We start from the raw sequence: 72,089 nt of genomic DNA on the forward strand, positions 1-72,089 counted from the left end.
ATTGTAGTCAGATCTCCATGTCTAATGACAGACGTCTTAATCCACAAAAATTTTGAATAATGCAATTAAATACATTTGCATTTTTGATCAAGCTGTACTTTTAAAATATTAGACAAAAAATACTTTGGAAAAGTTGACCTTTTAAGTTAATATAATACTTGTGGTCTGTATACTGTTCTTGGCTGAACCGTACTTCAAGCTGAGGCAGTTGCAAAAATTTGATACAAATACGCAAGAGGATTGAATGCAGAAAATGCTCTGTATCCTACGATGACTAAACACATGCTTAGCTGTAATACTAGACACATAGCGATCTGCTATGGGTTATAGTACAAGCTGCACTTTGTTAAGTAAGGCCCAACGTGTCCAGGCCTGCTGCCAGCAGTGCTTTATCTACTGCCTGAGTAAATGAATTGTTAAAGATATGGCTCAGGGTCGAGGCAAAAGGTGCTCCACATAAGAAATTTCAGCGCTTTACATTTAAGAAAAAAAAAAAGAAAAAACAATGCTTGTGGTACAGAACAGTGCATGATCTTTACAGATTTATGGGCTATGGTTTTACTCCATATTTGAAAAACACTAGCTTCAATGATACTTATGCACACATACATACATTTATCTGTTTGCCTCCCAAAGTACACAAAACATATCTACTGGGCCTCTTATCTTAAAGATGTATCTTGGCTATGACCAGGTGGCCATTCAAGTCATTCTGAATGATGTAAATAATACTGAGGTCATCTGCCTACACAAAGAAAGCTAGGGTGTACACCAGTACTCTCACTGCCCCCCCCCCCCTTTATCTACCACAAAATCCTTTGGATAGACAGTAAATAACACCATCTTTTACAACTCCCAACACTGATTCGAGGAGCACTAGACCAGAGTGGTCAGATTTTTGTACATCCTAGATACAGACAAACAGCAAGGACAGTAAGTTAATATTACTGCAGAGTAGGATATGCGCTGCAACAAGGTTAACTTAATGTACACTGCTGGGAAGAGGTTAACATCATCTTCTGGGCAATGCCAGCGGGGTACATTAAAGGGAACCTAAACTGAGAAGGATATGGATTTTTCCTCTTAAAATAATACCAGTTGCCTGACTCTCCTGCTGATCCTGTGTCTCTAAAGGTGGCCACACACGATACAATAAAATGATCCGATTTTACAGTAATTCAATAAAAACGATCGTATCTCTCGAAAAAAATCGAAAGCTTTTTTTTCATTCGACTGAAAAATCCGATCGGATTTCCCGTTTTTTTTCTATTTAAATCGATCCGGAATGCCAGATATTTCTCTTCAATTTCTACTAAAGATTGTATGGTGTGTGTTGGATTGTTAATTTATTAATATGCACACCCTAGCAATTTTTGCTGAGTTTCCAATCATTTTTATCATAATTGAGGAAAAAATTGAACATGTGTGTGGTACATTGGTCAGATTTTTGAAATGTTACAATCAGTCAGAAAAATTGATTGCAATTCTTAAATTGAACAGATATTTTAAAAATTGTATGGTGTGTGGCCACCTTAATACTTTTAGCCCCAGCCCCTGAACAAGCATGCAGATCAGGTGCTCTGACTGAAGTCAGACTGGTTTAGCTGCATGCTGGTTTCAGGTGTGTGATTCAACCACCACTACAGCCAAAGCGCTCAGAAGGACTGCCAGGCAACTGGTATTGTTTAAAAGGAAACATCCATATCCCTCTCAGTTAAAGTGGATCCGAGATGAACTTTTATACATTGCATAATTGTGTTCCTTACATATAGGTTATAGGGCATTCCTCAAGCCAAATACTTTTTTTGTTTGTTTGTTTTAATACGCCAATTCCCTATAAAATAAACAAGCCTCGCCCACAGCTTCTCCAAAATGCCAAGGCACTCAGACCCATGTAGCAAGGGCTTATGTTGAGCTCAGTCTGGGCAGGAGGAGGAGGAGGTTACTAACTAGAGATTTCAGAGGCAGAGGGGAGGGGGGAGTGAATTTTTCACAGGCTTGAGGGGTGGAGATGCAGTTGCAGATTACCTGTGTAATGATGACAAACAGAACATGGCCGCTCTCATTGTAACACAGGAATAAATCATCTTAAAGGGAACCTACACTGAGAAGGATATGGATTTTTCCTTTTAAAATAATACCAGTTGCCCGGCTTCCTGCTGATCCTGTGTCTTTTAATACTTTCAGCCACAGCCCCTCAGCAAGCATGCAGATCAGGTGCTCTGACTGAAGTCAGACTGGATTAGCTGTATGCTTGTTTCAGGTGTGTGATTAACCCTCCTGGCGGTTTGCAAAAAAATCGCCAGGGGGCAGCAAATCTTTTTTTTTAAATTTTTTTTTTTTTTTTTCATGTAGCGAGACAAAGTCTCGCTACATGATAGCCGCTGCTCAGCGGCATCCCCCCAGCCCCTCCGATCGCCGCCGGCGATCGGAGATCCGGAGATCCCGTTCAAAGAACGGGATCTCCTGGAGGGCTTCCCCCGTCGCCATGGCGACGGGCGGGATGACGTCACCGACGTCATCGACGTCGTGACGTCAGAGGGGACTCCGATCTGCCCCATAGCGCTGCCTGGCACTGATTGGCCAGGCAGCGCACGGGGTCTGGGGGGGGGGGCGGCCGCGGCGAGAGGAATTGCGGCGGATCGGCGGGTAGCGGCGGCGATCGGGCACTGCACGCAGCTAGCAAAGTGCTAGCTGCGTGCAGCAAAAAAAAAATTATGCAAATCGGCCCAGCGGGGCCTGAGCGGTGCCTTCCGGCGGCATAGCCCGAACTCAGTTCGGGCTTACCGCCAGGAAGGTTAAGACACTACTACAACCAAAGAGATCAGCAGGAAGCCAGGCAACTGGTATTGTTTAAAAGGAAACATCCATATCCCTCTCAGTTTAGGTTCCCTTTAAACTGTTGAAGCTGTATGCAACCAGATTTGCTGTGTAAACTATCTAAACTTTAGATGATATGGACAAGTTACTTGTTATAGTTCGTTTTTCATCTTGGATCCGCTTTAAGGTTCCCTTTAACACAATGCAGTTTTTCTGACCTGAGTATCAGAACATGGTATCGCCATGGTGAGCTAAAAAACACAATATAAGCTCAGGCTGTGATGCAGTGCAGATCATTCTCCCATGTTTGTAAGGCGAGTGCTGCAGATGGCAATGGAGGTATTACACACTATAGTTTCTGGAATACATTGCTCACCCTGACAGGTTTAAAAAGGAAGAACATTTCCTATAAAGACCAATGCTGAGGCATATTTCACTTCTGTAAGCAGAAACTAGTTGCTGCGCAGGTGTGAAAATTGCCTTAACAACATAGACCAGTTACTAGCGTTGAGCTGTTCACCCTTGTTGCCGCCTCTGGCCACTGTGCTCCATGTCATATTCCAGCTCACTGATACGTCCTCCTCCACAGCCGGAAGGAGGAAGTATTGGAGAGCTAAAATGTGATGTGGAGCACAGCGGTTAGAGGCAGTGATAAGGGTGAGTTACCACTGTCTGAATTCAAACATGTCTACACTAACAGTTACAAGGAGAGGATCGGGGAGATAGTGGGCAGTGGAAATGGCATACGTGTAGCGCCACCACCATCTGAGTTGGGCACCAGATGGCTAAGCTAGTAAAAATTTCAGTAATTTACATTACTGATATTTTACTACAACCTAACCCAACCCCCATTCTCACACAAACCCTCCCCTCCTAGTGCCTAACAATAATCTCCCCCTTGTTATAAAAAACACTAATCCCAGCACTTAGATCGCTATTTGTAGCCGATAGTCTACATATAGATGATCAGCTCCAATCACTAATCCCTATGTAGTAGCCAATTGGCTACTATCTGCATTGGGCACCCACCTCACCGCCTCATTACCGATAATTTGCACTACTGTCTATTAGACACCTGCCAATCCCCCACTCAAATGACCTGATCTGTTGGAAATGCGGTCTGAATATTGCTGCATACAGCAGGCTCTAACCTGAATGAAGTACTATAGATAACTCAATGCTTGTGTTAGTCTGCGGAGTCTTTGCATTTTGTAGGGTTGAAAATACAGGACCTTTAAATATGGGAAAATGTTCATTCTGACACTGCCCACAGTGGTCACACAGGTGGTTTGATATTATTCTGTATATGTTCATATACAGAAAATCTGAACTACAGCCACCAAACACAGCAAAACTGTGTTTACATTGGTTTGGTGTGAAATTAGATGCATGTTGCTGGGCAGAGCAAACCACAATGGCAAGTGCTACAGTGTATTGTATTTGGCAGAGGATTGCTCTACACACTGTACAAACCAGATTAACACATGGGAACATGCCAAAATCTGACATTGCTTTTTCATGATTTCCTACATAGGGTACAAGAACTTTTACTGGAGGTTTGGACTTTTCAGCATAATTATTCCAGAGCATCTAGGAAAAAAAATAAAACATTGCTTATTGGCAGCATCCACACAGGTGATTATTTAGGGATCTAACAGTGGGTGTTGAAGGCCATAAGCCCCTCTGCCCTAAATAAAAACTTGAACAAGCTGGATCAGCAGGGATGAGTGGAGTCTGCTAAATGATTTACAACAGGAGAATGCAATGACATTTTCAGTGAACCATCCAATCATGTGCTGGGGAGTTCTTGAACAGGAAGTTGTCTGCGCAGTCAGATGTTTGAAGGGAACACAGTGGCCATTACTGTGCATCTCCTTTAGTAAATCTCCCCTTTCTCTGATCCTGTCCAGCAGATTTAAAAGTGTGAGATTTCCCCAAGGATTGCTAAAAGCCAGACCCCTAATAACAAGGGGATAAAGTTGCAGACTACAGATTCTGAAGTCTTGTAGGCAAAGACTTATGGATAATGGGGGATTCAAAGAGAGAGGCTGCAGAGAGTCCTGTCAGGCCCTACTGTGATTGGACTTCTTTGTACAGAAGACTGAATTCAGCAACCATAGCCACATTCCCTATCCCTGATCCCACCTGCCTATATTTTGGCTTGAGGCTAGTGAGAGGAGTATGTGGCTAAAGTGTCTGCATTTTGAGAACAGATGATGGTAAAGCCACATAGCATGCAGACCTACTCTCTGTTTGCTAAGACTATTGTTCTCCATGATGGCTTTAAGATGAACTTGTCAGTGGTTAAATATACCAGACAAGAGTGCAGTATTACAGCAAACAACATAAGGTGCCATACCAAAACCATTTCTTTCTCTGTTCACGCTCCATCACATTATGCAAATTCAGGTTTATGCAAATCATTTACAGACATGCCCCTCCCCACACAGGAAACACTCTGGTGAACTGAACGTTTGCTCGGGCACCCAGCATTGCCATGTGGCTTGTCATTTAGGGAGCATGCCATAAAAACTCACAGACCAGAAGCTGCCCTTCTATAGGAAATTTAGAAGTCTAAAAGTGCTCATTAATGGTACAATCTTCTGGGCAAACAAACATGCAATCGATCTGATTCGGTGCAGATCGATAGCGACTGCTCGTTCTATCGATTGTTCCATCTATACCAATTTTGGAACGAACCTTTTTAGTCTGATCAGATTGCTGATCATTTACCCCTCCGCTGGTGGGACTGAATGACCGTTTGCGATTGATCACAACTGAATCGGGCAGTCAATCGTTCAGGGAATGGAGTGGTTAGTGGGCACATTAAGGCCTCTTTCACATGGAGGGACCAGCTGGGCACTTACTAGCACGTGGCATATGTGGTGGAGAGGCGGCCACTGTATTAAGTTACTTCCTGGCTGTGCTCAGACATGACATGTTTTTCTTATTTTTGCTGCCGGGTAACACCATCACAAGTGAAGCAATGACATGCGTGGGGTGCCATTCGCTGCATGGAGCTCATGGCTAGCAGCTGGGAGGCCGGACAAGCGAGCAGTGAAAATGTGACCTAACTCAGGCACAGGTTGAACACAAAGGTTTGTCATGACACATTATAGTTCCTGTTATAATATAGCCCTATTATATAAAATTTTACCACCCACACGTTCTTTAAAAAAATAAATAACTGAAAAGCATAAAAAATAAACATTGTGTTAACAACAGGTCAATAACCAATGGTAACGTAACCATAAAGCAGTATGAGAGTATTTACTTGTAAAGTAGTGCACTGTTGCTGTAGCCACTTACATGGCAGCAGGAGTTGAGGGAAAGGGACTTTGTAACACAAACAGTGTATACTCCTGTATGACCGGGAGCATGGTACAAAATTCTTACCATTGAAAAGGAGTGTACAGTTAGGGGGAACCTGTAAGTGACACTTATATTGTGACCTAAAATCCTGGTATACCCAGCCTAAACATGTGACCTTTACATTTAATATTACAAACTTTAAAATTAGGGAAAGGGAAGTAATTGATCTCTTAGCAAAAATGGGGGAGACAGGAGGTACAAATCGGATGGGCATGCAGTACAGACTGGCTCAGTCACACTCATGCAGACTCTTGCACACAGACCAGGAGGGGACAGGGGAGGGGTAAGTGCAGAGTGGGACGGAGGGAGATGAGCTATGCCAGGATATTGGACATAAACTCGATGAAGCGTTTGGAATACTGTTCCGGATTCACTGTGGAGATTTCTGCTCCGGCCTGGAAAAGATTAGAAAGAAAATTAAAATGAAAAAATCCACGTTTATATATCCAAGTATGAGAAACTTAAATGAAAGGACGCTGTAATGAGCAAAAAGTGAGGAGCGTAAACATGCTGATGTCAAGCACTGACAATCAGTAACCTGATCTGCGTTAGTATAGTACAGTATCCCCTATGCAAGCTCCATGAAAACCTAATCATCAGTCTGACCTAGATGGAGTATCCTCTCCCCCCCATCATGACACTGTACCCCCAATCACAAGCACCATATGGGCAGAGAGGCACAAAGCCAGCCATTGCATTTATGCCAAGCTCTCTGCCACCAGGCTGCCGGTCATATTGGCATGAAAGTTGCATCTGGGATACTACACTATACTGACATGGAGTGCTGATGGCACGGACAAAGTCTAATCAGGGCCTGGTGGTGGGATTGTTCATTTTCATTCCCTATCCTCTTTGCAGGGTCTTTACGACCTAAAGGAAGACCATGGCCAATGATATACTTGCATTATATTTATATTATAATATATATATATATATATATATATATATATATATATATATATATATATATATATATATATATATACATATATATATACACACAATGCTGTCATCCTATAGACAATTGCCCTATAGGAAGGTGGGAGGGAAAAGTTCCCCATGCTCATATATAACACACCTACAGGAAAGGGGGAGGGAAGGGACCCTTATACCCATATATAATACACCAATTGGGGGGGCACCCTATGCCTACATAAGAGACACAGCCTCGGAAGAAGCGCTGCTTGGCATGAAACAGCCGACAGGATCCCTGGTATATCACCACTTCACACACAACTAATAAAACCTTAAAGAGAAACGCCGACCAAAAATTGAACTTTATCCCAATCAGTAGCGGATACCCCCTTTTACATGAGAAACCTATTCCTTTTCACAAACAGACCATCAGGGTGTGCTGTTAATATGGTGAAACCCCTCCCACAAGAAAAGTTCAAACTTTGGTGGAAAATAGCTGTTTACAGCTGTTTCCAACTGCCAAAAATCATGCAGCAGCTACATCACCTGCCAATAGTAAAATGTTCACTGGAGTTCCTCTTTAAATAGCAGCAGTGCCAGTTGCTCTCCTTCTTCCATTGAAGAATACCCATATATAATAGCCTTCTAGTAGGGGCGGGGGGGGGGGGGGGGGGGGGGGGGGTAATGGAAGAGACCACCCTATACACAGTGCTGTGCAGTCCTCCCATAAATAAATGCTCATATAGGAAGGAGAAAGAGAGAGATCTCTCTTTACTCTATGCTGTCATCCCATACATAATGCCCCTATTGGAAAGAAGGCTGTATACCCCCATACTTTTATATAATTGTATAGGAATGGGGGCATAGTGGGGACCCCCTCACTGTCTCAAGCTCTCCCCGGGCTTCTCCTCTCCCACTGAAGCTCTTGGTTACTAGAGCTACAAGCGGAAAGTAGCAAGTGCAGTGACATGAGAGGGCAGATGTGAGGTCAGTGGTCATGGAGATGTGGGAGCGGTTGCCAGGAGTACCGGTTGCCAAGGATGTCCGCTGAATCGCCAGCGGACATTAGCTGGCAATAAATGGGGAGGAGCAAAATAAAGGCTAGGCTCTCTCTTTGCTGCAGTAAGACTGGCTGTCTAAGCAGCCAGTGCATCTTTTACGGACGCCACTGTGACTTTTACGGAAGTCACAGACACAAAAATGTAACTTTATTTTTAGGAAAAATCTGTAACTATATGGATGGTTGGCAACATTAATTGAGAGGCTTTCTTCAGTGTAATCTGCACAACAAAACAGTAGTTCCAGAGTTACAGGCTACTACTGAAGTACAGTATTACACAAAACTGTTTTTTCTCTCTCCATTGACATACCTATGAAATAGCCGCCCGGAGATTTGGGTGCAGGGTAAAGCAGATATATGGCTTACCCTGCTCCTGCACAAGTCCTGGCGGTGTTCATTACTATTCCACCTCCAGTTGTCCAGGTTTCTCAGGTGACAATAAGTACCTCAGCTTATTTACAGATAGGTTTACATTTGAGAATATCAGTAATATCAGAATATGTAATATATCAGAATATGAAAAAAATAAATCTACCGTATATACTCGATTAGAAGTCTCAAAATGTAGGTCTGAATCATTAAATAAAAGTACGGGGGTCTACTTGTACTTGAGTCGGACCTACATTTCTGACTCATAGCAGAGGGGCTTGGGGTAGTGTGAGCTGCAGCAGCCAACATGCTTTATAACCCCTCTCACACCATTACCTTTTGCTTGGAAAACCGCTACTTTTTATAGATTACTTTTGATATGAGAAAATATTAGAGGCATCCATTGCCTGAGAGACACTGACAACCATTGGTGGTAACACTGAGCACACAGAGTTGTGTGTGCTATTAATGACATTCCCATTTGCACCAATTTATCCAGTGGTAAATGACACTTTATTGATATAGGAAATGCCAAGAGAACACAGGTCTGAATGCCTTGGCTACAAAAGTTAACAAGGAAAGGGCAGGGGGTAAAGATACTGGGCTGCTGCACTTACTAAGGGAGGGGGAAGAGGATAAGTGCTGCACTTGGGGACCTGGAAGTGTTAGTGGCTGCACTTATGGGCCAGGAGGGGTGAATGGCTGCAAGACTTTATGAAGTGCTGTCATTAGCCCCTCCTGGTCCCCAAGTGCAGCTGTTAATTTCTCCTGGTCCCCAAATGTAGCCACTAGTTTTCATGGATAAACTTATACATGAGTCAATAAAAAAAAATGTAAGCTTAAGAGGTTCAAAATATTGGAGTCAACTTATATTCGAAGATATATACGGTACATACCACCTGCCGCACTGCTTTGCTTACCCCATGTTTGACTGTTTTGGCGGCGTGTGCAGCTTTCTTCTTGGCATCGTATGGTGTCAGGATGTCTATGATGGCCATGAAGTAGACTTCTTTCTTGGGGGCACCTTATAAAGACCAAGTTATATTACACTGGTGTACAGTCAGTCCAATATCATAAAATAACACTGCCTGCTTCTAATATCACTGAAATCCATTACTGACTGAAAAACAGAAAATGTATATTGTGTTAAAGCTATACAAGGATAATTATAGGAGACAGAAATATGGCAGGTGGACTGTGCTTTGCATAGTTGATTGCTATGTAATGTAGGTACCAACCTAGCAAGCTTGTAGTATACACAAGCTTACCATTCTGCTTTTCTTCTTTTCCATCATGAGGCAGCACGAGAGGTGCTGCTAGCAGATGGGACTCAGAGAAAATTACATCAGAGTACGTTAACGCTAACATTACTTACCGGTAACATCTTTTCCAGGAGACAAAAGGACACCCAAGGAAATAACCTCTCCACCCCAATTTGGACAAGAAGTAGGACATCAGCTACATGGTATATACTGTATGTGCTGCAATCCTACACACTCTCAGTTAATAGAAAGGATATCAGGATAATATTTCAAATACTTTTTAATACAAATGTAATCATTGATGGGTGTTAAGGGTGCTGTCCTTTTTGATTCCTGGAAATGATGTCACCGGTAAGTAATGTCATCTTCCCCAGGTCATCTCAGGACAGCACCCATCAGAGGATAAACAAGACTAATATATTAGGGAGGGTCAATTACTTGCAACACTCAGCACCCAAACGTTAAATCTATAGCCAACATATATAGTCTGTAGGAGGGAGAGGGAGAGAGAGATATCTGTCTCTTGGTCGATCTGCCCATTTATCGTCTGATGTATGAGCACCTTTAGTCCACAGAAAAGTATAACTAAGAAGCTTCCACGCCCAAACTGGGGAAGCTGCTTAAAGGGAAGGTTCAGGGAGGGTGGTTAAAAAATAAAAATCAATTTCCACTTACCTGGGGCTTCCTCCAGCCCGTGGCAGGCAGGAGGTGCCCTCGCCGCCGCTCCGCAGGCTCCCGGTGGGCTCCAAGGCCCAGCACTTCTGTGTCCCACGCCGGCGCGCTGACGTCATCGGACGTCCTCCGGGCTGTACTGCGCAGGCACAGTTCTGCGCCTGCACAGTACAGCCCGGCGGACGTCCGATGACGTCAGCGCGCCGGCGTGGGACGCAGAAGTGCCGGGCCTTGGAGCGCAGAAGAGCCCGACCTGGCAGCCGGCCTGGCCAGGTCGGCCACCGGGAGCCTGCGGAGCGGCGGCGAGGGCACCTCCTGCCTGCCACGGGCTGGAGGAAGCCCCAGGTAAGTGGAAATTGATTTTTATTTTTTAACCACCCTCCCTGAACCTTCCCTTTAATGGAGGGAAAAGGGAACCTGACTCCACAGAACCCTGGGGGTCAGTAACACTAGCTGGCTTCATGGTCAGAAGGTTGTCAGCACCCAGCAGACCTCAAACTAGGTTTAAATATCTTAAGCCAAGCCCTCATGTGTCACATTCACTTGTGCCCCACCACAACAAGATAGGAAAATTAAGTCCTACCAAAATGTGGAAATGACCTTGTTGCTTCCCGGTCTGTCACAGTCTGAGCTCACTGGCTCATAGCATCCTGCACCTGTAAAACTCCACAGTCAAATGCACATTCACGTTCCGGTGGTAGGCCAGCCGGTCTCCTACAAACTATGATGAGAGTCGGCCATGGCTTCAGATCTGATGACACCAGGCTGATCCTGCAGCCGTGCAGTCCCCGCTCAGATCCACTCTGGTCTGAAGAATAACGAGGAACATATATCGGCCACAGCTCATGCCTTCTGACATGGATAGCACTATCCAACCAAGCGATCCTACTCCTAGGCAGACAGGAACTAGAGTGTGTGGGATTGCAGCACATATGTACCCGGTGGCTAATTTGAATATTTTATCCTAATTCCTGCGCAGATTGGAGTGGATAGGTCATCACTCATGTGTGCTGTCCTGAGATGACCTGGGAAATAATAAATCATATATAAACATAGATCGTTAAAAGCATGGCATCAAACGCATCAAGGAATGCCCAGAAAAAAACGGAATACGCAAAAACCAATACCGGTATTTGTACTTGAGATAATGGTACCCACAGTAGGGGGTACTTGGCCACCGATGTCATTAAAGGGTACATGCCATAATAATGTTGAGAAACACTGCTTTAAGATGGAATAAAACTGACATAACATTCAATAAAAATGTGCTTTCCTACTGTTTATTACTCATTCAGTGACCATATTTGCAGAAAAACTGACGAGTAGAGACACGCTCTAAACTGTGGTAAGCAGAATGACATGGGTGAAGTTTTATCACACAATTAGTGCGTAATGCATTGCATGTAATGGACTGCATTATGCTCTACTCTTAGCCTTCGACCAAGGTTCGAATCCTGGCTCAAGCCAGTATGTAGAACAGTAAGGACTCTTTGGGCAAGAATCCCTAATAATCCTTAATCTCTGAAGCGCTTTGAGTCTGCCAGGAGAAAAGTGCAAGATAAAGGTTATGTATTTTGTCTACTCATTGTGCAGTAAGATTTTACGCAAGTTATTCTGCTTATGGATGTTTAGTGAATATACCCCATTGTTCACCGTTTAAGGCCTCTCGTTAATGGGCATTATGGTGATAAACTGTAAAATTTTAAAATACATAAGTACACTTACATAAAAGATGTACATTCACATTCGTACCCGAGTAAAATGCTCTGTAAATGAATGTTTACCTATGTGACAGTTACATACAGCAGGGGTCCAGACACTAGTGTTGCTCTGCAAAGCAGAGCTGACCCTATTCATCTATACCAGGGGTGTCAAGCCGGTCCTTCGAGGGGCCGAGGTCCTCACAAGTTTTTGACACAGCTCAAGTTAATTGATGGGTCTGAATCAAGAAAGGTGTGGTCCATCAGGAAGAACACATTCCTCTCTTTCTCAGTCCATCCTAAACACTGGCATGGATCTGGCCCTCCAGGCCTGGAGTTGACACCTGTGAGCTATACTGAATGAACAGCTGCATTGTGCACAAAATGCACGCAACAATGAGGATGCAGGTTAGCTATTCTGCACTCATGCATGCTTATTGCAGGAGTGTGACTCAGATACCACTGAGGCCGGTTTCACACTGCAGATTGGCATTACTGGAGCGGTCCGGGGGCGCACCGCAAAAAACAGCCTTCAGGGATTACTGTGTTAGTACTTGGTAATTCCCGTCTAGAGCTGCTCAAATGAGAAAATGAAATCCGGATGGTAGCTATTCGGATTTCATCCGGTTAAACTTAAATCACCTGTGCGGGCTGGACGGGGGGTTTAATCTTACCTATCATGATGTCTTCTTCGTCCGTCCCTCGGTGCCTCCCACGATGCGCTCCAATCCGGCGTCACGTGACTATACACTTCCTCCTTCAACCCGGAAGGAGGAAGTGTTTTTAGTCACGTGACGCTGGATTGGAGCGCATCGTGGGATGCGCCGAGGGACGGACGAAAAAGACGTCATGACCAGCCCGCACAGGTGATTTGAGTTTAACCGGATGAAATCAGAAAAGCTACTATCCGGATTTCATTCGGATCGGATTTGAGCAGCTCTATCCCCATCTGGCAGCATGCCAAGCAGGAAGTGATGCTTACTTCCTGCGGCCGAATCGATGGCGTGCGTGGAAGTGTATTGCTAAAATACGCTATTGCGCGACACGTAGAACTTGCGGCGGCCATTTTAAAATAACACGTGTTGCCATAGACTTGCATGACTTCTGGTCCACCACACTTCGCTGCAGTGGTTAGACGATAACGTAGGTATGTGCTTGCGTCGGGAATGCGGCGAAAACTTCACTACCATCACATCACGCCGCACCGTATTGGTACAAGCCCCATAGACTTTCATTGGCATAGCGGTGGCCTGCGGCAAAACCAGGCCACTGCAACACACCAGTGTGAAAGGGCCCTGAAGCTAAAAGATTAGTATTACAACCAAGTACTTGTTAGATTATAAAAGGGAAAAATATGATTTTGTTATTTGTTCCACTTGTTCATCACTAATATCTCTTACTAACTGCCAATATCTTTCTGCTCAATCTCCTTGCTACTTACTATCATGGCTCCTGATTGCATACACATCCACGGACGGGTCAAACTCTCCAGGCCCAAAGAATCGGGGGAAATTAAGTAGATTCCCAGGACTGTCTGGAGGAGTGCCATACGAACAAATGGGGTTTCCAGTGCCATCTTCACATTCCTCCTCTTCTGCCCTCTCCTCCACTTCCATCTCCTCCTGCTCTGCCCGATCCACGTCATGTAGACCAACCAATAGGCTGTAATCCATAATCTTCAGCACAGACAGAAACTGGGGGTGGAAAGAGAGTCCTGATCATAGTAATTATGGCTTTATAATCGTGATCCGTATCAGCAACACATTTTCAAAGCAATTTTGTTAGAGACATGTCTGATTTATGTTCATTTAACGATTTTATCAGCAAAGTAAACCTGAAATCAGACACACAGATACTGCTGGTAAGGATGCATTGTAGGCAATCTTACCATCCGGTCAGTGCTGTAAATCAGGGCTCTGTTCATCCTTTGGCCAGTAATTTCCACGAATACTGAATACAATTCTATCCAGCCTCCCTTTCAGCCATAACCATCCTTCTCCTTGCTCTACCTGGCTATGTACCTCACAGTCCTCCAGGCTCATCACACACAAAGGAAGTTTCCTCTGACCCTCACTACCAGAAACACTTGACTGCTGTCTATAGACCTGTACAAATGGGGGATGGATGTCACCCAATGGGACTCATTCGAGAGGCAAGCAAAGGTATTGACCGTCGCTTGGACAAGTTAATCTGCCTAGCGGAACGCTGGCTGGGCTGTGGTTGAAGGCTGCTGTACATATGCCGGATTATCGCAAGGGGCCGTCGTTATCGACTGCCTCTGCCAACTTTAATCTAACATGTGTATGTGCCTGTAGGGACAGTTTCCACCAGTGCAGAATCCACAGTATTTCCCTGCATGCAATTTGAGCAGGAAAAAGCTGCCTATTCCATCAGTAGGCTTGCCAAAGCAATTCAGACAGCATGCCGCAGGACTCAAAACATTCAGGGGACAGTGAGGTGCTGTCAAGGCTGATTCCCGCAAGATTTCATGCTGAAATCGATCAGGAATCGGTCTGCGGATTAGGATGACCAATCAGAGAAAGAGGTCTCTTGATCATTTAGCTGCCAAAATTGCAATATTTATTGGCTACCTTAATGATACAATCTTGACTGGACAAGCTTACCAAATCTGGTAGGAGGGTATACTGAGTAAAGGGGCACACTTACACGATTTCCCGCCGATATACAGCAGATTCGAGCACTGTCATCGAATCTGCTGTGAAATCGTTGCGCAAATGCTGACCAAACTACGGAAATCAATCGTTTCCGTCAATCTGTCCGCGCGGAAGATTTTGCTCGATCGCCGGTGGGTCGGGAGCGCATAGATAGCGCCGATTGAATGTACGACAACCGACGCTAGCGGCAATACATTACCTGTTCCGCCGGCTCGTGTCCCCACTGTCCCTTCTCCGCGCTGGGCTCCGGCTGGCTTCACTTACTTCCTGTCCCGACAGGAAGTTTAAACAGTTCAGCGCCCTCTACTGTTGAAACTTCCCCGGACAGGAAGTAAAGTGAAGCTGGACCCCAGAGCAGAGAAGAGACAGCGGAGACCGGAGGACTCGCGCCAGTCGGATCATGTAATGTATTGCAGGGGGAGGCAGCGGCAGCTCTACAGATTGTGAATCGGTTTCATAGTGAAATCGATACAAAATCTGTTTGCAGTGTAGGCAGCCAATAGATCCCTCTTTGATCAGATTCGATCACAGAGGGATCTATCTGCTGGTCGATCTGGTGACAATCGACCAGTGTATGGCAGCCTTAAGTATATACTGTGAATGTATACTTTTTAGATAGTCCCTCACTTTACATAAAAATGGTAAGATTGTACAATCAAGATTGTATCATTAATGAGCACCCCAATAAATCAGTAACCTGGGCTATCTGAGCTAGCGGGAAAGGAATGGATTAGCGACAGACCTGCTCAGGTGGATATACAGTTGAAGCAAACCATTACTAAGCCATATTTTGAAGAAACAGACAAGCATACTAAAGTAACATTTTAAAGAGGAACTCCAGTGAAAATAATGTAATAAAAAATTGCTTCATTTTAATTATGTATAAATGATTTAGTCAGTGTTTTCCCATTGTAAAATCTTTTAAATCTCTGATTTACATCCTGACATTTATTACACGTTGACATTTTTTACTGTTGGCAGGCGATGTAGCTGCTGCATGCTTTTTTGGCAGTTAGAAACAGCTGTAAACCGCTATTTCCCACAATGCAACAAGGTTCACAGACAGGAAACTGCCAGGAGTACCACGTTCAGAGTTTCTTGTGGTAGGGGTTTCACCACAGTATCAGCCATACAGCGCCCCCTGATGGTCTGTTTGTGAAAAGGAATAGATTTCTCATGTAAAAGGGGGTATCAGCTACTGATTAGGATAAAGTTCAATTCTTGGTCGGAGTTTCTCTTTAAGCTTTCTTTTTCCACAATATATTTCTGCTGTTTGTCTGCCTAGAATGCGAACTGTCATTTTGCAATGTGCTGTCTACACGATGCACAGAATTGGGATAAATCATAGCTTTATCAGCCTGAAGAGTTTTCTGTCATCTCAGCAGTAAAAATGAACTGTATCTGTTTCTGGGCATTGACTTGCTTGTACTAGAAAATCAGAAGCTACACTTATGAGTGTACAATCAGTGTGCAGTTTGATTTAAATATGTTTTGTTCTTATGCAAGTGTACCAAAACTGATATTCATGTTTGCGTACAAACAACTCAAACTAGAAATGCTGATGAACAATAATCTATTCTAGGGAGATATATTAACCACTTCACAGCTCCAGTACAGTATATCTACTCCCCTGCAGACTTCATCTAACCGCCCAGGGGAGTAAATATACGTACTCCCGCTGCTACCACTGCTGAAAGCGCTCCCGCTTATTTGTGCGCTCGTTCATGTTGCCATCTGCCCGCCAGGAGATCAATGAATGAGAAAGCAATTCCTAATCATTGATCTAAGTCCCCGTAGCAATTATCGGCGCCTTTTATGAGAAGCTGCACGATCATTCTAATAAATTAAAGTTTCCCATCTTCAGTACACTTCCTGTAAGCATACATATTTCGCTTACAGGACATATAACAAAAAAAAGACTGAGGCCATCTTGTAGCCAAATAGTAAAACTACATCTAAAAGTACTTTTTTTAAATACAAAGACCTGTTTTTACATTTTAAATTAACCCCTTACCTCCCACACTCCCCAATAGTTACCAACATTTATTTTTTTTGTAAAAAAATACAATGAAATAAATTTACAATTATAAAAAATGCATTAATAGTTTTCTTAGGGACTGAACTTTTTTAATATGTATGTCAAGACGGTATAATACTGTTACTTTATAAATTATGGGCTTTTTATTAATGATGGATGCAAAACTGAAAAAAAATGCATCTTTATTTCCTAATAAAATATTGGCACCAGACATTGTGATAGGGACATCATTTAAATGGTGTAATAACCGGTACAAATGGGCACATTAATTACGTGGATTTTAATTACGGTAGCATGCATTATTTAAAAATTATAATGGCCGAAAACTGAAAAATAAGGATTTTTTTCAAATTTTTTTCTTATTTTTCCATTAAAAAACATTTAAAATAAAAAAATTCTTGGCATAATGTACCACCCAAAGTAAGCCTAATTAGTGATAAAAAAAAAACACATTTAACACATTTCATTCTGATAAGTAGAGATAAAGTTATTGGCAAATGAATGGAAGGAGCTGAAAGGTGAAAATTGCTTGGATGCTGAAGGGGTAAAACCCCTCAGTTGTGAAGTAGTTAAGGTATATTCAAAAGGGCATAAGCCACATTGCATTGCAAATTCAGGGAACATATGGAATTACCAACAATGGTATAAATACACTTAAGTTACAGACTGTAAATTAACATTAGCCAGCTGCAAAAGCTATTATCTGTTTGCTCTACTGCTATAACAGTACTCTAAACAAGAGTGTACGGGATGGATTTATGCATGTCCATAGCTCCCTGAAGACATGTTGTATTCCTGCTATAACCACTGAAGTATCACATCTAGAGCTTCCTTCATAGCGGTTTAAAACCTCTAATCAGCACATAACCACATTAAACATCATTAAACCTGCATAGATCACTGTCTTCTAGGCCTTTTATTTGCATTTTAAAATCCAGGATCAGCTGGGTTTATCAAAAAGAATAATGATCACTGCAGGTGCCTGAATGTGATTGCAGTTACCAGACTTTATTTAACAACCACCAATAAAAATCTTTGCAGGGGCTGCAGTGTTTGGATACATAATTAAAATAAAAATGCATTCCAAGTTTATGGATCACTTATGAATGATATTCTCTCTGGAGATGCTTTGAGATCTCTGGAGATGCTTTGCAAATCTGGCCCAGTGGAACCACTGAATGAACAGAACAGCCCAAAAAACTGGCATTTCCATGGGGAAGAAGGAAAAAAAAAAAATCAGCAATGGCTTCTCCTATATGATAACATTGAAGGGTTTGCTGCACATTGCCACTAGTGCGAGGAGCAGTGCTCCTAAAGTATGTGATAACTCCAAACCATAACAGCAGAAAAAGTTTTGCAAGTAGGGCAGCACGGTGGCATAGTGGTTAGCGCTCTCGCCTTGCATGGGTCCCTGGTTCCCCCGGAACCTCAGCTAGGTCAACATCGGCAAGGAGTTTGTATGTTCTCCCCGTGTCTGTGGGGTTCCTCCAGGCACTCCGGTTTCCTCCCACATCCCAAAACCAAACAGATAAGTTAATTGGCTTCCCCTAAATTGGCCCTAGACTATGATACCTACACTACATGATGAATACATAAACATGTGACTATGGTAAGGACTAAATTGTGAGCTCCTCCGAGGGACAGTTATTCCACAGAGCTGTACAGAGTATATTGTCTTGTTACTATATGTGGGCGCTATATAAATACTTAAAATAAATAAAATAAGTTTTGCATGCAGGATTAGCATACTTATCACTTAATACACTCAGACCAATTGCTGTTGAAATTTGATTTTTATGGTGACTATACCGCTTTAAAGCGGGCCTGACCAAGTCACATCTTTTCAGTACTTAGTGACAAGTCTCACCTCCACGTCCCTCTTGAGCTTCTCCAGGAACATCTTCTTGTTCTCTTCACCCACATGTAACTTTTGCCCTTCATTTAAGAAATCATTATCTTTAAGTGTGGGCAGATCCTTGGCCTGTGGATTAAAAGGAGGGAGGGCAGATTTCAGTACAAGTCAGTTCATAATGCAAGCAGTCTTTCAGGGGCATGCTATTTCTGGAGGCTAGCTGTGCACAAACTGGTGTGAAGAATAACGTATGTAGTGTGTGTGACCTGTCGTGGTGTTGACACCCACCTTCTCTTTGTCACTGGCTTCCCTGCACACAGTGGAGCCCTGGTATGAAGATAAAAGACATCAGAAAATGGCCACATTTATTCCAGCACAGAATAAACCAGCAGAGCTGATTGAGACATCTTACCTTCAAGTCATATTTGCGGTGAACTCCAAGTCGGTGGCTGAATACGTTCCTTGTGACCACCATGTAGGTTTCCACCCCATCAACTGTTAGTCGGTACATCCCAAGAAACTGGGGGAGCAAAGTGTTACCATGACACTCTACTATGAACTGCAAGGAAAGAAATAGGGAGAGAAAGCAAAAAAGAATAGGAAGTTAGAGCAGAAACATTGGCCTCAATTCACTAAGATCATGCTGGAGATAATAAGGCAAGAGAAAACTTACCTCCACTAGTAAGAGAGTTATCTTATCTCTTCATTCCTTACGTTACCTCTTCTGTAGTTAATTTACCTCCTCTGTAGTTAAGATACCTCCTCTGTAGTTATTTTCACATGCAGTTAATGATCAGCCTGTCTTTAACTCAGGAGTTGTTTTAAGGATTGAAGAGTTAACTTAAAGACAGAAGAGTTAACTTTAGGTTTGCCTGAGGTAAAATGTTTCCTGAATACTACATGCCTTATCACCATGGTAACAACTCTAGAAGAGTTATTAAAGACAGGAGATAAGCTTAGTGAATTGAGGCCATTGTATTTTAAGGTTACCTAATGGATAACAGTACTGACAAATGCCATTTATCTGCTCACTGTAAACCCCCCCCCCCCCTTCCTCCCTCAAAAAAACAAATCATAAAACAGATAGGACTTGGAACTGGGATGTTCAGATACATGAAATCTTGCTTTGGCAACCTAAAGTGTAAACTCTTGTCTACCTAAAGAAGCTAGGAGGTGGGGCATGTAATAGCCATCTCAGCGCTTCTGCCACCACAGCCATAGACTGCCCATGCCCTGAATCCCACCATCAAAAGCTCCACCCTCTGGGTCTATATCCTAGAGAGACAAAGGATAAGGCCAGGAAACTACCATTGGTCATAAGATTCCCGAGATGTCCCCAGCCTGAAAAAAACAAAACAAAAACCAGGGTATACTCAAGGTGCGCATACACACGTTTGATGTATGTCGCCCATCGGGGATTGAGATGCGATCCCCTTGGGTGAAATCACTGGGCTGAACCGACGCATATCAACTGTGTAGCCGACAACGTGCTGTGTTGATCTGCCGTAGAAATCGCCTGTGGGTTTGGGGAGGGGGAAGGTCGCTGGTTGGGGGCCTCTGCATATACGTCTGATTATCCGCTTTGGCGGTCATTATCTGCCTCAGCCAACTTGAATCAAGCTTGTATATAAGGCTTTATGCTGGGAATACACGGGTTGTTTTTCTCCCGTTAGATCATTTCGCCGCTTGTTTCCGCAGTCAATGCTCTAATCTTCTACTCGTTTTTCTCATCTTTTTCCATTCACTTTAATTCGGAATCGAGCAGCGAAACGATCGGGCAGGAGATCCGACATGTCGGAAATTATCGATCGATCCATCTTAATGGCTCAAAATCGAGCAGTGTATTCCCAGCATTAGAGCCTAGAGTCAGGCTTTATTCTCATGTTTACAGTAAAGGTTGGACAAAGGTTGGACAAAGGCCAGAATCCAATGCACCTATTTGTTGAACCTTGGGCTGCATGGTCCTGTGTACCAGAAGAAAGACACAGGTAAGCATTCTGCACTCCTATCTGCAGGATAACCCATGACAGCAGATAAAACGTTTTAATATTGTAATTTTTTTTTCTTTACAATTATGAATGGTACCTGATGGTATTTCTTCAAAATATTGTGCATCTCAGCAACATCTTCACTAGATATCGTCTTTATGACGAACCGCCGGTCAAACGTAGTGAGGAAACGAGAGCCAAAGCGTCCTTGGTTCTCACTGTTTACAGGGGCACTGCGAGTCAAAGAGTTCTGCAGAAGTAAGAGCAGAGATAACAGGTTTTCCTTGCGTTTTGTTAATGTGTTAACAAAAAGTCACTGATGTCTCACCAATATATACCTGGTAATCCTGGTCATCGATCCCAAATCTCTCTCGCAGATTTCTGAACACCATGGGACAATACTCTTTAAACTTGAAGCGGCTTGGAAGGTTCTCTCTAGGAATGTTGCAAACAATACATTTCAAATGGGATTATATTATAATAACCCAGACAGTGCAAATCAGCAACCAGAACCAATAATACTATAACAAAGACAGCTGAAATACTTGCCTTTAAACCTCTAGGGATTCTACTGCTGGTTAGGGGACACATTTCTAGGTAATGAGGTAGGTAAAGGAATCTCATCAATAAGGATACAGATAGCAATAAAGCTGAGCAATTTTTTGATGTATGTCTTCCTCTTTTACTGCCACTGCAATTGTGCAACACAACATGGGAAAACACACCGCCCCAATATGCCGCTGACAATACAGGTCAAAAGGTTAAAAGATGACCTCATAATTCTGCTTTAACCTCCTGTAATCAAGCCCTGTTTGACAGACAGCACTTTGCGATAACAAACAGCCACACAGGCTCACAGTAAATAGTGCCCACCAATTCTTCCTTTGTTTTCAAGGCATGTAGGAAATTACAATAAATTGAGCCTCTAAACAAGAACTAGGGGAAGTATATGGTATGCTCACCTCTAGCCTGGCTGTCTGAATGTTGCAAAGTTGGCAGGTGCTAACTCTTAAAGCGGACCTGAACGCAGAACTTCCTCTCTGCTCTAAAAGATAAGCAACAGCATAATAGCCTTTAAAAAATTGACAACTGAAGTAAGATGAATATGGAGGCTGCCATATTTTGTCCCTTTTAAACAATACTGGTTGCCTGGCAGCCCTGCTGATCTATTTGGCTTATGTAGTGTCTGAATAGCACCAGAAACAAGTATGCAGCTAATCTTGTCAGATCTGACAATAATATCAGAAACACCTGATTTGCATATTCTATGTTCAAGGTCTATAGCTAAAAGTATTAGAGGCAGAGGATCAGCATTGCTGCCAGGCAACTGGTATTGCCTAACCTCCCTGGCGTTCTGGGTAATGCGTACACAAGTACGCATTACCAATTTTGTGAAATATTTTGTTTTCCGCATGCTGTAGCTAGTGGATTGCTAGCTACAGCAGTACGCCATGCCCTACGCGTCCGCATCCACCTACCCAATCCCCACCGGTCATACTTATGCATTCGCGATCCCGCGTATCGTCGCGTCTCCCGCCGCCATGGTGATGATCGGACATGACGTCATTGACGTTATGAGGTCATGGGGAGCTCCGATCCTTCCCATTGCGCAGCCTGGCGGTGATTCGCCAGGCTGCGCTAGGCGTTTGGGGTGGGTACAGCCCCTTTAGTGGAGCATCGCGGCGGATCGGCGGCGATCGGACAGAACACGTAGCTAGCAAAGTGCTAGCTACATGTTCTGAAAAAAAAAGTAAGTAAAAAGACCCCCCAGGAGCTGAGCAATCCTCCTTGGCGTACATGGACGAGCTGAACTCGTCCAAACCGCCAAGGAGGTTAAAAGTAAATAAATATGGCAGCCTCCATATCCCGCTCACTTCAGTTGTCCTTTAAAGAAATACATTTCCTTGTTACAGATTGTACAACTCCTTAGAGATTCTGCAGTATGGTTACTTCCTGAATTGCTGAAATCACAGAGGGTTAAACTCCTGTGTTTACGTATTAGCTCACAACTCAGCAATCCTGGTTACTCAAGACCAAAGAGGGGACAATGGGTTAATAAAAATGTGGGGGTGAGGCACTATTTATTTTTTTAAGCAGCAAGTTCTCACTTATCTGCCTTCATGTTCCCAGCAGCATGAACCCGGCAATTGCATAGCAGGAAAAGAACTAACATGGAGAACATTGTCCAAGCAAGTTTCTCCTCTCCCTACCAGGTGAAAGCTGCAATTGCATAATCACCCGATTTAAAAACCTGTCAACATTTAACATTGGCAAGTTCAGCAATTGCACAGAGCCAATGGATGCAGGGACATTGGGAAATGTTGTTTGAATCTATTGCCCTTCCTACTTTTAACACCACATGGACACTTCTGACTGACTTGCCCACCAGCTGCATCCATAGAGGAGAGGAAGAAAGCTGCAATGGAGTTTGCCAAGTATATTTGTCCCACAATAAAAAGGTATTCTGTCCACCACTTTGCGTCACTAAACAGTTTATATTTATTTTTTAGCTGGTGTGTCTTATTCGACTTTGGATTTGGGCATTAATAATATGAAGTTGCTAAATGGTTTGTGTAGGCCTAAAGGTGGCCACTAATGGTCCAATTTCTAGCGAAAAATAGTTTGAGCGATCAGATAATTCTGATCGGAAGTGAAATTGTTCACTACACCACCAACAAAACAATCTTTGGATTTTCTTGTTGGTTGTGATAGATAGGAAGCAAAGATTGTTTTGTTGGTGGTGTAGTGAACAATTTCACTTCCGATCAGAATTATCTGATCGCTCAAACTATTTTTCGCTAGAAATTGGATCGTTAGTGGCCACCTTTATATAGGCAATACAAATTAAAATATCACATTTCCTCCAATTATGTAAAGGCCTAAATATTTATGAAATATTTACCAGAACCAAATACAAGAAATGTACAAGTATAATCCACAGCCAGCAATGAGACAATCTTATGCTAGGTACACACGATGAGATTTTCTGGCAGATTTACCATCTGAACGATTACTTCAAACTTGTCCAATCTGATTTCCGATCAATTTTTCAATTGATTTTCTGTTCACTTCCATGGAAAAATCGATCATGAAATCTATCATAAAATCGTTCAGAAATCAGATCGGACATGTTGGAAATAATCAATCTGACAGTAAATCTGCTCCCCAAAAAATCTCATTGTGTGTACCTAGCATTACTAAAATAGGGAACACAAACGGCTTCCTATGACGTATGACCCACATACTGCAGTTACGTTACATTAATCCCTCCCTGTAATGGTATTCCAGCAAAGCCCAGGCAACCCCTATTGCATTTCAAGTTATGTCACAGGGTACATGTAAGCCATAGACCACACTTACTTATTGAAAAGGTGGTTGTCCACTTTGATCTTGCTGTAAGCTTTAAAGTCATCTGGCATCAGCATTACAGGAACCGGGACATTACTCAGCTCATTGATCTGAAAGCCAGAAGATGAAAGTGTTTAGCAAAACGGATAGTGCTAAATAAAGCAGATGGAATCATTACATGATCCGTGCTGAAGTCAACGGCTCTTCTAATGAAGGACTTCACAATCGGTACCTACTAAAACAGTTTCACAAGTGCCTAAAAAAATGGACCTGTCACTCAGCAGCAGACATAACCAGGCCTCCTGAATGTGTCAGCACTAAGGTAACGTGTTCTTCAACATTAAAGGACCATTAGCACAAACAATTGTAAAATTTAAAATGCATACATATAAAAATGTACATTTCTCCCAGAGTAAAATGCACAATAAATTACCTTTTTCCTGTGTCGCTGTCACTTATATTATTTAGGAAAAATCTGATAGCTTTTGGACTAGTCCACCTCCTCACGGGGGTATTCACAGTTATCTTTATTTACAAAAAGACTTACTAAATCTCAGTTGCCAAGTCCAACTGTCAAAATGGCATGCAAATGAGTAGGCAGGTTGGCTGACCTCTTTGTGTAGATCCTTTTTAGGGAGCGATTTTGTACTAACGAGAATCTCCCTTGAATACATGGACTAGTCCAAAACCTGTAAAAAAAAAAAACTTTACTACCTACTGGGAGGGATAGCAACATAGGAAAAAGTAATTTCTACCTCATTTTAATCTGGGGGGGGGGAGAATTACATTGTACACATGTTTTTTTTAAATGTTTACAACTTTTTGGAATAGTAGGCCTTAAAGAGTCTGAAGCCTCCTAAAATGCCCCTTTTTTTCAGTCAGTCTTATTATGCATTAATGGATTAGCTGAAACGCCGCTATCCCGCGGCAAAACGATGCTTTAATCACCCCCAAATACCAGGGCAAAAATTCACAACTTTCAAAGTCGTGGATTTTTGCTGCCCGGGGAGGCAGAGCTTTGAGCTGCAACTCTGCCTCCATTCGCGTCAATCTCCCATGGATCTCCGCCTCCTCCCGCCCCTCTCAGTGAAAGAAGACCGATAGGGGCGGGTGGAGGCGGAGATCCGTGGGAAATTGATACAAATGGGGGTAGAGCTACAGCTCAAAGCTCTGCCTCCACCAGGAAGATGCCCCGCAGTTTGCCCCGTGCATTTCGGGGTGATTAAAGCCTCGTTTGGTCGTGGGATATCGGCGGTTCAGCTAATCTATTAATGCTTAAAGGGGAACTTCAGCCTAAACAAACATACTGTCATCAAGTTACATTAGTTATGTTAATTAGAATAGATAGGTAATATAATCTCTTGCCCGCCCTGTTTTAAAAGAACAGGCAAATGTTTGTGATTCATGGGGGCTGCCATCTTTGTCATGGGGGCAGCCATCTTTTTGGTTGAAAGGAGGTGACAAGGAGCAGGAGACACAGTTCCAACTATCCTGTGTCCTGATTACCCCTTCCAGTTGCGCACACTAGGCTTCAAATGTCAAATTCAAAATGTAAATAAAAAAAAAAATTGCACCAAAACAGTAGAACGAGAACAACAAAATCAGAAATCCCATCATGCTTTGCACAGCATCAGGTGAAAAAAGCCCGGGCAGTTTTCTTCTGTGCAGCTAAAAATGAGGCTTGTATAAGAGAAACAAAGTTCTGATGCTGTGAAACTGTTTAAGCAACACAAAGCCTTTTCAGTGCTGCTGAGTCGATTTTCAGTCCGGAGGTTCACTTTAAGAAGACTGGCTGAAAAAAAAAAGGGGGCATTTTAGGAGGCTACAGATTCTCTTTAAAGAGAACCAGAGATGAAGCAACCTCATGTATTTTACCTTATAAATCAGTGGGAACATGACAGTAAACACCTAATCTGCTCTTTGTTACATTGTTCTCTGTTTAATTTGCCTGTTATCACCTCTAAGATAAGAATCCCGACTAAGCAGTCGGTCTGGCTTTACTACAGAATAATTATAGCTGAGACTGTGTTCTTTGCTGTCTTCAAGTCCAAGCCTGCCCCCTGCTGGCTTTGCTCAGGAATCATTATAGCTGAGTCATTATAGCAAAGCCAGACTCAATGCTCAGTCCGGGATTCTTATCTCAGCTAGATAACAGACACTTTTAGCAGTGAGGATGGAACAGAGAGCATGGTAAATGTTTTCTCTAATGTTCCCACTGATTTCTATGGTAAAATACACAAGGGTGCTTCGTCTCTGGTTCACTTTAAAGATCTTCCCAAACCAAACCGGAGAATACAACAAAAGTAACACAGAAACGCACTGTCCTGGCCACCCCACAATGGGGTTAGGAGTGCAGGGATCACTTCCTGGCATCTCCAGAATATTCAAGCAAAAAAAAGTCGCAGGAGCCCACGCCCACACCACCGTATTATGAAATATCTTTAGTTTATGTATAAAATTACATAAAAATAACTATAGAGCCACGCCAGGCTTTTCCTAAGCACGCTGCATCTATATTTAGCACTTTGCACTCTGTACTGATATAGAGTTGTCAGATACTATTATATACTAATTAGGCAATATGCTAATCAGGCTAAGGGCTCTTTGACATAGAGCCCATTGCTATTAGGATAAACTGACGTTACCAGATACACTGTATCCTAAACTTAGCACTCTGTACCTTATACCCACAATAAAAGAAATGAAGCTCGCAGATACTATGCTAATTTATTTATGATATACTATTGATAAGGTGTTTTAATATACAATGGTTTTACTATATTATATGCTATTTATAATGAAAACATGATTATGATAATTGATTATAATTTTAAGGGATCATACGTGTAGCAGATGATATCCAGAGGTTTACTAACCTAATTTTATATACCGTAATTTTTGAATGTTTTATGATCTATATTTCTATGATATTTGGACTGAATGTATGGACTCATGACCTCGGATACTGGCATATGGTCATAGATACATACATTACGTAGATGTAGAAATGGGTGCTATTTTATAGATTGCATATGGTGTATCATATTTGTAAATATGTATACATTTGTTTTAGACACTATGTATTGACCTGAGGAAGCGGGCTAGTACCCATGAAACGCATAGTCTGTGTTTTTGTGTTTTGAATTAAAAAAAAAAAAAAAAAAAAAAAAAAAAAAAAACACCTTACCAGATAAACTGGTGTCCTATGTTTGTTTCGGAGAGGCAAGAGAAGACCTCTTATTTTATTTAATAATTTTATACTTATAGTAACGACAATCCCAACACTCCGGGCACCTCCATCCCCAAACATTTCCTGGTGGGCTATTAATAATTCCCAGACAGCTAAGCAATACATTTTCAGTAGAAAATAGTGAAAAGGGGTGGCAGGAAAATCAACTGCTACATAGCTTTGTAATACACTGGGCAAAACAAAGCTGGAAGCATGACTGTTCAAGGAGTTTTCAGATTATGCTGAAATCCAATCAAAGCAGTGCAACAGAACACTAATTACCATTTTCTGATAAACATTGATTAGGGTAGTATGTATTGCTTGCTGGATCAGGCTCCTATCAACCCAAGTATGGTTAAACAGCTGTAACACAATCTTGAGTTGATACCGCTGTATGTCATGTGTACCCAGGTAGAATGTTATGCTGGGCATACACCAGTGGATAGTTCCTTATCAATCAAGCCGCTGATGACTCGATTGATCATTTCCGACAGGTCCGATCACCGCGTGGATCGATTCCCTGCTAGATCCCCGCGGGCAGACTTTAGAGGGGAATCGAGCGGAAGATAAGGAAGCGCCCGCGGGGCCAAGCGGGGATCGATCCGTGGGGCCCGCGGGGATGCGAAGGGAGTCGATCCGGCGGCTAATCGAGCCGCCGGATCGCATCGTGTATTTGCAGCATTACACAGTCTAGACTTTTTTTTTACTATCCAATTGCAGTGGCTGAAATAAAAACTTCAACAGGAAGATCCCTCTGAGTCTCATAAACCTATGAAGAAAAAGTATTTCAGCCCACCACTAGCCACCCAAATCCAATATCAGCTTAGCATGAACTTGGCCCTTCAGTTCTATAACAGACACTGCAATAGTAAATCCATCTGCAATGTTATCATGCAATACTGTCTGCAAACCCCTTGGGTCTCGGATACGGTACCTTCTCTGCATTGTAATAGCATGTTTCTATGGAGCAGACATGATCGGCTTGCAGAAAATATCTACAGCCAGACAGCATAAGAATATCAGAACGCTTTATGACTTGTGGCAGACAGGAGAGTCTCAGTATGGGAGAGCTCAACCTGCTGCGAAGGCCTATCTATATGTCCGAAATATCAGAATATAGACGTATCTAGTTACAAGCTACACACAGATGCTAGATGAAGCGATTGATGGTTTGATCTATTTATAGAGTTGATGACAGAAGACGCTAAAGACAGTAAATTGCAGGACACAGAAGGGTGGTCGGTGCAGCTGCAGTTTCAAATGAGAAACAGAGCAGAACAGTTGTCAGGAAAGTTTAAGTTTTCTGAGATTGCGTCCCTGGAGCTGTGGTATTCAAATAGTGTCTTGGGAGTCACTTATAGCAGTCAACAAGCACTCAATAGAAACTCAGCATTTGTCTACCTACATACATTAGGTTTCAAGGACTTCCCATAAGAATGGTGAAACTGGAGGTGATGGTGTCTCAAACAGTTCTAATAAATGTTTGCCATTGTTATTCAAAATTAAAAAAAAAAGGTCTACCCTGCTTTTCAATAATTGGCCCATTACCGCTACAATCTATATTCCAATATGGATGCCATGTGGACAACATCTAAAGCCTGCAAGTGGAGTCATCGACTCACCTTTGACTGCAGCTAATGACTTGCTTGAATATGCATGGCCCCTTATTAGTCTTTAATAAGATGTTTAGTGTTCTTAGTATGCAGTGGTACTCTGATATGACCATTGGACTAAATGTTCTCTTTTTTATTGTGAAATTTATTGTGAAATTTTTTTCCAGCCGGGTGGCTTGAAAATGTAGCCGGGTGGCTTGAAAATGTAGCCGGGTGGGGCGAGATGAGAGGATGCAGGACTGGTGATTCTGTGCACAATTCTGCTTACAGCATAGGAGGAGGTGGGCTGATAACAGCCGGGTGCTCACCAAAACTAGCTAGGTGAAGCACTCGGCTTAAAGAGCCCGGGGAGAACACTGCAATATATTTCATGGTGAAAGCTATTGAAAACCTGATTTCAGCCTGATCACATGAAAAGCTGTACGGTCCCATCTCTGTGACCAGGAGCAGAGTTTCAACACTTCAAAAAGCAGGGCCACATGGATACATGTTATGAACTAGCTTGAATTGTACCACGTCCAGGTGATGATAAGTCATAATGTGAGCCGTGAGACATGCCTGAGCTCAGGGAGCAATGTGGGAGAGGGGAAATATCTGCTCACATCACAGCGGTCAGAGTCTCAGGTTCACAATAATGTTTGGAACATGAAAGCAGAAGCTGCATGTCTGCTGGAGGCGACTGTCAAGCCTATGAGGCACAACTTTCATCATGAAGATCACTAGGTTACTGGAGAAAGCAGAAAGGAATGCAGAGAGTGCAGTAACATATGACAGCCAAGCAGCAATGAACTTCCACCAGACTTAGGACTTATGGCTAATATATAGTCACACAATATTCTCACCCTTTGTGCCAGCTTATGGAATAAACCTGTTTTTTTCTTGTAATAAAAGTGAACCTCATGAGCAGCACAGTGGCTAATTATCACTTTCACACTGCAACTCTAGAATACCAGGGTTGAATCCTGGCCAAGGCATCATCTGCCTGGAGTTTGTACCCAATGTTCCCTCTGTGTTTTCTTAGGCTTCCCTTGGGTATTCCACATTTCTCTCAAATATCATGAACAGTCTGATATGTTCATCGACTCCCCAAGCAGTACATGCTGCTTGCAGAGGCATGATCTATATTCATAATATTTCTGCTGAAGTCTGCGGTACTATTGCGTGGTGCAAAGTGGTACACTAGGAAAACTACCACCATCAGGGAGTTATCAATCATCTAAAGTTTTCTTATTTCATTCTGGGTAGATTGGAGAAGCCTTAGGACTCCTTTTAGGATTTTGTTGTTTAGGTTAAAAATGAAAAAATATCCTTAGTTCCCGTTCTTAGTGACCACCTTCCAAATAAGTCTCAGACAACTATAAAACCTGAATAAAGTCCAACCTGCTACACTAAACGAGGCATTTTTATTTTAGTCTATGACCTCAAAGGAGAAGTTACCATTACTTTCTGTTCTCAAGAGGAATGGCCACGGAGACCAGAGGTGCATCTACAGGCATGCAGGTATGGCATGTGCCATGGGCACATCTTACTGGGTGCGCTGCACTGTAGCATCCTTTGTGTTCTTCATACAGATTCTAGTCTTTATCAGCTGCCTGGCTAAATCCTTTAGGGGGGACAACGGATCACGTTATTGTAACTTGCTGCATGCAGACTTTGCATGAAAGTCTATGTCCAGTCTCCATTGCAGTTAAAGTCATTCTAACGCATGCGTAAAACAACTGACCACTGTGAACCTAGCCTGAAGGAAATGAAAATCCAATACCGATTGTAGTCCTTCCCATTCCAAAGCCAAGACAACCATTTTGGCAAGTGCTTCACTTTAACTGGTAGCTGATACTGTAAAGTTTTTTACGCACAGCTAAACTTTCCAAATTAAATACTGTAGATGCCTAAATGGCCAAGAAAGAAAATCTATATAACAAGGATGACCCTCTTTACAGGGATATTTTAAATACTGGGCATCTGGCAATGAAATGGAACACACCAGGCTACCGAGATAGTCCAGCTTCTGGGTCACCCCTTCAACACGCACTGAAGGAGGACCGCCTCTTCCTACTCATTCATATTTGACTGATGTTCCAGACGAATATTTCAGAACAGGAAATGTGGGGCCTAAAGGGGGCACAGACAGGTAAGGAGGGTGCTGTGAGGTCTACCACAGCACTAGTTATATAGGGATATATTTGGCAACACAGAACTCCGTTCAGGGGTATTTCAACCATAGTATTTGATTAAAAACAAACAAAATACGTATGTGTGTGTATATATATATATATATATATATATATATATATATATATATATATATATATATATATATATATATATATATATATATATATATATATATATATGTATATACACACACACACACATTTATAAACATATACTGTATATTTATATAAATACACAAATAGGATTAAGTGGCTAGCAATCTCATCTTGCAACACTGGAGAATCAGGTTTGAATACCTGCCAGGACACTGTCTGCTTGGAGTATGTAGTTCCACATGTTTGTATGCGTTTCCTCTAAGTGCTCCAGTTTCTTTCCACATCCCAAAACACAGTCATATGTAAAACACCTGAACTGAGAGGGCTATGGAGGCTGCCATATTTATTTCCTTTTAAAGAGAACCCGAGGTGGGGATATGAGGGGCAGATGGGACACAGAGCCATTTTCTCTGCCTAATGACATGACTGTGTCCACCAACCGCCGCACTCTGCCCCCCCCCCCCCCCCCAGAGTTTAGCGACAATTTGTCGCCAACTCGGAGGTAAACAGGGGGGAGAGGAATTCCCTGTTTAAAAACGCCCGCTAGGGGTGTCCCTACATGGTTTCCTGAGCTGCCATTGGGCAGCTCTCCCCCCCTGGCCACGCCTCCTTCCGCTCCCCGCACGCTATGAGAGACAACACGGTCTCTCAGTGCAGCGCTGTGACCCAGGGGTCACGTAAGTGAAAGTGGGCTATTGCAGCCAGCGGAGAGCGGCGGTTTTTGCTGCTACCTGATTAGCTCAGCTCTGCGGATCAGGTAGCCTACATTTTTTTTTTTATTTTTTTTTTTGAGCCCACCTCGGGCTCTCTTTAAAGAGAATCTGTAATGTCAAAACGTCCCCTGGGGGTACTCACCTTGGGTGGGGGAAGCCTCAGGATCCTAATGAGGCTTCCCACGCCGTCTTCCGTCCCTCGGGGGTCTCGCTGCAGCCCTCTGTACAGCGGTGACGCCAATATTTACTTCCAGACTCCTGCGCAGGCGCTCTGACGGCTGTCGGCTCCAAAGTAGGCGGAAATACCCGATCGCCGTCGGGTCTGCTCTACTGCGCAGGCGCAAGTCTCCGGCGCCTGCGCAGTAGAGCGGACCCGACTGAGATCGGGTATTTCCATCTACTTCGGAGACAAAAGCAGCCACAGCGCCCCCGCTGGAGCCAGCAAAGGTAAATATTGAATTGACAGTGGGGTCTGTTGCCGGCTGTTCGGAGGGCTGCAGCGAGACCCCCGTGGGACAGAGGACGGCGTGGGAACCCTCATTAGGATCCCGAGGCTTCCCCCACCCGAGGCGAGTACCCCCCAGGGGATATTTTTGATGTTACAGTGTCTCTTTAAAGGACAACTGAAACGAGTGGGAAATGGAGGCTGCCATATTTATTTCCTTTTAACCACTTCAGGACCGCAGTCTTAAACCCCCCTAAAGACCAGGGCATTTTTAATTAAATTGGCCACTGCAGCTTTAAGGCCAAGCTGCAGGGCCACATGACAGCACACAAGTAATTCCCCCCTCCTTTTCTCCCCACCAACAGAGCTCTCTGTTGGTGGGGTCTGATCGCCCACCAGATGTTTATGTTCTGTTTTTTTTGTTTTGTTTTTTTAATAAATGTTTTTTTTACTTTCTTGCACTCCCCCATCCCTCCCCCCGCCAGCCAACCCCTGTGATTAGATGTCATAGGCTTCATGACAGCCGATCACCCCTGAGCCTCTGGAGGGAACAGCCGTGTCACACGGCTGTCCCCAGTACAGCGCTGCTACAGATCGCAGCGCTGTACCAGTACTTAAACAGCGATTTTGCCGTCTAACAGTCTCCCAACAGCAAGAGCGTATGTGGTCAGTAGAAAAGTCAGGCACCTCACAGAGGTGCCTGGCTCTTCTACTGACCACATATGCTATTGCTACGTTGTTATTGCCTGATGAAGCGGGATCAAACCTGCGAAACACGTTGCATATTTGGAGTTCATAAATAAAATATATTGACTGTGTTTACTACAGTCGTTGTGTGTCTACTTGGAGGAGGCAAGTCCACCACTACCTCCTCTATTTACCAAGAATTTGGTTTTTTAAGCTCATTTAACTTCCTTTTATCCTTTTGGCGCCTCTGTTCTCCTGCATAATATGGAGTCCACCCTGGGTGGAGGGTTGAACCCCCTTTTCCTCATCTACAGAGAGCGACTTCTTATTCCTGAATGGGGTCAGGAGAATCTCCCCACCTGCTTTTACAGTGGTTGCCTAATGGTAACCCTGGTTTGTGAGTATTAATATTTACTCTCTCTAGTAACCATTTACCAGTACATATTACACTATTGGGCTCTTGGTGTTCCTTGTTTTTATGTGGCTAATCTTGTCAGAGCACCAATTTTGGCATGCTTGTTCAGGGTCTTTGGCTAAAAGTATTAAATGCCGGAAGAGTAGCAGCACAGCCAGGCAACTGGTATAGTTTAAAAGGTAATAAATGCGTCAGCCTCCAAATTCCTCTCAGTTCACGTGTGCTTTAACCCCCTTGGGGTTATGATTCTTTCCGGATTTTAGGGTCTAAAAGCGGTGCAATTTTTTTGCATCCTTTCAGGCCCTAAAACTTGGGGGAAAAAAAATCATGCTGCCAGGGAGATCTGCAGCAGTTTTAAAATCACTCACCTCCCTGGCTCCAGCGCTGCAGTTATGCCTCCATCCTCCGGGTGGCGCTGCAACTCTAAAGTGTAATTGCCGGCTGTCGTTACGACAGCAGGTAATCTCGCCAGGAGGAAGCAGAGCCCCGGAGGAGAGGAAGGAGAAATGGCGGCCGACATCGGGATTCCCCAGGGAGGTATGTACAAATGCCCGCTGCGTGCATTGCTCTGCAGTATCCTCCCGGCAGGTACCCCGAGCAGAGGTCGGGATTACCACTCTTAGCTGCGGTTTTCCATCCCGACCCTAGCTCGGGAATACCGCCAAGGAGGTTAAATGAATCGGCTAAATGCGTTCTAGTCTGCGTAAAGGAAGGACATTTAAATTGTGAGCTCAGTCAAGAACCAATATCAATAGTTTATCAGAGTTGTACTGTACCTTTCTCAATATTCAAACCATCAGTAGAACAGATATTACAGCACAAAGCTATAGGAGATGATGTTTGAACATAACCCTACCCACTGTGCCCCTTCAACCCCAATCCTCATCAATGTGAAGAAGGAATAGTCTTTCCTAAGTAACGAATGCTTGATAATCGTGAATATCAATCGAGGCGGCCCAAGGTTTTAATGTATTTTTATTTTATGTATTTTAGCATTTATATAGTGTCAGCTTATTAGACAGCGCTGTACAGAGTATATTTTCTTGTCGCTAACTGTCCCTCAGAGGGGTTCACAATCTAGTCCCTACCATAGTCATATGTATGCATTGTGTAGTATATGTATCGTAGCCTAGGGCCAATTTTAAAGGGAACCTTAACTGAGAGGGATATGGATGTTTCCTTTTAAACAATACTAGTTGCTTGTCAGTCCTGCTTTGTATGTAGTAGTGGAAACAGGCATGCAGCTAATCCAGTCTGACTTCAGTCAGAGCACCTGATCTTCATGCTTGTTCAGGGTCTGTGGCTAAAAGTAATAAAGACACAAGATCAGCAGGAGAGCCAGGCAACGGGTATTTTAAAAGGAAAAATCCATATCCTTCTCAGTGTAGGTTTACTTATTAATTAACTTATTTGTAGGTTTTTTGGGATGTGGGAGGAAACCGGAGTTCCAGGAGTACCCACACAGACATGGGGAGAACATACAAACTCTGTGCAGATAGTGCCCCGGCTGGGATTCGAACCGGGGATCCAGTGCTGCAAGGCGAGAGCGCTAACACTATTTTTGTTGATTTCATATTTTTTATTGAACCTAACATCTATTAAAAATATCAAATAGCATATGGTGGTATGGCTAGGCAAACACTGTACAATATTTGTAATACACAATACCATATTTAACCACTTTACCCCCAGCGGTACGAATTTCTCCGCCCCTTTTTTCCCTCCTAAAAAACCAGGGACGGAAAAATCCGTACCTTCCGCGCTCCCGCCGCTCGTGCGCGCGCACCCGCCGCTTGTGCATGCCGCCGCCCGCCCGGAGATCAATGAACGGGAAAATCAATTCCCGTTCGTTGATCTAGCCCCCGCAATGATCTGCTGCTTCTTTCAGAAACAGCGAGATCATTGTGAGTCTCCCAGCCTCCTACTGCTTCCTGTAAGCGTCCGGAAGTCGCATGTAACAACAAACACTCTGTGGCCATCTTGTGGCCAAATAGTAAACTACACCCTAAAAGCATTTTACATATACAAACATTACATTTACACAATAAATTAACTCATTACCTCCCACACTCCCCAATTTTAATTTTTTTTTTGTAATTAAAAAAAAAAAAAAAAAAAAATAACAAAAAAAAAAAACATAAATAGTTACCTTAGGGACTGAACTTTTTAAATATTTATGTCAAGAGGGTATAACACTGTTACTTTATAAACTGCGGGCTTGTAATTAGGGATGGATGCAAAACTGAAAAAAATGCACCTTTATTTCCAAATAAAATATTGTCACCAAACATTGTGATAGGGACATAATTTAAATGGTTTTATAACCGGGACAAATGGGTTAATACATTTCATGGGTTTTAATTACAGTAGCATGCTTTATTTAAAAACTATAATGGCCAAAAACTGAAAAATAATAATTTTTTCCCACATTTTTTCCTATTTCCCCATTAAAACACATTTAGAATAAAATAATTCTTGGCATAATGTCCCACCTAAAGAAAGCCTAATTGGTGGCAAAAAAAACAAGATATAGTTCATTTCATTGGGATAAGTAATAATAAAGTTATAGACGAATGAATGGAAGGAGCGCTGAAAGGTGAAAATTGCTCTGGTGGTCAGGGGGTAAAACCCCTCAGTGGTGAAGTGGTTAATATAATTAACAATCAAATGAAAATTGTATTAAAGCTATGGTCTAGCACCATACAAAATAAACAGCATACAGATGGGGACATCAAACTTGGAGAAGGACTTAGGGGTACTCATCAACAAGTTAAATCATATTCAATGCCAAGCCGCTGCAGCTAAAGCTAATAAAATTGTGGGATGCATTAAAAGGGAAATAAAAACTCGAGATGCTAGCATAATATTGCCCCTGTTGAACTCTCTAGTAAGGCCACATCTGGAATACGGAATTCAGTTCTGGGCACCACATTCCAGGAAAGATATTGCAGTTTTAGAGCGGAGACTAGCAACAAAATTGATACGAGGGTTGGAAGATCTCACTTACCAAGAAAGGTTAGATAAACTGGGTTTATTTAACCAGGAGAAAAGGGGATCTAATTAACATGTATAAATACATCGGAGGGCAATATAGAAGCTTGGCAGATGAGCTTTTTGTCCCTAGGCTTTCACAAAGGATTAAATAACATGATCTGCGCATGGAGGAAAAACATTTTAGCCATTTTTTTTTTTACGAAAGGGTTCTTTACAGTAAGAGTGATTAAGATGTGGAATGCATTGCCACAGGAAGTAGTTATGGCAAATTCTAAATCTGCATTTAAAGGGGGCTTAGATGCTTTGCTTGCATTGAAAGACATCCATGGCTATAAATTACTAGGTAATGCCCAGTGATGTTGATTCAGAGATTTTATCCGATTGCCATCTGGAGTTTGGAAGGAATTGGACCGTGCCCTGAAGGCCTTGTTCACATTGTGTTCCTTTTGGGGTTTTTTGAGGCAATTTTTATTTCCGATTCCTGGCGATTTCCTGTGCGCTTTTTTGTGAACCGCTTTTCTAAGCGGTTTTGCTGAGCGATTGAGTTTTTATACTTCCTGACGTCATTCAGGAAGTGAACTCTTTGATCCGGAAAAGAATAAATACATTGCATTTATTCTTAAAACGCGAACGCAATCGCTGCAAAAAGCAATTTTGGGAGCGTTTGTTTTTTTTCCTATACCTTCCATTGAGGCAAAATCGCCTCAAAAATGGCCCATGCACCGCTTTTCTGAGCAGATCAGATACGAACCACTCAGATGAGAACTGTCTCATAGAGAATAATGGTGTAAGTGCTTTCCAGGAGATTTGGGGGGGGGGTGAAAAATGCCTCTAGTGTGAACGTGCCTTAAGGCCCCATTCACACTTAAAAGCGCAAAAAACAGGCGATTACCGCCGGCGTTTTGCAGGAGTGATTTTTCCGCCATTACTCGCGAAAAAAAAAAATCACTGGACACTGCGGAGATTTTTCCACGATTGCGTCTAGCGCTTCTATAGCACTGAAACCTGATCGCCGGGAACTCGCCTGAAAATAGTGCAGGCTACGAGTTTGCCGATTTGCGTTAATCGCCCAAGTAAGAACGGGCCCATAGGGTTTTAAAGCGCTAGCGTTTGAGTGCTTTGCCGAAATCGCCACCAAAACGCTTTAAATGTGAATGGGGCCTTAGGGTTTTTCACCTTCCTCTGGATCAGCAGGGATATGTGAGGGAGCGGGCTGGTGTTGTACTTTATTTTCTGGTTGAACTCGTAGGATCTATGTCTTTTTTTCAAGCCAAATAACTATGTAACTATGGCATTCCTGGTGCATATTTTGATAAATTTATCCAACGCTTATTAGGAATACCCATACTTTGTAAGAGCATTGTCAGATAGGAGAGTACATTCTCATCTGCATCAAGCAGTACAAAGCAGTGATGATCTCCAGATCAAATTCAGATTAAATCAGTCCATAGATTATTATGGTCAGTTCCATAGCTAATTATAAACGCTTTCAGGCTGGGAAAAAAAGAAAAAAGGAGCACAGCACAAGTGTCTGTATGCTTGCCACTGTATATGCACCTCTCTATTTCATCATGTCATCTCGGTTGTCCTTTAAGAAAGAAAACTTTATTTCGATAGCATTTCACGAAGAGGGCTTTTTGGCCCATTGTAGCCCCTTACACACTCTTAGGCGTTCTGGTTCACCATGAGTTTGCTGAGTACTCTGCAACTCTATCTCACACTAATTGCAAGCACTTAGGGCCCTTTTCCACCAGCGCGTTTGCGCTGGCTGAATCGCAAAACCGCAAACCGCTAGCGATTTTACAATCGCTACGGTTTGCTTTTTAACATAGGAATCGCGGTAGGTCATTTCCACTACCGCGATTCGCTTTTGTCGCGAATGCGCGGCGGAGCGATAATTGCCGCGATTTTGCTATGCAGTGCATAGCAAAATCGCGGCCGCAAACGTCGGGGGAATCGCCGGTTTTGCGATTCAGCAATCGCTAGCGTTCAGCGTGAACGCTAGCGATTGCAGGTGGAAAAGGGCCCTAAGCGCTTTTGTGAGCGATTTTAAGTGCTTACCGGTGTTTTTAGTGTGATTTGTGAGTTTTTTGCAAGCAATTCTTAAACTAGTGCTACACTCAACGTGAAATGCGCAACAAACAGAATACTATTGTTATCTAGGCAGCCTAAAGCAACATACAAATGTAAGAGGATCGTCGCCTGGAGCGATCAGGATTTGATCCCATAGGCGACAGTTCAGGGCTGAGTGCTGTACGGACACGCCACTAGCCTGTACAACACGTTGCACAATATATCAGGAGGAGTAAGAAGGAGAATAGCCCTGGCGTGCACTTGGACGCTGCATTGAGACCACTGTACACATGCTAGAGATTCTTGGCAGAGACAGGTCAACATGTTGACTCGACCAAAAACTATCCAGCATGTGTGCAAAGCCTTAAAGGATACCCGAAGTGACATGTGACATGAGGAGATAGACATGTGTAGGTACAGTGCCTAGCACACTAATAACTATGATGTGTTCCTTTTTTCTTTCTCTGCCTGAAAGAGTTAAATATCAGGTATGTAAGTGGCTGACTCAGTCAGAAAGTGACTACAGTGTGATCCTCACCGATAAGAAATTCCAACTATAAAACAATTTCCTAGCAGAAAATGGCTTCTGAGAGCAAGAAAGATAAAAAGGGGAATTTCTTATCAGTGAGCGTCACACTGTAGTCACTTCCTGCCTGAGTCAGGACTGAGTCAGCCACTTACATACATGATATTTAACTCTTTCAGGCAGAGAAAGAAAAAAAAAGGAACACAGCATAGTTATTTGTGTGCTAGGCACTGTACATACACATGTCTATCACATGTCACTTCTGGTAAGAGTGGCTGGATAGTGTACTGGTTAAGGGCACTGCCTGTGACATGAGAGACCAGGGTTCACATCCTAGCTAGGGTCAGTACCTATTCAGTAAGGAGTTAAAGGCAACACTCCCTAACACCGCAGGGTGGCCTCTTGAGCGCGTCCCAGAAGCTGCAGCTCTTGAGCGCTTTGAGTCAGACAAGAGAAAAGTGCTATACAAATGTTCGGCTAAAGAGAACCTGGAGCAGGGCAAAGCAAAAAGGTTAGGTACTTCTCTCAGTAGAGAGAAGCATCTGAATAGTCCAGAGGTTTCCCCCATCATCCTCAACCCCACCGATCCAGCACTGGGAGAATCTAAGCATATACAAAAAGGGCTTGTCAGATATGCCTTCATCGCCACGCTCCTATCCATGTATGAGCTTCGCTGTACTGTGCATGTGCTAGCACGGTCCGCACCTATGCAATAGCATGAAGCTCCTTGAGCACAGCTTTGAATTCCATGCATGAGCAGCTTTGTGCTACTACGCAGGTGTGGACCATATTAACGCATGCACGGTACGCTTGTACAGAGACAGGAGCATGGCTGCAAACAAGAAAAAGCTCAAGGAAGACAAGTTTTTTTTTTTTTTTTTTTTTGTTTTTTTAGCTTTCTTGGCTCCTGTTGCAAGCAACAGGAGTCCCGGGTAAGCAAGGCTATTAGCCCCGTGCACGGAAAAAGTGTGAGTGCCCTAAAGCACCCCCACAAAACGTGCACGAGTAGCCACAGGCCCCACAATACAGCAGGGCCCTTCCGGTGTTCCCCGAAGGGAACATATCCCCCTTTGCCATCGGCGCAGGGGGTACTAAGCATCCTCCTCCCCGAGGGTTGGAGGACACTGGCGGCATCCTCCAACACCCGAAGGGCTGGAGGACCCTGGACTGCCCTGTGGTTGCCCACAGGGCCTGGGCCACGTGGCCATCCACATGGTCCGTGGCTCCCCCGAGAGGGAGCCAGGTGGGAACCGAAGTCCCCTGGGAACCGAAGTCCCCGGTGCCAGCAAGCTTGCCCCGACCTTGCGGCCGGAGTGATAAAAATTCCGCACTCTCCCTAGCCAAAAGGCCGGGGAGCTGCGTTAGTCGGCTATGCATATGGGCAGTACAGACCAAAGCACCCTACTTCCGCCTTAGATCTGCCACATCTCAGGTTTTTTCAGGTGCACCTGGAGCGCCACTTCAAAGGGCAGTACGCCTAAGCAAAGCCCTCAGCCATTCAGCCTCGACCATTGTATAGATCCATTCAATCAGCCCCTGAGAATTATGAACAGATACTACACTTGATCTTAGCCAAAAGGCCGAGAAGCGAGGATACTTGTGTCAAGGAAGACACAAGTATCTAACTTTTTAATTTTGAAAAGTCAAACTTTGCTTAGACCACAATAGATTTTTGTCATTTAACCACTTCCGGATACCGGGTGGTTTTGCTGATCGGTGCTGCGTGGGCTCTCCAGCCCGCAGCACCGATCAGCTAGCAGCCAGGCCGATCAGACTTCCCCCCTTTTTTCCCCACTAGGGGGATGTCCTGCTGGGGGGGTCTGATCGCCGCCGGCTGCTTGCGCTTGCGGGGGGGGCTCTCTTCAAAGCCCCCCTCCGCAGCGCTTCCTGGCCGCCTTCCCCTTCCCTCCCTCTACCTCCCCCTGTGAGCGGCGCAGGACGGAATTCCGTCCTGCGCCGGATAGGATAGGCTTCAGCCTATCAGGTGCCGGCGGTCCCCGGCCAATCAGAGGGGAAGATCTTCCCCGTGTGTTTACATTTACCCTGCGAGCCACGATCGGAGGCTCGCAGGGTGTTCACGGAGACACCCTCCGTGAACTGACATGGAACGGCCGCTCCATGCAATCCACTTCAGGATTCAGGGGCGTAGTTAAGCGTACGCCGAATCCTGAAGTGGTTAAATATGTAGACTAACCAGCAAGCTCATGGTGACCCAGAACTCATTGGAGTGTGTAAGGGACTACAATGGTCCTAAAAGCCCCCTTACTAAAATGTTAAGAAAAACAAAAGTTTGCTTTCCTAAAACAGAAAGAATTTGTGATAATTCAGGTTGGAGTGAGCTTGAGATGTCTCCCAAGGCATCACTGCTGAATATATGCAAATTAACCATTGTACCCTTAGAAGCTAAACACACCTCCAGAACCGCTGGAATGCAATGATGTGTCAGCTTGTTAATTTGTAATAATAATCCAACATGCATACAGACTGTTTCGGATTGTTTGATCCTCATCAGTGCATGGCATGGATTAATTTGGCTCTATGGAGTAGGGCTTGTAAATCCGAGAGGTACAGACTAACCAGCAAGCTCATGGTGACCCAGAACTCATTGGAGTGTGTAAGGGACTACAATGGTCCTAAAAGCCCATATATTCAGCAGTGTTGCTCTGGGAGATATCTCAAGCTCACTCCAACTTGAATTAATCGCAAATTCTTTCTGTTCTAGGAAAGCAAACTTTTGTTTTTCTTGTCATTTAAAAGACAGCAGGTCTAGAAATAGCAGAAAGTATAGATCTGACTATGGGTACTATAAATTAAATATAAAAAAACTTTAGAAAATGACAGATGATACAAAAGGAGAATTAAAAAAAAAAAAAAAAAAAAAAAAAAAGTAGACAGATACAATTTTTGTCATCTATTGAAAAGTATTGTAAAATAAAGCTACCTGGAACTGAAACAGGTAGGGCTGGAATCGACTGAAAGTTGCAATGCCTAGTTTATACATCAGTTTGCGTCTAACATGGGCACAGTCCTGTGATACCAGCATGTATAGAATAGGTGTGCCTCTTATTGCATGGTTGACTCCCTACATTAGGATTCACAAGAATGAACATTGCTATTTGCAGACAAATTATGCTGAAGGCAAGACAAGTCAGCTTTGCCACCAAGGAGACAAACCCTGCAAACATGTGACCAAAGCACTACTCGACTTCATCTGCATGTCCTAATGTATATCTGTAATCAACAGGAAATACCATAGTCCTGTAGTAAATCTTAACTCTAGACAAACAGCCGATTACACAGACAGCATAATGCTTATGAGAAAAGTTTTACTTGCCAAAGGATTTTAAAGTACCACTATCACGAAAAAAGTAGGCAGTTAAAATCTGACATTAGGTCCTTTTTCCGCTGCACAGCTGAATCACAAAATGGCAAATCACTAGTGATTTTAAAAAAATCGCTAAGGTTGCCACTTTATCATAAAAATCATGAAAAGTATTTTTCACTACAGTGATTCGATTTACAAATCGCAATCGCTTTCTGGAGCGATTTAAAGAGGGATAATGCAATGCAAATGAAAAATCACAATCGCATAACAAAATTTATGAAAAATCGCAATCACTGGCGTTTGTGATTACTAGTGGAAAAGGGCCCTTACTGACAGGTTTTGGGCCAGTCCATCTCCTCATGGGGGATTCTCAGGTTTTTCTTTGTTTTCAACAGCAGTTGCAAAGTCTAACTGACAAAATAGTGTGCAAGTGAGTAGGGAGGCTGGCTGGTATCTTACTATTTTGGCAGTTAACCAGCCTAGCGTTACGGACGAGCTGAGCGGGTCCAAACAAAACTTGCTGAAAACGTTACAGACGTGCTCAGCTCGTCATGCAGTGTCAGGCACGCACCGCTCTGATCAGTGGCGCTTTCGCTGCATCCAGCAGCTGCTGCTGGCTTCTTCCTCCCGGGCTCCCCTTCCCTCTCCTCCGGCCTGATCGCCTGAAAGGCAAGATGGCGATGCCCAGGACCTTCCCATGATGCTGATCATGCACCCCCTGCTGGGCGGCGCATGAATTACATCAGTACTTACATCATTACACACAGCCACAGTAAACCCAATCACATTACTGTAATTAAAGTTGTTAGCAAACACCTGTACACAGTGTAAAAGGGTGGGCTGTTACTACTTCTTCCTCTTTCAGAGTCCTCAGTGTCCAATTGCTAATCTGCTTGTCAGCTAACTCTTGTGATTTTTGTGCTTTGATAGTGATTTCCTGCCTTTGCTTCATACAGTATTGCAGTTCTAGTCTTTCTGAAGACTGCTGTAATCTGTGTGCTTGTCTTTGCTGGATATTTTTTTCTGTCGCTGACCTTTGACCCCGTATCCTGCATGGGGTCATGGCCTCGAGCTCCCGGAGGTGTTTGTGTGACCAGGAGCTGCTGGATGTCCTGGAGGGAAGAGACAGTGAGCAGTCACTCGTTGAGGAAACTACGGACAGCGAGATCCTCAGGGACCTGTCTTTAGAGTCCGAGAGCAGTGATGGTGACGAGGAGCCAGTGAGTATTGCACGCACGTGGTGTGAGCTGGAGAGACGGTCACAAGCTCCGCCACCCAGGCTCCCTTTCACTGGGGTACCTGGGCAGATCGCATGTGACCACAGCCCGCTGTCCTACTTGGAGCTGTTTCTCACCGATGAGGTCATCCAGAAGATTGTGGAAGAGACCAATGATATGCAGCGCAGCAGCAGCAGGGTGCTCCTCTACGCAGGTTCTCTAGGAGCAGGAAATGGGGACCTGTCACCTGCGATGACATCTGGGTGTTCCTGGGCCTCATCATGCTCCAGGGAGTGTTGGGAAAGCCGCTGCAGAAGTGGTACCGGACCACTAACAAGATCCTCACCACACCTTTCTTTGGATCTGTTATGTCCGAGCCCCGCTTCACCCTCATCATGAAGTACCTGCACTTCAGCAACAGTGAGGACTTTGATGAGGCCACCCATCCCGCTCCCAAGGATATACCAGCTCATTGTCGCCAACTTCAGGGGTGTCTACGTACCGGATCAAGACATCACCATGAACGAAAGTATCATGGCGTACAAGGGGAGACTCAGCTGGGTGCAGTTCATTGCATCCAAAAGGGCCCGCTTTGGAGTGAAGTCCTTCATGCTCTGTGAGGCCAAGTCTGGATACATCTGGAACTCTTATCTACACAGGCAAAGGCACCAAATTTGCACCGCAGTACAGCAAGTTTGGGTGTGCTACCTCCTCTGTGCTCACGCTTATCGAGCCATTGCTGGATCAGGGGTACGGTCTTACTACGGACAATTTTTATACCTCCCCAGAACTGTACGACCACCTGATCCAGCACGCGACTGACGCATATGGTACGGTGAGGCCTAACCGACGCCATATGCCACCGACCTTTTCTGCCAGGAAGCTGAAGAAAGGAGAGGTTGTTGCCTGGCAGAGGAGGAAAATCATGGCTCTGCGGTGGAGGGACAAGCGGGACGTGTGCATCCTCAGCACGGTGCACAATGCTGAAACTGTGCGCACCACTACCAGAGGTAAACAGGAGGTGGACAAGCCCAAAGCAGTCATGGACTAAAACCACACGATGGGAGGTGTGGACAGGGCTGATGGAGCCATGACCTTTTACCCGGCTGTCTGCAAACAGCAGCAGAAATATTATTTTAAAAAAAAAAATTCCACCATCTACTGGAACAGTGCCTTTGGAACGCATATGTGCTTTACAAAGAAAACAGTGACAGGCCTGTACTGCACCATGATTTTGTGTGGCAACTTACTGAAGCCATATGCGTAAAGCATCCCCCACCGGAATCAGCAGCTAGACCGGGGCGCAGGGCGTCTTATGTTGTGAACCCGGCACGACTTTCTGGACGGCACTTTCCAGAATATCTGCCACCGACCGCACACAAGGAACAACCTACAGGAAGGTGTGTGGTCTGCTGTGCCAAAAAAGGCCCCGACGGGACAAAAAATGCGCAAGGAGACCCGTACGTATTGCCGGACTGTGATGAGGCACTTTGTGCAATCCCTTGCTTAAAGGTGTACCACACTAAAGAGGTGTTTTAGGGGAAAACCTCTAGACTGTATTTTTTTTTTCTGCCTCCATTTATTTATTTCTGCATATTTCTGCATTGATTAAAAATGCAAGCTATTTCTGTTCGTCATTAATACATTTTATTTTATTTTTGAAAATAATTTGTGTTGGACACTTTCATTATATTCAATGTATACTAAACTCTTGCTTGACTCATTTTGGTAAGTTACAGGAAAAAAGGTTATGAAAATTAATTGTACCACTTTTTGCACGGAAATCCTGGGGAATTAGAATGCCAGGGAGGTTAAACTGCTGTTCAGGAAATGCTGTTGAAAAAAAAAGAAAAAAAAAAAAAAAAAGACCTGAGAATCCCCCATGAGGAGATGGACTGGCCCAAAACCTGTTGGTTCTGTCAGACCCTGTTGGCTCAATCGGATAGCATTCGATTTTGCAATAGATTTTGAGTACTTATCAAAGCAAAATCTATTGATCTGAAACAATTTGGAGGCCTCCACACGATGCAATTTCTTACTAGATCTATCCAATAGATCCGTCTATCTGATGGAAAATTGTACCGTGTAGATGTGGGTTAAATCGCACCGTATAGAGGCGTCCTCCGGTCCCCTGTTGCCGCTCACGGACCCTCCAAAGATTACCAAGGAAGGGTTTGCTGATAACTTGATCAGGGCATTGCCCCTCTTCAAGCACGGCCGCGTCTGTGCAGTAAGCCGGAGACACCTGTGCACGAACAGCTCCATGCTACTGCGCAGGCTCAGCCATACTCGTGCCAGGAGGGGAGCGCGGTCCTGATAAGTAGGAGGATTACAGGAAGTAGCAGAGGCACAGAGGACAGCTTGAGAAGCCTCTAGACTAGAGGATACAGTTTTCCCTCTCCTTAGGCAATTGTTTCTGAACCAAAATTAGCTTGGGTCTCCTTAGAGCATACCTAGACTATGTTGAAACTAACTTGTGCCATTTTTCCTGCTGTTCCTTCGCTTTTCGGCCCCACCAGTTTCCTGTTCTGCTAACTTTTCTGTTCACAACATCCTAGAAGTTCACCAAGGGGTGGTTCCAGTGATTCTTTCAGTGAGAAGAAGTGCTCATGCACGGCTTTCTGTAGTGCAAAAGCATGTGCAGTTCCGAAGTCATGCAGACCAAATTCAAAAGCATTTGTGCACAACCACTTCCTGAGATATGATTGACGGACCAGTGAAATATTAGGAGAGGTCAGGAACGGAATGGAACCTGAAGACAACAATCAGCAGAAACATTGCCGGGGAAAGTCATTGAAGTCCCAATCCATTCAGCTAACAACCATTGTGGGTTCTTTCCCAACTGGTCGGCAATTCAGAAAGCTTTGTGAATATCCATAAGTGTCAGGTAAAGGGAAATTCCATTTTCATAATGAAACTGCAACAAATATCAGTGCTGCAGAAGTCTTCACGTAATTTACAGAAAACACTAAAGCTAAACACGCTATACTCCTAACATGTTTTATGTAATGCAGTGCTTAAAATTGTTCCCTATCCTGTCCAAAAAAAAAAAAAAAAAGGGAACTCCACCTCTTCCATCTCAGCATGCCATCATGATTTTGGGCCCTCACTGTTCTTAAGCTGAGAAATTCAGCAGGTCAGGATCACTGTTCTACACACCCTGACCACCTGACCGGTCATAGGCCTGCAGACTGGGCTGTGAAAAGCAAGAGCACACTGATGAGCAAAGATAAGCGAGAACAGTTTTGCCAAAAGCAAAACTGTACCAGTGTGTACGGGAGTGCTGGCCACAGCAGAGGTTAGCTTACCTATGTCACAGCCTCTCGCCACAGCACACTGCTCTCCATCCTTCCCGACACATTCACCTTCACAGCTGGAAGTTTGGCTGTGAAGGAGGAAGCGTTGGAAGAAGTTGGAGAGCAGCGTGCAGTGCATAAGCAAAAGGCAGCGACATAGGGTGACGAGACCAGGTTGCCAGGGAAAGGTCTGCAAAAGAGGCATCTGTGTTTTGGAAGTGAAGACATAGGCACCTGTGATACACAGCAGAAGATACTTTTTACACAAAAGGTTTTTGCTTCTTTATGCATTTACTAATCGATGCACTGAAAGACACTGTTTATGCCAAAAAGCATTTACACTGCTAACTGCTATCACATAAATGGGAAAGCACTGATTTTAGCAGTCAAGCTGTAATTCTAACTGACCTTTACTTCAAATCCTTCTTTTACAAGCAAATGGAAACTTATGAAAATTGTACAGGCTCTTTACTCTGAAGGTTTTAGAATGCTTTCTATATTAAAGAGAAACCATAACCAAGAATTGGATAACTACATAGGATAAATATATGTAATAGCATACAGCAGGCAAAAAATACAGGTACCCAAAAACAATTAAGCTCTTCTGACCTACCAGCTCTTACTCAGCCATTCTCTCACTGTGGCCCATATGAAATTCACTTTTTCTCCTGAGTTTTCTCCTAGGAGATAATTTTTCAACTTTTTAAAATAACTTCTCAGCACTTTACAATTGAAACCGTACCAAAAAGTAGAACAAAAACATACTATTAAGTTATTTTGATTTTTTCGCTTGCTGGTCGTTTAAAAGGCATATAGGCCCATATGCAATTAACCTTTTCTCTAGCATTTCTCATTGGAATTATGTTCAGACCTTTTAAATAAAATGCCTTTTAAGCCAACAGCAACCAAGAAAATATAATTTTGAAAATCATTTTTAACCTACTTTTTGGCACAATTGCTGAATGCTGAAAAGTTATTTTAAAAAGAAGTTGAAAAATGATCTCCTAGTAGAAAACTCAGGAGAAAAGGTGAGTTGCATATGGGCCAGGATGTAACAATAGGAGTTTCTCCTAGCAGATAATCTTTGAACTTCTTTTTAAGAAATAACTTTCAGCACTTTGATATTGAAAAAGTACCAAAAAGTAGGTGAAAAGGTACTATTCAAAGTGATTTTGATTATTTTTTTTGCCTGCTGGTATTTAAAAAAAATGCATTTTATTGAAAGGTTGTGAAAATATAACCTGGAGAAAATTCAGGTGAAACAGTTAATTGCATATGGGCCCATATGCAATTAACCTTTTTCTCCTACATTTTCTCCTTGGTGATATTTTTGGTACTTTTAGGCCTCTTTCACACCAAGACATTGCGTTTTAGGGGACGTTAAGGTTGCATAACGTGCCCCTAATGCAACACATGGTGGTGTTGAAGTTGGTCGTCAGATTGAGCCGCATTATGCAGCTCTTGGTGCGCTGTTTTCGTTCTATCTATACTGATAGAACAGCCGCTCCAGGATAGTGATGGGAAGTCCGGATCTTTTCAAGGATTTGGATGATTCGAATCGGATCATTGAAAACATCTGGATCTTTGAACCAAATAATTTGAATCATTTTACTAGTGAAGCAGACTGGGGGTGAAATGACTAGCAGGACACGACTTTCCCTGCACTTTACATTCTGTGTGTACTTGTTTCTTCCAGACAGACATCCACTGTGAACCGAATCGTTCATTGTGATGATCCAGATGATTCGACTCACAAAAAAGATCCGGATCAAATGAACGATTCATTCATAATCCAGACAACACTACGAGTCCAGGTTAAGTCACCACAGTGCAGTGAATATTAATTAGCCATGTGGCTAGTCACTGAGCATGTGCAAGCAGTCTAATGCAGCTAAAGCCCAGTATAACGCACAGTAGGCCTGAAAGATAAATCGAATTTAAACCGAAATCGCAATCACCAAGATCACAATTTCGGAATAGTCAAAGCAGCAATTATCGCGATCACGGCATTTCCACATGGGGAAGTTTGAAGAAACGGCTTCAAACTTCCCCAAGGTCCCAGGGTGTGTGGCCCGCAGCGTTGGACATACCTTCCACATGAGTCCAATGCTGTCCATCCTCTATCGCCGTCTGCCGACTCTTGTGCTTGGCAAAACTCCAGGTTCCTGTATGTCACATGAGCCTGCAGGAGGCGAAGTGGATAGACAGGCATCGCTGGACTCGTGATGGAAGCCATGTTCAGAACTGATACAGCTTGGGGGACAGAGGAGGCACATAAAGACAGAGTGGGCACAGAGAGACACAGAGAGAAACAGAGCGGGAACAGAGACACAAAGGGGGCAAGAGAGACCCAGAGAAGGCATAAAGAGGCAAAGAGAGACGGGCACAGAGGGGGAACGAAGCTTGATTTGCAGAAAATCGTGAATCAAATCGAAATTGCAATTTCAGACAGAAATCGCTCAATTTAAATTTTTTCCTCAAATCGTTCAGGTCTAACGCACAGCATGCTGCACTTTCCTAGAACGTGCAGCGTTACAATGTAATGCAACGTGGGCACTCTGAACAGCACATTGATTTTTCATTACTATGAGTTGGGCTGCGTTACAGGCTGCTGTAACGTGCTGCTGTAACATGGGACTTTAACCACTTTACCCCCCGTGGTACGAATGTCTCCTTTTTTCCCCCCTAAAAAACCAAGGGACGGAGAAATCCGTACCTTCCGCGCTACCGCCGCTGTCCGCGCTCCCGCCGCTCGTGCGCGCCGCCACCCGCTCGGAGATCAATGAACGGGAAAATCCATTCCCGTTCGTTGATCTAAGCCCCCGCAATGATCCGCTGCTTCTATTAGAAACAGCGCGATCATTGTGATGTGCCCAGCCTCGTACTGCTTCCTGTAAGCGTCCTTCCGGACGCTTACAGATCGCATGTAAACAAACGCACTGTGGCCATCTTGTGGCCAAATAGTAAAACTACACCCTAAAGCAATTTACATATACAAATGCATTCGTTTTCCATAATAAATTAACTCATGACCTCCCACACTCCCCAATTTTTTTTTTTGTAATTAAAAAAAAAAAAATATATATAATATATATATATATATATATATATATATATATATATATATATATATATATATATATATATATATATATATATATATATATATATATATATATATATATATATATATATATATATATATTAAAAAAAAAAACATGAATAGTTACCTTAGGGACTGAACTTTTTAAATATTTATGTCAAGAGGGTATAACACTGTTACTTTATAAACTACGGGCTTGTAATTAGGGATGGATGTAAAACTTAAAAAAATGCACCTTTATTTCCAAATAAAATATTGGCGCCAAATATTGTGATAGGGACATAATTTAAACAGTTTTATAACCGGGACAAATGGGCAAATACATTTCATGGGTTTTAATTACAGTAGCATGCATTATTTAAAAACTATAATGGCCGAAAACTGAAAAATAATAATTTTTTCCCACATTTTTTCCTATTTTCCCATTAAAACACATTTAGAATAAAATAATTCTTGGCATAATGTCCCACCTAAAGAAAGCCTAATTGGTGGCGAAAAAAACAAGATATAGTTCATTTCATTGTGATAAGTAATAAAGTTATAGACGAATGAATGGAAGGAGCGCTGAAAGGTGAAAATTGCTCTGGTGTTCAAGGGGTAAAACCCCTCAGTGGTGAAGTGGTTAATGTCCCACTGTGAAAGCATCCTCAAGTCAACAACATGCAAGAAAATATACGGTAATCATTTTGACAATACTTTTTTTTTTTTTTTTAAACCTACTTTTTGGCACTTTTTCAACAGCAAAGTGCTGAAAAGTTAATTTAAACAGAAGATTCAGGCTTTCCCACTAAGACGTTGCGTTAGATGCGACGTTAAAGAGGCACTTAAGCCAACCTTTTTTTTTTTAAACCTGACAGTGTGCACAGTAGAGGAGCCAGATAAGAGTCTTACCGCAGTGTTTGTTTTCTTATCTGGTCCTCTGTTTCCCATAAATCCGCCCTGACAGCCAGCCCTGTCGGCGCCTGACGGCGAATGACCCAGGATAGTAAACACGTCAATCATTCCTTCCTCGCTGGGTCCTTCTGCCGCCGGCGCCGCTGCCTGTACTGAGCTGTGCGAGTGCCTGAACATTAGAAGCGTGCGCGCGCGTGCACGGCGCGGGGGCGCGCGTGCACGGCGCGATTTGCATTGCCTAGAAGCAGTGCATGAGCGAGCGTAGCTAGGAGGCAGGAGACGCAGGAAGCTAACAAGCGCTGGCTGACCCGGAAATAGTTCCGGCCAGCAGCTCCATTTTGAATAAATTATAATCAATCACCCTGCCAGTAACAATGTAACTAAAGGCTCCAGAGCGGCGCTACACAAGCGAAATTGCAGGGCTGGGAAGGAAGATTTAGGTAATATCTTCATTTTGAAAAACGATCCTGGCTTAAGGTTCACTTTAAGGTCGCATAACGTGCCCCTAACGCAATGCATGGTGGTGTTGAAGTTGGACGTCAGATTGAGCCGCGTTATGCGGCTCTTGATGCTGCCGTGATGCGTACTTTTTGACGCATGCGGGCCACGTGGTCCCGCCAGCCAATCGCCACACAAAGCGGCCACTCCAGGAAGTAAACACTGCACGTCACACAGTGCAGTGAATATTAATTAGCTATGTGGCTGGCCGCAATAGCGGACTCTCCCCTCCTCCTCCAACATTACTGAGCATGTGCAAACAGTCTAACGCGGCTTAGCCGTGTATAACGTACTGCATGCTGTTCTTTCACTTAACGTGTAGCGTTACAATGTAACCCAACGTGGGCACTGAACAGCCCATTGATTTTTCATTACTGTGCGTTGGGCTGCATTACAGGTTGCACTAACGTGCGCCTGTAACGTCCCTTTGTGAAAGCAGCCTAAAAATTATGTCCTAGAAGAAAACACAGGATAAAATTGAACTGAATAAAGGGCCCAGGGCTCTATATCAGTCTCTATGGACTGCAGCATGAACTGTGCAACCCACAATAAGCAATTAAAGACACTAAAACTCCTGTGTGACAGAGCGGGTACACCGCGATTATGCATCCAAATCCCTGTAGCCATGCCATGATCAGCTAGGTTTGCCGTTTTCACCTCCACCTAGTGGGCTAAAGACGATGACAGAACAAAAAACGATTAGCACCGTCTAAATGAGAAATCCCCGGGAAACATGTGTAAACTGGCCCTAACCTGGCTACAACCCTCCAACTTCTCAGCCTTCCAAAAAAAAAAAAAAAAAACACCATCTCCAGGATTTTTTATCTTTGCCTTCCCTGGAACATCACAGAACTTGGACTCATCATCACAGATTAAATTTGTCTGACTGAACAATATTTTTTATTTTTACAGGAAACAGAATTAGCAGGGGCTGAACTGGAATTCAGCCCAAATGTAATCAGATTCGGAAGCTGCTGATTAATTAACAGACTGATTGATTAATTAGTCAAGCTGTCTGTTCATTAATCATCAGCTTCCAAATCTGATTAGCCTTGTATAACATACCAGCTCAGACCCCACTAATTCCACTACATGTAGATGCAACAAATACTCAGGAACAAAAACTGAATAACTGTAGCCCATTGACAGAATAAAATAAAAACAAAAATCTAAGGTTGTTTCAATCACAATTACAGCCACATTGGTGGACAGTAAGGAAGGTTTCACACTGTATGCTAAAAAACTGATGCATTTTAACTGATCAGAGTACACTAGTTCTGCAGATGGTTAGAACCACTGCAGACCAATATACAACCCCCCAGGGGGGGTGGGGAGGTGGAAATGCCCAACAGGGGTAAAGAGATGCCCAAGAGTGATACAACTTTGTTAAAAGCACAAAATTGGATGAGACTTCTCTCTCCAAGATAAAAGTTTTTATTTTGCACAGGTTACGCGTTTCGTGGGTGCACCGCCAATTTTGTGCTTTTAACAAAGTTGTATCACTCCTGGGCGCCTCTTTACCCCTGTTGGGCATTTCCCACCTCCCCATTTTTTAAGAGTGCAACCACCTTCTGATCTGGCCAAAACTGAATTGCCCAAGAGACGGGTTTATGCTCGCCCTGGCTGGATGCCACTTACTGCAACCTACGTTTGTGAGTATACTTTTTTTCATTCCATAATATCCAGGAAATGTGAAATATTGTACTATTGGGCTCCTGCTGTCTCTGTTTTTTCGTAAAAGTGAACATTCATCTCACTCTCCTTTGTTTAACTGATCAGTTGTTCCACAGCAATGAATTGGGAAAAGATTTCCGTTAAACCACATGTGAAGTGAGCCATAGGGAAACATGGACAGTACCTTCACCCGGGCTGCACATCAGTTGTCTGTTCTGTTATAAATGACAGCAACTGACTTAGGGCCCTTTTCCACAGAACTGCGCACTCAGAGTAGTTACCAAGCAGAAGTGAGCAGTTACCAGGAAGCAGCAAGCAGTTGTGAGAGTTTGATCACTGCCTATCAACTGCTCGTGGAAAAGGGCCCTTAGGCTGGGTTCACAAATAAAAGGTGTCCTGTCAGTTTTTGACAGTTGGCCTCCGTTTCGTATGAGTTTTCTATGGCTTGGTTCACACATAAAAGGTGTCAGTTTTGTATCTGTTTTCTATGGATGCGTTCGAACATAAAAGTAGTACAGTTCCAATGCTGTCAGGTAAAACAGATAGAAAACTAATGCAAAACTGACAGGACTGGAATTTTACAGATTTATGTGTGAACCAAGCATTAGTGTGAAAGGAGCAGGCTCTGTTCTTTTAGGCTCTGTTCCCATCTGTAGCCGGATCACGTGTGGCCAGTGGGAGCAGACAGTGTAGTGTCTGCTCTGATGGTCCCCTGTAGCCCAGGACAGATGTGTTACCTTTATAGGCTATACAGGGAAACGCATAGGCCTGGCCCAGGATTATTGCGGCTAAGTGCGGTTCGCTTACTGCAGTGGATCTCATAAATCTGTTGCACACTGACAAGTGTGAAAGACTCCAATGTTATATAGGAGCAGTTCACTGTCAGTTTCATAATGAGCGGAGAATGGACAAGAAATGTCCATTCTACGCTCAAGTAGGAAAAACTGAAAAACTGATGCATTTAACTGATCAGTTGTTCCATAGCAGTGCATTGTAAAAAAGCTTCAGTTCATAGTGTACTGTGTGAAAGAGCCCATAGAGAAACATGGACATTACCTTGCACCTCAGATGTCATCTCAGCAATAACATTTAACTGTGCAAGGTAATATCTATGTTTCCCTATGACCTCTTTCACACTACACACTGATAATTTATTGTGGCACGACATTATGGGACATCAGACAAGCCCCATCCACACATCATACATGATCCCTTAGAGATCTGAGACAATGCAAACATGTGTAGAGCTCCAGAAATGGTTATGGATACAACGTATCCACTATAAGGATAGAAGGATGAGACTGCAGTGATTGGCATTTCCTGAGACATAACACAAGTCCTAGTGATAGAGGTGTACAATTAACACCCTATTGGTAGATACAATGTACAATATTAGGATGGGGACCATGGAAGGAGACTGCAGTAATTATCAAATGCTGGTACCTCAGACAAGCCCCATTCACACATCATTCATTCCATAGTACAAGAGATATGTGGCAATCCAGACATGGTTGTACATACAATGTACCACACACTATGGATTGAGGAGGATGCAATAATTGGCAATTCCTGAGAGATCAAACAAGTCCTAGTGATGAAGGTGTTTAATGTACACACTATTGGCTATACAAGGATGGGGACCATAACAGAAGGAGGCTGTAGAGATTGTCACATGCTGGGACATCAGACAGCTCCTAGGATAGCACAATGCACATGCACTATGGATGGGATGAGGCTGCAGAGATGCCTGTACGGAGGCCGGGGGGCGTCACACACAGGGAGGGCCCGCTTACCGTGTGGTTGACCCCCCACATGAGCACACTGAGGAGGGGCTCGCTGGCTCGGAAGAGCTTCACCTTCTGGCACACGAAGTGCTTCTTCTTGGTCTTGGTCTTGCTGGCGCTGCCCACTACGGCGGCTACACTGCTGCTGCAGTTGGAGGCCATGGCTGGGCACAGATCTAGTGACCGGGACCCCCCTCCCGGGGCATGGGCTAGCAGAAGCTCATCCCCCCGCCGCTGTCACCGCACGCCATGCACGGAGATGTGATACAGCAGCGCCTCCTCCTCCCCCCGCTCCGGTAATCCCGGGACAGCCGCTCCGGTCCCCGCTCCGGACAAGATGGCTGGCTGGAGTGGGCGGTACGGGCCGCGGCATGCCAGACAGCAGGCGGGGGGTGGAAGCGGGAGACGTGACCCGGAGCGGGAGGACAGAGGGAGCTCCCGCCCAGCGGCGACTTCCCTCCGTGAGGGAGCTTCAGGGATACCGCAATACTGCTGCATACATGTCACCTCTGTGTCACTGAGCTGCTGAGGGCCCGCCGTGCCGGAACACGCACCCCCAGGCTGGCCTGTGAATGGAACAGTCCAGGAGAGACTGACAGATCTAGCCATAATGTGTGTGCAATGCATGTCAGTCAGTGTGCGCTGCCTGCATGCCATGCCATGCCATGCCTTGCCTGCTACAGCCTGGCCACACTAATGAAAAGAATAATAATGCATGTATGCATGTGACACGGGTGAGAGAAGCAATTTTTTTTTCAGCTTCAGTACATGCGATTACTAGTTTGGTGCAATTTTAGGGCTCTGTCACACTCGGGGCCCTTTTCCACTTGCAATCGCTAGCGTTAAAGCTAATTGCTAGTGATTGCGATTCAGCAAAATCCTTTTTTCCCGGCGATAGCTTTTATGATATTGCTATGCACTGCAGGGCATAGCAAAACCGTGGCAATAATTGCTCCAACGCGCGATCGCGTTTGTGTAAAAATTGAATCGCGGTAGTGAAAATAACCTACCGAGATTCCTATGTGATTTAGCAAAACCTAGCGATTTTAAAATCGCTAGTGATTCGCACTTTTGCGATTCAGCAAATGCAATCGCACTAGTGGAAAAGGGCCCAGGCGCTTTTTTCCAGGGATCAGGAAAGCCAACTGCTGCACAAGTAATTCTATGGGATTACTCACACTGCAGCGATTGTGGCACGTTTGCGATTTCTGACGATCACAATTGTTTTCTGGTGATTGAATTGCAAGAAACAATCGCAAGAAACATCACTGGGAGGGAGAAGGCGCCCCAAAAAATAATCATGGATGTAATAAACATACAGTAAAATGGCTTACCTCTAAGAAGAAAGGGCAACGCCAATATAAGAAAGACATTTTAATAATCAGACACAAAAACGATAACGTGTTTCGCAGAGCACACTCAGCTTCCGCCTTCTGCAGATCAAATAAAGCAGTGTCTGAAAAGATGAACAATGCAGATACTCCTTAGCACAATACGCAATTAAATATTAAAATGTTAGATCAATATAACATAAAGGTAACATGAAGTGGGTAAATAACCATCATCTGTTTTTTCAATCATATATTTCCTACCCTCCTCTTCCTTCATGTAATGTCATTTATTTCTACTGCCTTCTATTTTGTGTTTAGTATTATATTACTGTTGCATTTAATATGATGGGTAATATAGTCGAATTTTATTTTTAGTTTATATTTTTATTATTAGTATTATATAGTTTGGGTGGAAAAACAGATAATGGTTAATTTAATTTACCCATTTCATTTTACCTCTATGTTATGTTGATCTATAATTTTAATATTTAATAGTGTATTTTGGCGTATTGTGCTGAGGAGTATCTACATTGTTCATCTTTTCAGACCATGCTTTATTTGATCTTGTTTTTGTGTCTGATTATTAAAGGGGAACTGAAGAGAGAGGTATATGGAGGCTGCCATGTTTATTTCCTTTTAAGCAATACCAGTTGCCTGGCAGCCCTGCTGATCCTCTGCCTCTAATACTATTAGCCATAGCCCCTGAACAAGCATGCAGCAGATAAGGTGTTTCAGACTTTAAAGTCAGATCTGACAAGACTAGCTGCATGCTTGTTTCTGGTGTTATTCAGATACTACTGCAGAGAAATAGACCAGCAGGGCTGCCAGGTAACTAGTATTGATTAAAAGGAAATAAATAAGGCAGCCTCCGTATACCTCTTACTTCAGTTCCCCTTTAAAATTTCTTATATTGGCCTTGCCCCTTAGAGGTAAGCCATTTTATGTTTATTACATCCATGATTATTTTTTGGGGTGCCTTCTCCCTCCCAGTGATATTGTTTACAGCCTCCTAGCTATTAGAGGTTGCAGTCAAATGTTTGTTTTGTGTAACCAAATAATCGTTTTTTCTAGAGTGCGTCCCACACATTTGAAGACAAAGAACCCGAGTGGGGACTGGATTTCCTCACTGGTTTTTATACTGTGGTTGCTGGACTTGCAACCCACCTTTGTGAGTACCTCATCAATTTGTATTTCTCCAGAACTTGACATTAACCTTTTGAAGACCGCCAATATGAAATCCTACGCCGTACTTGTGGCTGTTTAAGCCTGATGTGGCGTAGGACTTACGCCTCCTGCTGTTTCCGCTCCCGGTGCAATCGTGCGCACCGGAGAGGGGAGATTAAGCTGTCATATGACAGCTGACATCTCCCCTCAGTGATCAGGAGCCATCGCGCTTGGCTCCTGATCATGTGATCACTATGTTCGTTGGCGGATCTTAGCGATCTTCATTAGAGCTGCGCGGTAGGGGGGAAAGAAGAGGATCCACTCACCTTCCTGACGTTCCCCCGGCTATCGTGTTCCCCTCTGATCTGGCCGGCATCCCCGCTTGCTCTGACGTAAGTCCTGGGTCACGGCTTGATGACATAATCAAGCCGCGACCCGGGACTTAGCGACAGTGTGAGTGGAGATGCCGGCCAGAGCGGAGCGGTCCACAGCTGCTCATCGCTGGAGCCTGGGAGGTGAGTAAAGGCTGCCAGTAATACGGGGGACATCTGGCCACACTGGGGACAGCATGGCCACCTAAGCCCTAGCAGGGATCCGGCTGCCTGACCCCCCCCCCCAAACGCGCCCCCACATGCAAAATCGCCTGGTCCTTAAAGGGAAGGTTCACGCAGGAGCTGTAAAAAATAGAAATCCAAATCCACTTACCTGGGGCTTCCTCCAGCCCGTGGCAGGCAGGAGGTGCCCTCGGCGCCGCTCCGCAGGCTCCCGGTGGTCTCCGGTGGCGATCCCGACCTGGCCGCCTGCGCAGTACAGCCCGGAGGACGTCCGATGACGTCAGCGCGCACAAGTGACACGCAACTTGTAGCGCAGAAGCAGCCCGACCTGGCAGCCGGCCTGGCCAGGTCGGGATCGCCACCGGAGACCACCGGGAGCCTGCGGAGCGGCGCCGAGGGCACCTCCTGCCTGCCACGGGCTGGAGGAAGCCCCAGGTAAGTGGATTTGGATTTCTATTTTTTACAGCTCCTGCGTGAACCTTCCCTTTAAGGGGGGGGGGGGGGGGTTAGGCAGCCGGTCCCAAAAGGGTTAATATAGTACACCATAAGGGGCTCCTGGTCTCTCTCTGTTTTTCCTGTATCCGTAGGAAGTGTAGGGACTCCTCTGGACTGCACACCTCCCCAAATCGCAAGAAACAATCGCAGAATACCACAATGCAAAAAATGCAATTGCTAGGCATTCCTAAGTTCGATTGCTGCCTTAAAAAGTCCTGCATGCTGCATTTTTTTCTGCATTTTTCTTCTTGTGTTGCTAGCATTCAAGTAAAATTCGGAATCTCAGGTTACAATTTGCAGTTTAAAAAGAAGCTTCATCCAGTCAGGACAGTTTTACACTTGCAATTTTCCAATGCTACTCTTCGGCGACTGCACTTTGCAATTTTGTTTACAAAATCGCATCCTGATCGCTCCAAAAATACTACATGCAGTGTTTACAAGTTTATACAAGTCGCAACACTGCAGTAAGAATGCTCCCATAGGATTACATTGTCACAGGACTTTGCTGATCGCCCGCGATCAGCAAATTAATGAAGAGTACCCAGTGTGAATAGCGCCAGAGTGTGCCAGAATACTCTCAACCACCATCTAGATTCTAAGCTTGCAAGGTCATGGACCACCTCCTAGTGTTTCTTGTTCTTCTGTACTTTATTATATGATCATGTGCCAATCATGTTATATGATCATGTGCCAATATTGATGATGTATCAAACGACACACCAACTTTGGATGAATTTGTATTGCTGGATTTTTTGTTTTTATTTTGGATCCCTAATAAAGATTATTAAAGATTATTATTTTGTACATGGAGCTAGACGAATAGTAATTTTTTGGTGTGTCATGGACACTTTTTTTGTACTGCACTGCTTGTATCGCTGGATGTCCTGATTGTACAGTGTTTTGAACTGTATCTAAGTTTCCCAATATTTGTTTTCTACTGTATACAACACTGGAAAATGTTAGTGCTATAAACTGTGAATAAATACTTACGTTATAATCTTTCACAAATAATAAGCTAACAGTGTCTATTAATGGTATAGTCGCCATTGTACAACACTTTTATGTAATATGAAGGACTACTTAAAGGAATACTGTAGTTACTGTAGTTACCCCCAGGGTAGGTTAGCTAGGTAGGTGCCTCCAGCATAGGTAGTCAGTATAGTTGCCCCCAGTGTAGGTTAGCTAGGTAGGTTCTTCCAGTATAACTAGCCAGGCAGCATAGGTGAAGCGGTGGGGAGAGCAGGCATAGCACACACCTTCTGCGATCCCCGCAGCCTCATTGTACTTCCTCTCCCGGGGCCAAGCTCAGCTAATTGAGCAGTGGAGGAGGAGGCCAAGTGCAATGGAGGGGGCAGGACTGGAGGCTCCCGGGTAGCGCGATCACCGTGCACTACACAGCAAACAGCCGTGGCTGCCAGTGAAGTTAGTTAGAACCGCAGCTACACCACAGTGAGGCAGGGGACCGCAGCCCGGTACAACATGTCCTGCGGGCCGGTACTGGGCCGCGGACCGGTGGTTGGAGACCCCTGCCCTACAGTATTCCTTTAAAGTATATTAACTCAATTTATGCTTCTACTACATAGATTTGGTAAGACTGGTGACCTTGAAAGAGGAACTGTACTGAAAATAATGCAATTAATTTTATTATCTTTTTTAATAAAATTGCTTATTTTTAGTTTTTTTACAGTACTACTTTATAACATATTTAGTCAGTCAGTGTTTGCCCATTGTAAATTCGTTCCTCAACCTTACTCTCCCTGATTAAGGGCTTATTCACACTATGAATGTTTTGAGCTTTCTATTTAATCATCTAGCATTTCCAAAAACGCTTGTGTAATGAAATACAATGTGAGTGTTCTCACATTAACAATGAGCTTTCTTTCCAATCGCAAACGTGGGTCCTGCACCATTTTCTGGGCATTTGCGCTTCAATGCAAAGTGTAGGAAAATCACAAATCGCTTTAAAAAGCACTTAGAACAGTGATTTTATGAGTGTTTTTTTAGGTAAATTTGCTTTTAAAGACATTCAATTCCAGGTCAAAGAGTGGACTACCTGTTTGTCTGCACACACAAAATTGTAAAACAAAAACGCATACAAAATCACAAAACACAAATCGCACAAAAAACGCCGGTAATCGCTTAACAAATTCGCTCACAAAAGTGCTTAGGGCTTGCAATTTGTAGTGTACGAGAGTTACAGAGCACTCAGCAAACTCATGGTGATCCAGAACTCCTAGGAGTGTTTAAGGGGCTACAATGGGCCAAAAAGCCCTCTTACTGAAATGCTATGGAAAACAAAAGTTTACCTTCTTAAAATGGAAAGTATTTGCAATAATTCAGGTTGGAGTGAGCTCCAAGATGTCTCCCAGTGCATCACTGCTGAAATATACAAATAATCCATTCTTGTCCCTGTAAGCTAAACACACCTCCAGAACCACTGGAATGCAATGATTTGTCAAGATTGTGCATGTTGGATTATTGTGGCTCTGTATATTTAACAACCGGACACATCATTGCATTCCAGCGGTTCTGGAGGTGTGTTTAACTTACAGGGACAACAAAGGATGATTTCCATATTCAGCAGTGATGCACTGGGAGACATCTCAGAGCTCACTATAACCTGAATAATTGCAAATACTTTCTGTTTCAAGAAAGTAAACTTTTGTTTTCCATACTGCGAACTAGGCCTTACAATATGAAATGTATCACAGGTGGTATCATCTTTAGTCAGGTACAACTCTGCGGACTGTTTGTAAACTCAGTGTTCAGAAGTGAGTAGGAACAACACCTGGCTTCCCAGAATGCTCTGGATTTCTCAGGCCCCGCTGGGCCGATTTGCATAATTTTTTTTTATACACATAGCAAGCACTTTGCTAGCTACGTGTTACTAACGATCGCCGCCGCTGCGCGCCGATTTGCCGCTACCCGCCGCGTCAGAGGGTGCCCCCCCGAGACCCGTGCACTGCCTGGCCAATCAGTGCCAGGCAGCGCTGAGTGGTGGATCGGGACTCACTCTGACGTTGGTGACTTCATCGCGCCCGTCGCCGTGGCGACGGGGGAAGCCCTCATGGAAATCCCATTCAGAACGGGATTTCCGGATGGGCATACGCGCCGGCGGCAATCGGTGCGTAGGGGGGGACGCCGCAGGGAGAGGGGGGAAGCATGTAGCTAGCACTAGGCTAGCTACATGCTAAAAAAAAAAAAAAAGTAAAAAAAAACCTTGCGGCCGCAGGAATAATACCGCCAGGGAGGTTAAACAGAAAACATGCACAAAAACAGACAATCGTGCAACTGAGAACACTGCACGGTTTACAAAAGTGCTGCCACTCTGTCCCTTCTGTACCTTCAGCCAGGTGCTTCCACCATGTGTCCTGACTTACTTTGTCCCTCTTTCCAGTGTTTCCCATAGTGTGTCCCGGCTTTCCCATGTCCCATATAGTGTGTCCTGACTTTCCAGTGTTTTTAATAACGTGTTCCTGATTTCCAGTGCTCCCATAGTGTGTCCCACTCTCCCAAGCTTTCTACCTCCATAACAACCACATAAAAAGGTGCCTGATTTTTTTATGATCCTCTTGAGTGTGAAAACAGCTTTGTACTGCATATTGGGAAAGACTATGACCCCCAGTGGAATATGGACACAGAGTACCAGTTTATATTGTACTGATGATGCATGTCAGTGTTATGAAGAAGGACTAAAATATTGCACATGTTGATCAACTTCCATATGCAAAATAACTCCACTGAACTCCAAACAGAAGTAATTTCATCTCTTTTTCCATCTCCCCATAGTTGGCCCGTTTATCTCAGATCTGTTCTAAGTATCAACAAATATGGAAAAATGTATCAGACTCAGGTGATGAGGAGTAAAGAGAATCATTCAGACAAGACAGAACAATTAGAGGAGAGCCCACATATGCATTCCCTGACTAAAGCCAAATCAAGGCATTAAAGCACAGGTTAGAGGAAAAAAAAGCAAGATCTACTTACCTGGAGCGTCCTCCAGCCCCTGGCAGCCAATGTGTGTCCCACACCGCAGCTCTGGTATCCCGAGGTCCCCTCCGTTGCAGTTGCCGACCTCGCCAGGTCGCCATCTTCTGCCGCGCTGCTCACGTGGCCTGGAGCGTTCTGCACAGACACAGAACTACTGCGCCTGTGAAAAATGCTTCCAGGCACAGGAGTGCGAGCAGTGAGGCTGCACACTTGCGCAGGTGCAGAACATGCCGACCTCGCTAGGTCAGCAACTGAGGGGACACCGGAGCAGCGGTGAGGGACACGGATTGGCTGCCGGGGCTGGAGGAAGCCCCAGGTAAGTAGATCATGATTTTTTTTTCCGCTTCAGTGTCACTTTAAGAGGTATGCTGGTCAGCATGGGGACGCAATTGGAATGCTTGGGGGCGCAACTTTCAGCTGAGAAAAATATAAACATATTGCTGATCTACCGCCCACCTGGAAAGGACTCAGCCTTCCTTAAAGAGACTCTGTAACAAATTGTTTATCTTTATTTCTTCTATGCTATAAGTTCCTATGCCTTTTCTAATGTGGTCTGGCTTACTGCAGCTTTTCCTAATTGCACAGTAGCTGTGTTATCTCTGTTATATGATCTAATCTTCTCTCTACAGTCGGCACAGTCAGGCTGAGGCAGTCAGACTGGAATGTGCAGGGCTGCTTGTGATTAGCTAGAAGCTGTACACACCCCCTGCAGGCTCTGTGTGACTAACACACTCTGCTTAGCTGAGCCTATTAGAAGCTGGTTAGTTTGTTTGTAAACACTGCCTAAAACTGGCAATTACAAGCCAGGTTTGCAGCAGAGAATGGCAGAAACAGCACAGAGGGGACCAGGAGCACATAATGAATAGAATGGTATGCTTTTTATTGTAAGAATTTCAGAGTACAGATTCTCTTTAAGGCTTCTTGCACACCAAGACGTTGTGTTAGGTGGCACGTTAAGGTCGCATAACGTGCACCTAACACAACGTATGGTGCTGCAAAAGCCGACGGTAGAGTGAGCCGCGTTAGGCTGCTCGATGCCCATAATATCTCCCAGAGTGGCGCTGATTGGCCAGCGGGACCACGTGATGCGGAGCGAGACACTCCGCATCACGTGGTCCCGCCGGCCAATCAGCGCCCGCCAGTGCAGTGAATATTAAGTAGCCATGTGCGCGGCTACTGTAGCTGGCTCTCCCCGCCTCCTCCGCCCCCCACTGCGCATGTGCAAACAGTCTAACGCGGCTATAGCCGCTCCAACGCCGTAGCATGCTGCACTTTGCACAGAACGTGCAGCGTTACATGTAACGCAACGTGGGCTGTGTGAACAGCCCACTTGTGTTACATTGCTGTGCGTTGGGGGAGCGTTACAGGCGCACTAACGTGCGCCTGTAACGTCTTGGTGTGCAAGCAGCCTTAAGCGGTATTGTCACCATAAAAATCTAATTTCAACAGCAACTCGTTTGAGTGTATTAAGTGATAAAGACGCTAATCCTGCATTCAAAACTTGCAAAACTTTTTCTACTGTTAGGGTTTGGAGTTATCACATACTTTAGGAGCACTGGCCCTTTAGTAGTCAGTGCCAAACAGTTGAATGCTGGGGGTTCTTTTTATCTATAATATATTCCTCCTCTTCCATTTATTTCCCTGCCAAGCTTCTTATCTGAAACACCTCTGCTCACTCGTGTTTACAAGCAAGGCTGAGGTGACTCCGCGATTGGAGGATAAAAGAAAAAAAAAGACAGTGCAGTTCCTAGTATACACCTCAGTGGGAGTGTCTGGAGACTCTGGGAGGAGGGCAGCTGATGAATACACAATGAGCAAGAGAAGGGAGGGGGAAGACAAGAGACAGGAAGGATATGATGTCAGCATTAGCTTGGCAAAATGGCCACTGCCTAGTAGAGGTGGGCCGAACGGTTCCAGGCGAACTTCGGGTGAACTTTCCCGGAAGTTCGATTCGCCCCATAATGCTCTATGAGGGTCAACTTTGACCCTCTGCATCACAGTCAGCAGGCGCATTGTAGCCAATCCGGCTATACTAAGCCCTGGAGCCCCCCCCTTATATAAGGCAGGCTCCGGCGGCCATTAGCCTCACTCGTGTGCCTGCTAGAGACATAATAGGGACAGCTGCTGCAGACTTGTTCTCCTAGGGACAGATTAGTCAGGCTTTTGCCTTCTTAGCTTGCTTAGCGGAATCTTATTGCTATAATAGCGCCCCAGAAAAGCTCTTTTCAGAGCTCATCCTGCTGTGATCAATTTTTTTTTCTGTGTTTGAAACTGACACTTTTGTTGTTTAGACAGCATTGCTAATTCATACTGTGTGTCCCACTGCCAGCAGCAGCAGCACATTCAGTGACTACTACCTGTGTGTGTGATACACTTGTGTTATTTAGACAGCATTGCTAATTCATACTGTGTGTCCCACTGGCACTGCCAGCACAAATGGCAGACTTGCCCACCTCCATATGATTCTCGTGAAAGGAATGTGGTGTCATCTTTGCCCGCCATAACTGGTTCTCGTTAAATGATTTAAAGTACATTCATTTCAAATACACAGCAGGGCCTCGAAAGTCCTCCTCCTGTATTGTTATTTTTGGTCACTACCTCGGGGTGGGCGTGCATGCCTGCCTGCTGCCCTCCTTGGATGTGTAGCGTTGCTCAGGCTCCACACCGGATTCCATCCCTCATTCCCCGGCCTTTACCCGGGGTCACAATGTTAGACTTGCCCGCCTCCATAGGATTCTCATTGTAGCTGTACTGAACAAGTACACAGCAAGTAGAAAATGTAATTTAAAAAAAAACGTAAGCTTTTTAACAGTGCCATGGAAAGTTGAGAAGGAAGTCATACATTACCTGACATCACTGAGTGAGGAAGATCAATCTCGCCATGTTGCGCAGTAGTTCAGCACGGCCGTCACAACAAACAGCTATTTGCGGTGCGTTACACAGTGAGTTTGGTGTGTCAGTGTGAAGCAGTACTCTAATTACACTCCCTGATTGATGTATACACATGCAAGATGTTTTAAAGCACGTTAGGCCTGCAATTTAGCATTCAATGTGATTTCTGCCCTTAAAATGTTGCTTTGCGTCACATCAAGATTTTTGCCCGGAACTTTTGGCGTGTATCCCACTCCGCCATGCCCCCCTCCAGGTGTTAGACCCCTTGAAACATCTTTTCCATCACTTTTGTGGCCAGCATAATTTTTTCTATTTTTCAAAGTTCGCCTCCCCATTGAAGTCTATTGCGGTTCGCGAACTTTTCCGCGAACTGAACCTTCCGCGGAAGTTCGCGAACCTAAAATCAGAGGTTCGGCCCATCTCTACTGCCTAGAATAGAATTTTCTGCTTTTCCTTTAAAAAATTGACAGGAATCATTACGTGGATAGCACAATACATCTGTTATGTAAGTAGAAGTAGTATTTATCTACTGATATGTGTTTTTTATTTCCAGGTTAGCATGGGTGTCGCTTGTTCTTTAAAGAACTTGTAAATCTCTTATGCAACCTAACACTGGAACAAACCAGATGGATTGTTCTTGGAGATTTTAATACATGGGTGGATGACCCCTTCGCAACTAGGATTAGAGCTACCTTGTGCCATAAATGAACTGGGATTCTCCCAAGCAATCGGCTATGCAACTCAGGGGCGTATCTGGGTAATATAGAGCCTATGGCAAACACTGAAATTGCGCCCCCCCCCCCCCCCCCCCCCAGTCTCCTTTCCTGCGTACAAGTGTTATGGTTGCCTGTGTTTTTTTTGGCTCGGGATATTGCTGAAGTAACTTTTTGGTAAATATCTCTTTATTCCCTCTCTATCCTCTTTTATAACGCTAAGCCAAGTCTACATACATAAATTAAGTAGCCATGTTCCCCAGATACCAGAATTAATCTGATCTGAGTGATGGGGAGACACAGGGGCAGGCATGGCGGTGCAGCACAGGAGGAGACATGGCGCCCATGTTGCTGTGGCGCCCATGGCACGAGCCATGCCTGCAACCCCTCTAGATACGCCTCTGATGCTACTCACAAGAAAGGTCATACTCTGGACCTTATATTCCATACTGGTCTGTCAATAGTGTGGAAATTAATGCTGTTGCCTGGTCAGACCACCACACTATCCACTTCTCCCTCTCAATACCAGCTGACAAACACTAGTTCAAGAACCAAATAAAATATCGCAGCTTAAAAGGGCTAACACTGCAACATATCCGAGATAACTTCAGCTTTGATGAACTGACAGACTTCAGCTTGGACCCTGATACTCTGGTGTTTAAATACAACAAATGTGTGTCCTCCACCTTTGAGACCATTGCTCCTCTGCGCACCAAATATCTTACTCCACACCATCATGCACAGTGGTTTGATAACTCTATAAAAGAGCTGAAAAGACAAGGCACAAAACTTGAAAGACTGTGGCGCAAATCTCAGTCCCCAGAAGACAAACATGCCTTAATCCTCCACTTGAACAACTACCAAAAGGTCATCACTGAGAAAAAGTCATAATTTCTATCACATGAGATTGCAAATGCAGTTAACAAACCAGCCCAACTGTTCCGCACAGTGGAAAAAATCTGCAACCCGGCATGCCAAAAATGTAATATACAGTCTTCAAAGGACTTCTGTGACCAATTTGCCCATTTCTTCTCAGACAAAGTCTCCGCTATACGGTCCGCCATCCATCTTACAGCATCTGAGCCTAATATAGCACCAAAGACCATTAGCAGAGACAACGTAACACCTTGGTCAAACTTCAAGGAAATTGATGAAGTCACATCAAGCATCCTCCTTCAACTCTGCCAAACTACCTGTGACCTGGATCCTGGCCCAACACAGTTCATGTTGAGCTGCCCCGACCTGTTTGTACCGGTATTCCTCAAAACTGTAAACTGCTCCTTACAATCGGGAATATTTCCTGCTTTACTGAAGGAAGCAATCATCAGGCCTCTCCTCAAAAAATCTTCCCTGGACCCAGATGCAATGACCAGCTACAGACCTGTCTCTAACCTTCCCTTTCTGGGTAAGGTAATTGAAAAAGCTATATACCTCCAGCTAGAAGCCAAAATCTTACAAAACAACAGTTATGATCCATTCTAGTCTGGTTTCAGGAAACATCACAGCACTGAAACTGCCCTCATCCAAATCTGCAACCACCTGCTCATGGTAAGAGACGGAAGAGAGTGCTCCATCCTGATAATGCTAGACCTTTCTGCAGCCTTTGACACAGTTGACATTTGCATCTTGATAAGCAGGCTACCAGAATACTGTGGCGTTGATGGCATAGTTCTTCAGTGGTTCCAATCCTTCTTGAGTGGCAGAAACCAAAAAGTGTCTATGGGGCCCTTCCTGCCCATCTCTGTACCACTTAAAGAGAATCTGTATTGTTAAAATCGCTCAAAAGTAAACATACCAGTGCGTTAGGGGTCATCTCCTATTACCCTCTGTCACAATTTCACCACTCCCCGCCGCATTAAAAGTGGTTAAAAACAGTTTTAAAAAGTTTGTTTGTAAACAAACAAAATGGCCACCAAAACAGGAAGTAGGTTGATGTACAGTATGTCCACACATAGAAAATACATTCATACACAAGCAGGCTGTATACAGCCTTCCTTTTGAATCTCAAGAGATCATTTGTGTGTTTCTTCCCCCTGTTCTCATGCACTGAAGTTTCAGGCTGCTCTTTTCTTCCTGCAAACAGCTTTGCCCTTGTCTGTAATTTTTCAGTATGTGAAAGCCCAGCCAGCTCAGAGGACGATTTATCCAGCTTGTAAAAGATGAGAGAGAAGAGAGAAGCTGCTCTAATCTAAATAATACACAGGCAGTGTGCAGAGAGGGGGGAGTTCATAGCAGAACCACAACACTGAAGAACTTGGCAGCCTTCCAGACACAGGCGACAAGTCTGACAGGGGAAAGATACATTGATTTATTACAGAGACAGTGATAGCATGAAGTGCTGCAGTTAGCCAGAGCACATTAGAATAGCTTTTGGAATTTATAGGATGATAAAAAACAGGATGCAATTTTTGTTACGGAGTCTCTTTAAGTATGGGGTGCCCCAGGACCCATTCCTTTCTCCCCTCCTTTTCACAATTTACATGTAACCACTTGGAAAACTAATCCAAAACCACGGCCTGCTATGCTGACGACACCCAATTATATCTTTACTTCAAGCCTGGTGTGACAGACCCAACTCCAACTATTAATGCCTGCTTAGCCGAACTACAGCAATTTAATGAGTGACAACTGGCTCAAACGAAATGCATATAAAACTGAAGTCCTTCTGATCGGAGGGCAGCGCATGACAACAAAACAACTTCACTTGCAGTCTACTCTTCACCACTGGGAATAGGAGGCACAGATCTACACAGCTCTGAGCATTTGCGTAGCCTGGGAGTTCTAATTGATGGGGATTTAAACTTCAGAACTCACATCTCTGCTGTGGTAAAATCATCCTACTTTCACTTGAAGAACATCGCAAAAATCAAGCACCTCATCCCCCCCCCCCCCCCCCCCCCCCCAGAGGATCTGCCAACCTTAGTTCATGCCTTCATTACGTGACTGAACTACTGTAATGCTCTCTACACCGGCCTTCCAAAAAAGGACTTGTACCGCCTACAGCTGATACAGAATACTGCTGCCAGACTGTTAACCAACCAACCCCGTCACTGCCACATAACACCAGTCCTGCACTCCCTTCACTGGCTACCTATAAAATGGAGGGTCCTATTCAAGATCGGCCTACTGACATTTAGATCACTTCATAATCTGGGCCCTGGATACATGAAAGAAATGTTACAGCTGCGTACCAATCCCTGCAATCTCAGATCCACAGGTTCTAATAATCTTGTCATACCCAAAATCCACCTAGAAACTTTTGGTCCCATAGCCATCTGTCATGCTGCTCATACGTTATGGAACTCCTTACCTCAGCAGATCAGGACAGCTCCATCTCTGGAAGTGTTTAAATCCAGACTGAAAACCCACCTGTTCAGTTTGGCATTTGCAGAAATATATTTTTTGTTGTTGTGTGAATACTTCATCCTGCTACCAACTACTGAATCTGAGATAGCCCAAGTGCTTTGAGTCCTATGGGAGAAAAGCTCTATAGAAATTTTATTATTGTTATTGTCAGGCAGGAGGTAAAAGGATCCTATATAGAAATCTGTGCAGCAACATTTCTAGGTATGATAAAAAATTCCAGTGATAAAAGGCTAAAAGAGTATCCTGGTCTTCATGGAAAGCAGGGATTCTGAGGGAAGAGTCAGTAGAGGTGCCTGGCTCTTCTACTGACCACATCTGCTATTATTCTGTTGCTATTGCCTGATGAAGCAAGATCAAACCTGCAAAACGCGTAGCATTGTCCCACGGAGTGTGTAAATAAACTTGTTCTATTTGTCAAACACATTGGCAATTTTTCTTTCTTCTTGGAGGAGGTAAGTCCACCACTGCCTCCTCACGTTTTAAACTTTTTGTATATTTTAATCCATTTGGCACCTCTGTATCCATACTACTCTATGTGGGCAGAGATTGATTTTACTGTGTCCCCTCAAGCATACTAGTACCCACATTAATAGTACAGTTAAAGTGGACCCAAATTAAAAATACAAGCTTTCAGAAATAAAATCTATTTTCTAAATTATAATAATAAATAGCAGCCTTTTTCAGCTGCATGATGACAAATATAAAATATTTTACATTTTTGGAGGAACCCCTCCCTTCCTTTCATATTGCCGGGACAGAATCCGGCAGACTGGTGGACTAGAAGGTGTCCAGCAAAGGAGGAATTTCTAATGGCTGCCACCTGTATAACCCTAGTAATGAAAAGAGAAGGGTGAAAAGCATGCACTGAAATGCTCATAGGCTTGAAGGAGTGTTTATTTATTTTTGTATGTGTCAAAGTGGTGCAACTATATATTTTGAATTAAAAAAATGTTTGGTTTGGGTCCGCTTTAAGTGACTGGTCACCTCTTCTCAACCTCCTGCTTCTCAACCTCCTGTCTCATGTTGATGACACAGCATTGCATCCATATAAATAGGGCAGAACACCAACATTCTGTGGGAGGGATTGCTGCTGCTGTTCAGGTTGTATCATCCTGTTAATGTCGTTGAGAAATGGATTGGAAAAGACTGAATCTAACTGAAGCTATGTACACACTTCTGATAAATGTCATCTGAAACGTCCAATGAAAGACAGATATTGTATCAGATGAAAAACGATGGTAAATGACTAGTGACCGATATCTGGTATGTTGCTCAACCCAACTGGTAGATCAATACAAACGACTATTGGGCAGATATCATGCAGTCGGCCGGGGGTGTACAGGGTTGTTTAAAGGGATACTTAAGTAAAAAAAAAAAATGATTTTTACTCACCTAGGGCATCCCTCAGCCCCCTGAAGCTGTATGGTGCCCTCGCAGCCTTGCTCCGATCCTCCTGTCCCCGCCGGCGGCTACTTCCGGGTTCGGCGTCAGCCGCTGACAGGCTGGGAACGCGAGTGATTCTCCGCGTTCCCAGCCGCTATATCACCCTGTATAGAGTTTTTTCTATAGAGGGTGATATAGCGGCTGGGAACGCGGAGAATCACTCGCGTTCCCAGCCTGTCGGCGGCTGACGCCGAACCCGGAAGTAGCCGCCGGCGGGGACAGGAGGATCGGAGTGAGGCTACGAGGGCACCATACAGCTTCAGGGGGCTGAGGGATGCCCTAGGTGAGTAAAAATCTTTTTTTTTTTTACTTAAGTATCCCTTTAAGCAACATGCTTGCCCTACAGTATTTGAACAACATAATTGTTTGAAATATGTTTATGAACAATGTTTTTAAACTACATGTAATTTCTTTTTTCTGAGTGCTACAGAAAATGGTGCTATATAAATTAATAACAATAAAATGCGTGTCAAGTAATATAATACATTTGGTTCAGAAGGGTGTATGCTGCAAAATTCATAAGGGAACGTTAAAAAGTGTTAATCCTATCATAAATGAAGTGGCAAGTGAATTGTCAAACTTCTATCTGGTGTCTGTAGAAATTGTGCCGGTCAGCAGTGCACTTTGACTAGCACCACTACAATGGTGCTAGTCGAGTTTAGGGAACCTAGCAGGAAACCTCATAGGGAACAGTTCTCCAATCATAGTACCCTCTACAGCACAAAGCATTGCGACTTGCCAAATAGTCTGGGCGCAGTTTACTACAACCTATTGGAAACTTAGCAGTTGGTGGTGCTGTCCACCAAATCACAGCTGAAGAATTTCCCTATAAGGTTTCTTGCTGGATCTATTAAAATAGACAAGCGCCACTACAATGGACACAACGTAAAAAATGAAATTGGGTTAAGTCCGAACCTAGGATCCATCAGCATGTTTGTTCCTTTTGTAGATTTGGGCTCTAATGTGGGTGCTATATGAATAAAAAATAATAGTGTGAACCCAGGCTTACTCCAAAAGAAGCCTATAAGCAGCACAGATGTAAAGTACCAGTTAGAAGGTGCTAATTCATTGTGTTCAGTACTCACCAACGCTCCATAGTGTGCAGACCTCAATTATGAGAGCAGGTGGACTAATAACTGAGATAGCCAGTCTTGGACATCAAGGGCTTGATTCACAAAGAGGTAGCGCTATAACGCGCGTAACGTTTTTCACACGTAAACACAAATAAAACGTGCGAAAATGGCCATGATTTTGCACGCAAACGCAAAGTTACACAGGTTATAGCGCGCGCAAAAACGCTAGCGTGACCGGAAT

General features: G+C 44.0%; 1 protein-coding gene and 1 pseudogene across 1 annotated transcript; both read right to left on the reverse strand.

The window, feature by feature from the left end:
• Nucleotides 1-3,451: 3,451 nt before the first annotated feature.
• PIP4K2B (phosphatidylinositol-5-phosphate 4-kinase type 2 beta) lies at nt 3,452-55,226 on the reverse strand. Its single transcript, XM_068264311.1, has 10 exons — nt 54,837-55,226; nt 24,084-24,181; nt 21,062-21,158; nt 20,821-20,973; nt 19,148-19,294; nt 19,024-19,062; nt 18,751-18,864; nt 13,612-13,864; nt 9,457-9,560; nt 3,452-6,587 (listed from the first exon to the last, which is right to left on the reverse strand). Exons 1-10 carry the CDS (start codon nt 54,987-54,989, stop codon nt 6,507-6,509), a joined length of 1,239 nt encoding a protein of 412 aa, XP_068120412.1. The 5' UTR covers nt 54,990-55,226; the 3' UTR covers nt 3,452-6,506.
• LOC137542634 (U2 spliceosomal RNA) lies at nt 40,465-40,628 on the reverse strand (annotated as a pseudogene).
• Nucleotides 55,227-72,089: the final 16,863 nt, after the last annotated feature.

The sequence above is a fragment of the Hyperolius riggenbachi genome, chromosome 12 (assembly GCF_040937935.1).
Source record: "Hyperolius riggenbachi isolate aHypRig1 chromosome 12, aHypRig1.pri, whole genome shotgun sequence".
In the NCBI taxonomy this organism is placed as follows: domain Eukaryota; kingdom Metazoa; phylum Chordata; class Amphibia; order Anura; family Hyperoliidae; genus Hyperolius; species Hyperolius riggenbachi.

What these genes read in the sequence shown, in the direction of transcription:
- PIP4K2B (XM_068264311.1), bottom strand. Translation starts at nt 54,989, where the DNA reads ATGGCCTCCAACTGCAGCAGCAGTGTAGCCGCCGTAGTGGGCAGCGCC. An exon ending in AGCTCAAGAGGGACGTGGAG is followed by an intron (nt 13,865 to 18,750) that starts GTGAGACTTGTC and finishes TTCCACCCCCAG; the next exon opens with TTTCTGTCTGTGCTGAAGAT. An exon ending in CCAAAACAGTCAAACATGGG is followed by an intron (nt 6,588 to 9,456) that starts GTAAGCAAAGCA and finishes AATCTTTTCCAG; the next exon opens with GCCGGAGCAGAAATCTCCAC.